Here is a 72,089-nt window from a genome sequence, read left to right as displayed (position 1 = left end):
GAAGAGATGCCAAAGTGGGCTTTAACTCGGTGATCCCCAAGGATTTACAAACTGAAAGGGGCATCAAATTAATGTTAGCCCCAAGATCACATAATGCCCTGCCAATTTTTGTATCCCCAATTTCAATAGAAAATTTAAAACTCCCTGGATCACTGAGTTTGGGTGGGAATTTCTTCTGTATAATGGCACTACACTCCTCAGTGAGTGTTACAGTTTGGCATTCCTGCAGCTTGTGTTTTTTTGATAACAAGTCCTTCATGAACTTGGCATAATTAGGCATGCAAGCCAAGGCTTCAGCAAATGGAAGGTTGATATGAAGCTTTTTGAATATATCAAGGAACCTGACATACTGTTGCTTCTGAGCATCCTTCTTGAACCTTTCAGGATAGGGTGCCATGGCTCTCACATATTCAGAACTTAGCTCAAACTTCTTCTTTTCAACTAGCTTCTCCACTTCAACAGGTTTTTCAATTTCTTTTTCTTTTGTGGGCTCACCTGCAGTATCTAGCTTCTTCTCAGCTTCTACATTTATGCTCGGCTTTTCTGGAGCAGCCACCACTTTGCCACTTCTAGTTGAGACAAACATACAATCTTCCTTGGGATTTATAACTGTGTTACTAAGGAAATTACCTGGAGTTCTATCAGCAACTTGCATGGCCAGCTGGCCAATTTGATTCTCCAGATTTCTGATTGAAGCATTCATGTTTCTGGTATCAGCCCTAGTCTCTTCCATGAAAGCATTTGTATTTTTTGTATTGGCTCTAGTCTCCTCCATAAAAGCATTGGAGTGTTGAGCCATTTGTCCAACTAATCTCTCCAAATCAGAAAGTTCCTTCTGTGGAATAGGAGGAGGTTGCAGAAAGTTGTTTGAGCTATAATCAAGACCACCTCCTTGACCTCTCCTCTGAAAATTACTTTTGCCAGGAGAACTCTGATTTCTTTGAAAATTTTGTTGGGGCTTCTGCTCATACCAAACCCCATTCACTTGCAACTGCTGTGGATTATCACCCATTAGAATGGGACACTCATTAGACTCATGAGCTTCCTTGCAGTATTCACACATCACAGAAGATGATTGAACCTTGGACACTTGTATTTTCTCAAACTTCTCATTCAAGCTGTCAAACTTTTTGGACAACAGCTTTTGTTCAGCAAGCATAGCATCATTACTTTCCAACTTCATTACTCCTTTCCTTGCCTGAACTGGGAAGCTCTCATTCTCATTTCTTGCAAGTTTCTTGATCAAGTCAATGACTTGCTCAGATGTACTCTGCCGAATAGAACCCCCAGCTGCACTATTTATCACCAATCTTGTTTCAGGAGAGATGCCATTAAAGAAGATTGCTACCTTTCTGTCATCATCTCCCTCATAGTGCGGACACTTCCGGATAAGTTCCTAGAATCTCTTCCAGGTTGCACACAGTGATTCTCCTTCAAACTGGCGGAAGTTTGTGATCTCATTTACCAGCTGGTTGTACTTCTCCATAGAAAAGAATTCGGCAAAGAACTTTGTGGACAAGTCTTCCCATGTCATGATACTATTAGTTGGCTGCCTCTCTATCCATCTGAGAGCTTTTCCCTTAACAGCAAAAAGGAATAATCGCAGCCTGATAGCATCGGCAGACACTCCATTATGCTTGGTAGTGTCACAGATCATCAGAAATCGATCTATGAACTCATGAGGATCTTCCTCCTCTGCACCCGAAAACTGAACCCTTTCCACCAAAGTAATCAGAGATGGCTTCAGCTCAAAATTGTTTGCCTCCACCGTCGGCTTGATTATACTTGAATTTGGCCTATTGAACACCGGAGTCAGAATGGTGTCCAACAATCTTGGAGGTGGGTTGTTTGCATTGTTGTTACTGCCATTTCTTGTATTGGTTGTACAGGTATGTTCTTGAATTCTTCCCAGATTATCTGCTTGGCAACTTTCCTCAGTCTCCTCTCAGTTCTTGCAATTTCAGAATCAATCACAAAATCTGTAGGAGCAAGTCTACCTCGCATAAACTCTGAAAACACAATAATTAGTAGCACCTGCAAACACAAAACAAGATAGAATAAAATAAAATAAAAAGTAAGAATCCAATCTCAAAGATCAACGGTTATTTGTAATATTGGAATTAGCAATCCCCGGCAACGGCGCCAAAAACTTGATGCTCTCCGGCAAGTATACCGATCGCACAAGTAATATAATGAGTAAGTAGAGTATCGTCTTCACAGGGATTGTAAACCAAGTACTACAATAACCAGTCCCCTTAAGTTGGAAAATTCGGTTTGTTGTTTGGAAAATTGTGCATTGAATTTGAGTAACAATATAAAATAAAGACTTGTTTTTGAATTTTTATTTAATAGAAATAAAATAATAACAATGAGAATTGATTTTAGAAATATGAGAAAAACATTGTAGCTAGAGCGCACTCACCCTATGATCCCCACTTCTTACTTTGGATTGATTTACAATATTCATTTATAAAACTACTCAGATAAATTATTATCTAAAATAATTAGTTAAATCCCAATCCCTTTGCAATTTAACCCTTTAATCTCCAATTGGAATCCTAATCCCTTAGCAACCCCTCATGAAAATTAAGCGATGAACTCTATAATTTAGGCATATGCAATTCAATATACATCTATTCCTAGCATGCATACGAACCGTTAACCTACCCTCTTTCAGGATAAAAACCCCAATATCCCTATCTAGGGTTCTAACCCTCAGACTATTATCAACTATTAGAGTGATCAATTCTAATAAAGAAAATATCAAATACGAACAAGGTAGAGATAAAGATAATTATATAAACAAGCAATTATAAATCAATCCGCGTAATAAGGGTTCACATAGGGTTTGTGACCCTAACTACAATAAAAGAAAACTAGCCAAGCATAATCATGGCTAAAAATAATCCAATATTCAAAAGCATAAAATTAAGAAGAAAAGAGAAGAAGAAGAAGTGTAGAAGAATCCTCCTGAGCTCTGCCGTCGGTCTCCTTATGAAGAAATAGGTCTGAATCCCTAATTTTGTCAAAAGGATCATATTTATATGAATCTTTTCCTTCTTCCAAAAATACCCCTGAGATAACACGGTACTTCTATCCCGCAACCCGGCGCCAGTTGGCGCCGGTTTGGCGCACGTTTGCGCCAACTTCCTGCCCAATGTATGCTGCAATTCAGAACCAATTCCCGTGACTCGGCGCCAGTTCGCGCCATCCTTCTCATTTTGGGCGCCAACTAGCGCCACTTCTCCTTGACTTGGGCGCCTAGTGGCGCCATCCTTCTCCTTGTTGGGCGCCTAGTGGCGCCATGATGCTGGGAGGCGCCATTCTGCTTCACTTTGGCGCCACTTAGCATGAGTTTGGCGCTAAGTGGCGCCATTTCTCTGGACCTTCGCCTATGCTGCACCCGGATGGAATTTTCCTCTGTGTGGAGTCGCGTCAACAGGCTTTTTATAATTTGTAATTTTCACTCCTCTTTTTCCTGTAAAAACACAACCAAAAGGTGAATATTATTGACATAGAAAGAATCAATATAAATAGCAAATATGTATTTAAATTGCTCTTTTATGACCCAATTCTTATCAATTTTAACATGGAAAAACCACACTTGTCAGAGGCACATCATAGTAGCAACTCGATCATCTTTACCACCTTCATCATTCTTGTTATCTTTCATTTTCCCTTGTTTATTATCTTTCTTCATTTTCCAGCAATACTTCTTTATATGTCCTTTCAAACCACAATAGTGACACTCAACATTGGCAAATTTGTTAGACTTGCTTCTTCCTCATACTTTATTCTTCGGACCTCGGCTTTTACTTCACCCCCTTCTTTCTGTAACTAAGACTTCTGACTTAGAAGATGAAGCTTGAATCTTTCTCCTTATTTCTTCATTCAAGATACTACCTTTTGCCAAATCCATGCTGATTATACCATCAGGGGCTGAATTAGATAAAGACATTCTAAACGTCTCCTACGAGTCCGGCAAAGTACCAAGCAACCATAACTCTTGTACTTCATCTTCAAACTTGATTCCCATTCCCGCTAACTGGAGAATAATTCCTTGAAATTTATTCAAGTGATCAGTCATAGAAGTACCTTCTTGTTACCTCAACATCATCATCTTCTTAATCAAGAAGAGTTTGTTATTACTGGTCTTTCTTGCAAACAGTTGTTCAAGCTTGTTCCACAGCGTCCGTGCATGAGTCTCATCACTAATATGATTCAAAACATTATCATCTACCCACTGCTTGATGTAACCACAAACTTGTCTGTGAATCAACTTCCATTCTTCTTCGGTTTTTATTTTGTGATTTCTCAGTACCAAAGACAGCCAAGTGATACTCCTTCACATAAAGAAGATCTTCCATCTTTCCTTTCCATACATGATAATTTGAACCATTCAGTGTAACCATTCTACTTGTATTAACTTCCATATTTAATCACAAGTCAACAGGCAAAATAACATAAGCTCTTGATACCAGTTGTTGGGAAATAAACACCAATTTCTCCTTCCAGGACCTGTTTAGAATGGTTTCCAACAAGCAAAATATATGTTCTAATGACAACAACTATGCATGAACCAAAAACACAACGTAACACAAGTCAATTTTCACGTGGAAAACCTCCTCAATGTGAGGAGTAAAAACCATGGGATCGATTTCGGAGTCCACCCAAATTCTCCACTATCAACAAAGTGAGATTACAAAAGTTTCCAAAGCAATTACAATCAGCTATAGCACCATCAAAACAACTTCACAACTAGTTGTACCAAAAATGCAAGAGACACACATATATGACCAAGCTTCTATCCGAAATTAATCTAAAATAACAGAAGCGTCTACTCCCAAATCGCAACGGTCAGATTAAAGAACAACAAGAGAGGAACACACTGACCAATTTTGAGGACAATCACACGGTTGACCAAAGAGAAACCTCTCTTTGAACTTCACTATTTGGAGCTGAATAATTCCCTCTTGACAACTCCAATCGCAAAACTGAACGGTCAAACTCTAGTACAGTATGTTATAAACCTTGTACCAAAATTTCAGCTTAGATCAACGGTTCATTTTAGAGATGAATCTCGTAACCTTGCTGCCTTCTGCAAAACTCTACACACAGACCACTTCGGTTTGCAATTTTCTGCTGCTGATGCAGACCTCCGATCAAGATTCTGACAGGTAGAAATGAAGAGGCATGAGTTGGGAAGGTGCTGAAAAAATTTCAGCTCAATCGGACCACAAACGAATGAGATATAACAGAATCTTCAGACCCTGCTCCTCCCACTCTTCACCTGCGAATTTTTTGGTTTTGGTGGCTGGTCTCTCCCTTCTTTCTTCTCTTCAGAAATGCTCTCCTCACATACTCAAATGGCAGCTGAGCATACTACACAAAGGAACCTAGGTGTGCATTCCTTATTGGGTTGGACATTTGGCCTTTTAATTGGTAAGGACCCAACAAGACCCTATGTTCGAATTCTCGGTGTATATGTATGCCATTATATTTATGTTGTCTATTACACATTCACTAAATTTTTTGTCAATTGTCAAATCACATCACGTAAAAAAAAAAAGAAAACAATATGAGGTTATGTATAATAGACTGTCTTTAAATGAAAATTAATAGAAATTTTTCGTGTATATGTTTGTTAAGTAATGGTGGATCCTGATGCTCCAAGTCCTAGTGAACCAACATACAGAGAGTGGCTCCATTGGTATTTATACTTTGTTCCAACTTTAATTATTGATAATGCCTGCAGTGGCGTAGCCACATCCAAGCCAGCAGATGCCTTGGCACCTGCTTATTTTTTTTACTTATTATATAATTAATTATAATTAACTAAGGTAAAATTTATAATTTGGCACCACCTAAATAGAAAATCAAATACTCAATACAAAGTAACAACAAATCATCTAAATGCAAACAAATAATAAGGAACATGTATAGTATGGTTATTTTTGTGTTTTACCTTTTTTTTATTTTTTATCCTGTATATTTTTTTTTTTCTGCTTTATTCTAATCAGTTATGTTATTTATTCTTACTCCTATTATTTTAAAAAAGAAAGACTTCTAAACTTAATTACAAAAATGATTAGTTGACCTATTTCAAAATATGGGCCCAATTAAACCAAATAAACACATTTAAAAGTAGAAAAAAAGGTTTTGTCCTTTTAAAAGACACAAGGCTGTATCCTTTTAGTTTTTGACACTATATCTTATCTGTAAAACATAGTTATAATATGAAAAATTAATTTTTTTTTTCTATTTTCTCAGTCACATCAGCTAACGTGGAGAGAGAAAAAAAACTATTTTTCATGTTATAACTATGTCTTACCGGTAAGACATAGGGTTAAAAACTAAAAGGACACAATTTATGTCCTTTAAAAGAACAAACACTTAACCCTTGAAAGTAACAATCATAAAACCAAATGAATGACAGGACTATAATTATAGAATATGAAGGCCCATTGAACTATTGTGTTTTGGGTTATTGCACACAAAGAATAGTCAAAAACCTAATTCCCAAATGTGAGAACTTCCTTCGTGTATATAATTATATAAGTAATTATAATTAGGCCTTAGCTAAAATTGTAAGTTGACCCTAGCTAAAATTGTAACAATTGTAACAGTGGTAACATATGAAGATATAGAGCTGCTTTTCGTGTATGACTAGATAACATATTTCTTTCTTCTTAATTTCTTCTTCTTCTTTCATCTTTTTCCAATTGAGGTTTTTCTTCTAACCTTTTTTTTCTTATTCGCACTCACCACTCGGAACCCAGCCATTATGCGACAAGACACGATGTTTCGTTCCTTTCTTCAAGATTTTACGGATACATGTTCTTGGAATATGTATTGATAATTATATTGTCCGTTGGCGAAAAAAATTGATTTATATTTTTGAACCTTATAAAAGTGAAATTCTTTGTCTTTGCTGACCATAATTGTTTATTGGGTGTTTCTAACATGAGTGAAATTCACGCCCCTTTATTTTATTAACAACTTTTTTTTTGTGGTTGTAGTTATTGATTTTATTTCTTTTGAAAAAATGGAGTGTTGTTTTACATTTACCTTTTTTTAAAAAAATTATTTTAATGTAGAGCTACAGTTGCTATTGGTAATGGAATTGAATTGTTTATTGGTGTTATTTGTATTTTATTTCACAAAAAGAATGTGAATTTTGGTCATTAATTAGTGGAAGCCGTTAAAGAGAAAAATCAATGAAGATATATGGATATATATGGAGTATGAAAATTTCTTATAAATATCCATTAACAATTTTTTTTTGTATTTTTAAAATTTTTAAAATATCTAAACACTAATTAAATGATTTATGTGGATCCAATGTCATTTAAATGGTTTTAGACATTTGTTGCTAATTATTCCATGTTTCTTTTTAATTATGAAGTTTGTTGTCCCTCTATGTTAATGTTCTTTACTGGTCACGACTAGGGGTATAAATGAGCCAAGTTAAGCCAAACTTTGGCTTTGATAGCCTAAGCCTGTGTAAAATATTTGGAACTTATACTGATCTATTAGGCTATTAAATACTTGATTTATGGTCTGCCATATTATAAAAAGCTAAAAAAATCGAATACGACTTGTAAGGCCTACCAAGTTGCAAACTAAAGTTTGTAGGCTCAGATCAAATTAAAATATAAAAAATAAAAAAATTTATTCACAAAGACCACATTGAATCAATTTTCATTAACATCACATGAAATAAGCTTTCATTAACATCACATGGAATAATGTTACCAAAGATCACATGAAAATGTGCATAAAAATCACATTAAAATTCATATATGTTTATATATTTTGCACTTTCTTTACTATTTTTTTATATTATATTCTAAATTTTAAATAAATAACTATTATTTGTTAAAATAACATCGATCCTATTACTTTGAAAATTTTAAGTAAATTTTTTTCCTAATAGATTTGTGTAGTTATGAAATTTTTTGATAATTTGATATACCAATTTTTTTGGCTCCGGCTAAAATTAAATCCTGACTCCGTTAGTGAATGCCTGCATAGTCTTTTCTTGTAGTTTGTCTTGCTAATGGCAAGGAAATCACTCATTCACTATATATTTACGAACACTGTACCTTTTTTTATTTAATTTTCTCCTATTATTTTAAACTACAGGATAAAGACATATAATAAACATAAATAAAATTTATTATCATTATGTTAAGAGTAATTTGAGTAACATAACGGATGAAAAGTTTATACAATAAAGATTCAAAATGCAAGCTTAAGGATGGAAGCAGATTCTGGTTTGGAGGTGGCTGCTTCTTTTTCTGGGGCAGATTTTGGTTTGGAGGTGTTTGTTTTTTATTTTCTGCTTCTTGTGCACTTCTGCAAGGATAAGGTCTCTTTAATTTCGGACGGGACGTTGGAGCTGGTGGCTCATTTTTGGGCGCCACCGGCTCGTCTTTGGGAGCTCCTCGGCGTCGCTTGGGATTGTTTTCCATTGGACTCTGACTTAGCATAAAGAACAAGAAATGAATTTTTTTTTATCAATATATACTATTTTTTGTTATTCTTATAGGAAGAGATTAAGAGAATAAATGTGAAATCAAGAGAAAGAAAAGAAGACTGCAAGAAAAGGAGGACCTAATCGAAGTAAAGATCTCTACCAATATCTTCTTGCATGTATTGTGTATTTTTACTCTCTCTTTAAAAAAAATATAACAACAAAAAATAAAAATTATAGTGTGCAACATTGAGTTCTGACTTAATAATTAATTAATAATCACTATATATTAAATTTAATTATTACTAATTAAATTACAACTCATTAATAATTATATTAATTACTAATTATAAAGGAATTATTAATTGAATTAGTATTCATAAATTACTATTCACTGATTACTCAGAAGGATAATGGACTCTTTATGCATTAGGAGATAATAATCTCCTATTTAGACACAATCTGAACGTGTTCCACACTTAAAAAAGAAAAAAAAAGAAAATAAAGGCTCAAATTCTTATGAATGTGTGATGTAAAAAATACGAATTTGGATCCTCTCGTATTAAGAAATTGTTATGTTATTTTTAAAATTATATATTTTTTCTGTGCAATTTTATCATCAATGAATAACTATGATTAAATAACACATCAGCTATAGTCTATAGAGACGAGAACGAGACTATCCGCATCCGGGGATGCTTTCTTAAAATCAATAATTAATAATTAAGTTATTAATCACTAATCGTTTAATAAAATAGAGGCGCACCTTTCATTGGGTTGCTGATTGTGTTGGATAGGGACTTAAAAAGGAGGATATGCTTCTTCATCAGTGGAGTATTAGGGTTTTCAGAGTTGCAGTTTAGCTTCATTTTTTCAACCTATTATTCAGTGTATATTCCACGACACGTTAAAACGGTGCGGTTCCTCCATTGATTCCTTTTGTCATAGAGCAAAATAGAAAGCTATTGATCGTGTCCTTGCAATACGGCACTACATTCTGTTCCTTCGTTCGCATGTTATTGCTTCACTGTTTGTTCTAAATGGATGCTAAAGCTGACACTCCTCAAAACCCATCTAAAAGGTCAAATTTCTACTCCTTAATTGCGTGTTTGTTTTTACTTTTTTTATTGTTTTTTTTCTTTTTCCATGATGAACCCCGTGTCTGCTTTGTGAGTGTTCAATTGAAAGCCTGCCTAACCATATAATTGGGACTGTACAGTATTGCTTCTTGTAAGAATATTCGTTATTTTTCAATCAGTTTGTGTGGGCTAATGAGTATCTTTTCTATATTATAACTGCCAAAATTTGCTTTTGTGTTTGTTCTTTCCCAGCATGTTGTAAATTTCATTAAAAAAAAAGAATAAGAAGAATAAATGATGGAATCTTCCATGCTTCCGAGTAGAATTAAATATATATTGAAATGGATTCTCTTATCTTAGTCTTTGTTTTTTTTTTTTTTTACCCCTTGTTTATAATTGTTTCTTTGCATGGCTTGTTTAAAGAGTAGTTGATTCCTTCATGCAGACACAAATGCTCGGCATGCTATAGGCAATATAAGAAGAGAGAGCATCTCATCGAGCATATGAAAATTTCATACCACTCTGTCCATCAGCCAAGATGTGGGGTCTGTCAAAAGCACTGCAAATCTTTTGAGTCTTTAAGGGAACATCTTATCGGTTAGTTATAATTGCACATTGAATCTGATGTCAGCACTCAGCATTTTTTAACTCATTATTTGTCTTTTTATGTGCTCCTTGCTTTCCTCTATGTTTTAGGTCCTTTGCCAAAGGGAATTTGTTCAAAGATTTTCTCTCAACAGGGTTGTCAACTTTGCTTGACACTATTTGATAGCCCCAGCTCTCTCATTGAGCATAGAGAAACATGTCGCCTATCTGCCCCTGCTCCTCTAGTAAGTAGTTGATTATTGACAACCTAAAGTGTTTATAAATGTCTTATGTTTACTATTCACCTTGACCAACACGATCAGTTTTTATTGTCTTCTGTTCTATGTTCTTGAGGAGGTTTATGTTGTGAATGGAACTGTTGCAGGGAACAATCGCATTGCCCTATATAGGCTCCCAAATTGATTGTCGAGGTCCTTCTGATGAAAACCATGCTGGCAGGCGCCCTTTAGCAATTGCATTGGACTGTGAAATGGTTGGTGGGGGAAGTGATGGATCTCTGGAACTCTGTGCTCGAGTATGCTTGGTTGATGAAGATGAGAACTTAATATTTCATGCCTATGTACAGCCTCAAATCCCTGTCACTAATTATAGGTATTTCAGACTTGTATAATTGTTTTCCTTTACTGTTAAAGAGAAAGGTGGATAAGGAAAAAAGAGTGTTGGGGTTGACTTTGCTTGACATATTCAGATATGATATAACTGGGTTGACAGAAGAGTATCTTAGAGATGCCATTCCGCTTAAGGAAGTTCAAGAAAAGGTATTGCAAATTCTATACAATGGAGAATCCATTGGCAAAGTTAGATTGGATGGTGGAAAGGCCAGGCTTCTTGTGGGGCATGACTTGGCACATGATTTAGATTGCTTGAAATTGAATTATCCCGATCACATGCTCAGGTAGATGTTTCTTGAGAAACTTAGTTATACTAAATCATTCTTAACAACCACGTCTTTCACTCATTTTCTTTTTCAGCCTTATAAGGAGTTGTCCTCTAATGAATAAAAAAACAATTGTTGGAAATCCATGAATTCCTTCTGTCGCCCCCTGCCCCTTGTTTTTGTTACTTCCAAGTTCCAAGGTTATGAGGTGTATGGTAGAATTCACTTTTTGAACTATATAGTTGCTATAGTGATCAGTTTTTTGTTAACATAAATAAGTTTCCAGATATGGTGATCCATCCTATTCCGTTGCTTGGATTTTTCTTATATTTAATATTTTAATTATGCTAGGTTGATTAGATTTTCAGTTGGAATGAACAGTTTCTAATTTGAGAGCAGACTTTTGTATTTATTAGAACTCACTTATTGCCTATGCTTATATTTTGTGCTGCAGGGACACTGCAAAGTACCGTCCATTGATGAAAACAAACTTGGTCAGCCATTCGCTCAAGTATCTTACCCAAACATATCTAGGGTAAGTTAATTTTTTCCTCAAGCTTCTTTCATTCTTAAATTGCTTCTTCTAATTTGAGTTTTACTTTTTGTTTATAAAATCAAATTGACACGATCTATCTTTTCCACTAGTGTGTACATTGACCTTCAATTCAATTGGCCCAAGTTCATGATAGATTCTTTGAAATTTCTTTTCTTTTCTTTTTCTTTCTTTCTTTTTTATTGTTTGGGTAAACAACACTTTCTAATTTTGGATATGAATAAACTAATTTTGAAGTTATTGCATATGTGGATGTGTTTTATAAATTGGGACGGTTCTCTGGATGCTTAGGAGTGTTAGTGCAGTACAAAGAACTTTGCTTTATTTTTTTTAAACTCTTGCAGTTTTCCACATCTATTGAAAAACATCAATTTGTTGGCGAAAGCAGCAAAAGGTTTATACACAGAGGCTGCTTTAATCATTTTCTGTTGGCAATGTTACAGTTCACATAGTATAACCATTAGCGACTGTAGTAATTGAAGATCCTATAATGTTTTTACCTGTCTCCAATATATTTATGCTTTGGCTTTACAGTTATGATATCCAATCCGGCACTCACGACCCATATGAAGATTGTATTTCTGTCATGAGACTGTATAAGAGAATACAAGGTCAAAATCATAAGGAGGAAGGCTATGGAACGTTGAGTCCACGTAACAAAATCGTTGGCATTTCTGATTGTTGGAGATCCAAGCAAGTTGACAACCTCACACCAGATGAACTCTATGCCATGTCAAGATCAGACTATAAGTGTTGGTGTTTGGATTTGAGGCCAAGATCGGCAGCCTGAATTATTTGATCACCGCATTTGTCCATAACATCATGTCATAGTGTATATTGTTAGAATTTAATTCTGGATGGACTAACTTATATAATCTATAATATAATTTTAATAAAACTTATGAATAATAGAACATATATTAAAATTAGACTTGTTTGACTTAGATTTTTTTGTTGACTATTCCCATCATCAAAATTTTGTTTTATGGTTATTACTTATTAGCTATGTTCATGAATTTCTTTGATTGAGCCTTTTCTGTGTTGTTTATGATGGGTCATATAACAAATTGGGCTGATAAGAAAGGAGTCTTTGTTCTCTATCTCGCTAAGTATTATAAGAATATAAGTGCCAGTTTTTTCAATACTTCCTAGAGAGGGTTTTCTCCATTCACCTTTCCATTGACACGCAGTTATTTCTTTTATTATGGAACGCTCTAGTGTTTTTCAAGTAATATTTTAAGTTAAATCAGATAATATTATAGAAAGGATTTGTGTCTTTGATTTTAAACGAGTTCTTCTGTTTCTTCAGAAGCTAGATGTGTATGGGAAATTGTTTTCCAATGTTTCTTTCTGTATATATCTTTCCATGGGGGAAATTGTTTTGTAATTGTAATGATCCTTTTTGAGCATATAAATAATGTGACATGTGAATATTGTATTGATGAGACTGAATAAAGACAGGTGCTTAATGATGGAGCTTTTGTGGATATCTACAGAGCTTTGTTCAAACCAGCTGTCCTTATTTAGAGACTCATCTGCATCATTGATAAATCCTTAAAAACGCATAAATGGAGATACACGGCTTGTTCTTGATCGAGTTTCAACGAAGCAACTCGTAGATCTAATGGCTGTTTAAAGTGTCACTAGTGATGAGAGGTTATATAAAAGAATAATGTTATTCTAACAATAGTTGTATGTTTGACCAAAGATTAGTTATATTTAAATTTTGATTAGAAATAAAATAAGAGAGGTTGTCTAATAGTAACTATAACTATTTTTTTTTTAGTACAATAACTATAACTATTTAGTATAGGTGTTTTTGCATAATTTCTGTTAAAATTATGACGGGAGTAAGTCGAAATAGTATTGGTTCAATATTTTACGCGTTCATTATACCAAAAAATTAAAGATATTTTACGCGTTCATCACATGGAACACATACGCTAACTTGTAAAATATAATATATTTTATGAGATAAGTTATTTTGCCTACTTCTATTTTGCCTACCTCTTTCGTTATCGTTAGATTACAATCTCATCCAATGATAGAGACTTACGGTATAAAATCAACCTTTTTATCCCTTCCTCTCTCCCACTAATCCTCATCCTTTCTCTCTCCTCCCATTTCTTTATAAAATCTAAAATCAACTCTGGTATGGTGGAGAGGAAGAGAGAAATGGGAGGAGAGAGAAATGATGAGGATTAGTGGGAGAGAGGAAGGGATAAAAGGGTTAATTTTATACCGTAAATCTCTATCATTGGATGAGATTGTAATCTAACGGTAATGAAAAGGATAGCCAAAGGTAGGCAAAATAGGAGTATACAGAATAACCTATCTCATATTTCATTGTACTTAGTGCGTTTTGTTGTTTTGTATAATTAAATGTTGAGAAAACATTTGAATTCTCATGTTGTGACCCTTCGATTTGCTTGCAAAGCTTTTTTTTTCATTTTCTCTTTTTAATAAATGTGAGACGCATCACTAATTGAGTCACAATATGAGAATTCAATTCCTATGCAATATTAAAAAATCAAACCCCTTAAATGTTATATTTACTATATTTTTTTATCACTTTTTATTATCAATTTGTTATTATTAGATCAAAATTAAATTAATAACTCTTACTTAATGTTATTTTGTAACCGTTGATTTAATTTTTATACAACAATAACAGAGTTGGAGATAAGAATTAATAAGAAAAAATGACATTAAATATCCTATCCTTAATAGATTAATATTTACGAAAACATTGAAATTACACTAGATCTTATTTAATGGAAAAAAATTCATGCAGGGATATGATTTTGTGTTCCTTTTAAATAAAGTATTTTACAATAATATTTAATTAATTATTATTTTTTTTTATTTTTTTTCTAATTTACTAAACATTATAATAAAATACTATATTCCATTTAAAAAGACAGAAAGTTATAAAGGACAAAAACTTTTTTCCTTATTTAATTTACCATTATGTATAATTCAGCTCATCGTGCATCCAATCAAACGATCAGTTTTATAACATAATAAATCATGTTATCCGTCATTATTTCATCTAAATAATTAATAAAATTGTGCATTAAAATAAGAGAAAAACATCTATCCTTTTAAAGGATATAAATTTATATTTTTTTAGATACTAACCGTTGATTTTCGTCTATGAACGGTTATAATTTATTGGGCAAAACTTAATAGGCCAAATTTATTATTAATTAATTAATAATTTTAACTCAATAAATTATAACCGTTGATGGACGGAGATCAACGGTTAAGATCTAAAAGTTATAAATTTATATCCTTTAAAAGGATAGATGTTATTCCCTTAAAATAAATTTAAAATTGAAAAAACAAAAAATACCTATTATCTTTTACCATTCTAAACACTCTATTAGGTAGCAGGTTATTAAACCATGCTGTAATTTGTATTGCTACCCCTTTGTCAATTTGTTATTTTTCAAACTTTCCTTTCCAAACCAAAACCACAGAAAAATTGGTTCAAAGTGGGAATCAAAGTGTTATATAAAAGAAAAAAAAAATGATGTAACCAACAACACCAAAAAAAATCACCGACACCCAATACGAAGAATCGTAACAACTTCCTTCACAAAAAGGCAAAATCATAAACTAAAAGAAAACCAACCAAACCTAAAATTATTTACTAAAAACACAGTAAAATAAAAGAACATCAACAAGATAATCAAGAAGAGGAAGAGGAAGAAGATTAGAATCAAGATGCAGCAACACCTGCAGGAGTCAACCCAGCAGCTTCTTCTTCGTCCAAGAACAAATCATCCGTCTTCCTCACGGCGGCGTGCGCCACCACCAACACCGCTCCGATGAGGATCGCCACCAGGATGTTGAGCGTGGCGCCGGTTAACAGCAGCAGCACGACGGTGAGCAACGCCATCACGATCAGCACGACGCGATCGCTGATGAGGCGGCCGGCGACGACGAGCGGCTCGTCGCGGAGGAAATAGAGGAAGAGCCACGCGCCCATGAGGACAATGAACACGATGAGCGATATTGGGTGCCATAGGAGGCTCAGGAACAGCACCAGAAGCATGATTATAGCGTAGTTCATCTGGAAGTACCCGATGTTCACCCGAATTCGCGAGATTGCGTCGGAGACGCCGCCGGGAAGACCGAACGATCGGAGATTGAACATGATCTTCCATGGCCGGCGAGTGCCCAACCCGGTTTTGATCCTTTGTTTGGCGCGTGAGATGAACTCGAGGTTCGTGGACGGTGAAGACGAGGTTGGGATTGTTCCGTAGGTGGTCATGGTTGCGAACTGCGAAGACGAGGAAGAGAACCAAACAAGTTGTGTTTGTGCTGATGTTAATGTTGACGACGATTTTCACAGTGGGGAATGAGATTAATAGAAGGGGAATTTTATTAATTAATTAATTAATTATAAGGTGCTTGTGGGGTTCGTCATGCAAATTGGAAATTAACAATATTTGAGTCTCACTTTTTGAATTTACATCTCGTGGTTTCGTGGTGGTGTTGTTGATGATTGATATGTAGTTTCCAAACGAGTGACGACATTTAATTAGTGTTTCTTTCATTTGGTTGTAATGCTAACTAAAGCAATTTCACGCTTCAAGAGGTGAAAAACCGTAGATCTCTCCATAGAGGTATTGAGTAGTTTAGTGAGGAAACAAATTTAACTTGATGGCCAAAGTTTTTTATTTTTGTTTTTTCATTATGGTTTGGTTTCAAAAGAAATTGTATGGTTTAGTAGTAACAAGTAGTAAGAAAAAAATATAGTAATTATAACTTGTCCTTAAATTGAATGTTATAATGTTTAATACTGTTTATATGCAAACGAGACTAATTTCTGATTGAGCCAACTAGATAACTTAATACTTTTAATGGTAATCTCATCTAACAGCTTAAGTTTTTAGATAAATTGATTCTATATATGATATTAGAGTTCCATGTGATTCTCATCGTTCCCCACTTTCTTTTAAGTGACTCTGTGTAAATTTGAATTTTGGAATTTCAATAACTGATTGTCCTTAAATTAAATCTGCAGCAACTATCGTTCATTGCAAACCTTCACTTTTAAGTCTATTAGCATATAGAATTAATATTTTTACTTTTGCTGAGCTGTACAGTTTGTTATGTGGTCACATGGTATTTTCTGTTGATGCTTTCTGTTAGCAGTAGTGAGGTTAGTGTGTGTGCATGTGCACTCTTTTCTTACTCCTTTTCTGTTACGATTGTAAGGGGCTACATATACTGCCTTTTGTACTCTTTCTCAGCAAGCAATGCAATGAGGTATATTCAGAATTTGTTTTTGGTACTCTGAATCTAATATGGTATCAGAGCGTCCCTGTTGTTGTAGCCCTTGCCACTTCCATGGCTCGTGGCAACAACAATCGCCCACCGGATTCTTCTTCCTCTAATCTTACTGCTACTGGGACCTCATCTTTAATGGAGGATTCCAGCAGCCCCTATTTTCTTCATAACAGCGACCATCCTGGTATGATTTTGAACCCTCACCTTCTTTCGGGTTCCAATTTCAACTCTTGGCATCGTGGCATGCTGCTTGCTTTGACTGCCAAGAACAAATTGGCCTTCGTTGATGGCTCTGTTCCTCGCCCTTCATCCACTGATTTGCTGTTCCCTTCTTGGAATCGATGTAATTCCATGGTTATATCATGGATTATCAACTCAGTCTCAAAGGAAATTGCTGATAGTCTCCTGTATTTCACTAATGCCTTTGATGTGTGGTCTGACTTGAAGACTCGATTCTCCCAAGCTAATGGTCCTCGTATATTTCAGCTCAAGCAGATGATTTCCTCTCTTTGCCAAGGATCTCTTGATGTGAACAGCTACTATACCAAGCTGAAATCTCTCTGGGATGAGTTGCACGACTACGCTCCGCTTCCTCACTGCACCTGTGGTGCTCTTCGACAGATCACAGCACATAAGGACCAGGATCATGTCCTCCAATTTCTTATTGGATTGAATGATTCCTTTTCATCTTCGCGAGCTCAGATCTTGCTGCTTGATCCATTGCCACCTCTTGCTAAGGTGTTTTCATTGATCCTTCAGGAGGAGCAACAACGACAGATATCAGTTTCCTCACCTGCCCCTGCCATCCCTGATTCTCCCCTGTTAAACTCAGTCACCGCCACCCCTTCCTCTTCACCGACTATTGCTGCCACAGCCCTACGTCGTTCGAAGCCCCTTTGCACCTATTGTAACCTTTCTGGGCATACCTGTGACAAATGTTTTAAACTTCACGGGTACCCACCTGGCTATAAGCCCAAAATGCCACGGTCCAATTATTCTAACCCTCAGTTTTCCCAGGCCCATCCCCAAGCCCACTCCATCCTTGGGGTTCCACCTACTTCCCCTCATTACCGTCCCCACCACTATCTCCCTAATCCCCATCCCTTTGTTCCTGATGCCCCACTTGCCTTTACACCGACACAGTACAACCAGCTGCTTACCCTCATTCAACAGAGTTCTGCTTACCCTCATTCAACAGAGTTCTGCCACGTCTCCTTCCTCCACCGCTTCATCAATCGTCGAGTCTTCTCCTTCCGTAGCTAGCCTTCGCGGTACGTCCTCTAATTCCTTCCCTTCCACCTGTTGGATATTAGATACGGGTGCGACGCACCACGTCTGTATTTCTCTTCCTTTTTTTCAGTGTTCTTCTCCTTCTGTGTCTCGTATTTCCTTCCCTAATGGTTTTTCTGAGGCTGTGTCCTCTGTTGGTTCCGTTTCTATTTCTCCTTCCCTTTCTCTCCTTAATGTTCTTTACGTTCCCTCTTTCTTGTTCAATCTCCTCTCTATCAGTGCTTTTTTTTTGTTCAATCTCCTTAACGATCTAGAAATACCATTGAACAAGGTTCTAGATCTAGTATTGAAGTAGTGTATCGCTAAGTCAAAATAAATAAATACATATCTATACATATCAAAAGTTTTTTTTTGGGTGAATACATATCGAAACTTTTATGGGGCGTTTGGTATGCGGGATTTTGAGAGATTCCCGGGAAACTGAATTTTTCTAAATTTTAAATTTTCAGATATTATCGTAAACTGAATGCAAAAATCATATTTTTGAAAATCGAGATTCCCGGACAAATAAAAATTTCTCCTGTACCAAACGTCAAACCGTGCCAAAGCGTCTTTCACCGTCAAAGTTGCAATTCGTGGAATAAACGTTGTAAATCAATTCTCCAAAAAGAAAAAAAACGTTACAAATCAAGTTAAATGACTAGCAAATATTTGAAAAAGTCATGAAAGCAACTCCGCTAAGAACATGGAATGTATAAGGATTATAACAAGCTTAAATGATTTAAATAATGACATTAACTAAATAGCTGTATATATTACATTAAATATATAAATTGCAATCTAACCAAAACGTGTGGATGCATCTTGCTATTTGACTTTTCACATTGTTATTCGATTTGTAATTGATACAATATTCATTTTAATTTTTTATTAAGTAGAAGACCGGTATTGATGGAGAGCATTGATATCATGAATCACAACCAAGCTGTTCGTGTATTTTGTATTTGTTGCTTTGCAAATCAAACATACCTACTAGCTTAGGGGAATAGGGGTGGAATGAAATACAAAATTTGACCAGTTGTGACAACAGATTATTGCACTTTTATTGTAACACGTATTCCGGTTTAAATTTCACTTATAAAACTTAATCTAATTATACAAATTATTTTCCTTTTTATCACATTTACACATATGTCAAATATAGTTAACTTTAATTTCTCGAACTTTATATTTAATTTTTAACTTGAAGGATCCGACACATACTACCCTCCGTGAAGGGACAAACTCTTTGTGTGGATAGGACAGATTGAACGTTGTAGGGACGGCAAATGCAAAGGCGACAGCAAGGTATCGACTAACTAAATAAGAGGCATGGGCCCAGGCCAGCAAGGCCACGTGTCCACAATTGAATCTTCGAGAAAGTTGCCCATCAATTTTATATGGGGTTTTTGTTTGTTTGGTTAATTTGGTCAAATGAACCTTTTGAAAATAAAATAAAATAAAATATCTTGCTTTTTTTTTTTTTAATGTAAGAAAATTTTCTTGTTCTATATCATTAAAGACGCGTTACGTTAATTTTGTGAATAGTTATTTACATTAGTCACATTTTTAATATTATACTTTACGTGACAAATTTTTAATAAATATAAAATAAAATATTTCTCAAATTCTGATAATACCAAAAAATCTCATCCATCTACCTTCTTAAACGGTGAAGGGGAGCACGAGTGAGAGATAATCCAGATATCAATCAAGATTTGGGAATGATTAGAATCAGAGATATAGTATTGGCAATTGGTTCATTGGATCCATCAATAAGGTTTGGTTATTGCCGAGATTTCAGCTATTTGCTGTGCTCTTGGTCAGAAGCCAATGCAATTTTTTATTTTTAAATAATTGTTATTTTAATAACAAATAATGAAAATATAATAGTTTGAAATTAATTTATATATCTATTATACTCAGTCACGCTTCTCTAATAGGCGCAACAAGTCACGTCTCACATAGACACAAAATGGTGCCCTACCTAGATTGGATGCGATTACCTCTATTTAAATCTCTCGCCTTTTCACACTTTTTGCAATTTTTCTCTATCATAAATTCTCACTCTTAGATATATTAGCACTTGCTTATTCATATTCTCTTTTGTGTTTTTATATATATATATAAGAATGAGTTCACATTCTGATTCTGTTCATATTGTTCTATATTATAATGGTAAGAAAGTGGAAGGCCGACGTTGTGTAGTTTTTGAACGCGGAAAAAAGCCAACACGAATCAAGCACAACTCAACTATTGACGAATTGCATCAGAAAATCTGTCAAAAGTTAGCTCTCAAAGATAACCAATTTATCACTCTGGTCACGACAATAATATGGTGTGAAGAACAATACATTAGTATGCACGTTGTGGATGATGAAGACATAGATATGGTAATAGGAGAATTCTTCAACCAGTCAAGGAAAGATTTCTTAGAGTTGTACATGAAAATACCAGAGCAAAGGATGTTGTTTTACCTATGATGTCAGTTGCTGAGACAGTGGTCATATACTCGAGTATATCAAGTCTCATGAACATATACCTAAATACATGACCCAGATACTCGAATATTTTCTATTCTTGGGCATGTACTCGAGTATATGGTAAAAAAAAATTCAAATTTTCTCCGAAACATTTCCAACACGTAGCTCTCGAAAAGTTATGTGGAATAAAAAAACACCTGATTCGAACACTTGAGTCAAAAGTTATGGTCTTCCGAAGTTTTATTCAAAAATTTCCAAAATTTTGTATTGGCAATAGGTTTTGTGATACCCGCAAAGCTCCCTCCTTAGGTTACCCATAGGATGTGTTTGGTACAAGGTTATTTGAAAGATGACTAGGAAAGCTACTCTGGTAAACATGAATTGACACGTTTGGTACAACTAAACAAAATCCCTTTTACCAGATATCCTTAATTACTAGTAATCTGATTAACAAAGAAAAGTTATTGTGCAGATTCCCAAAAAAAACATGGTAATTCCGAATCCCACACGAAGGGAAAGCACAACACTAAAATTTGAGACAAATATACCCCAGCAAATCTTCTGCCGGCGCTTCTTCGTCTGTTGTTGATGTCAATACATGTTGCTACCCAAACAAATCGTCCGACTTGTGTGCTTCTCCACAGTCGGTTGTCTTCCTTGTGTAGCTGACACTGATTTTTTTTGAATTTTTTTTTGTAATGAAAGCAGCACCCATGGAAACCTAGGTTTGCTGTCTGCAAAAACCACTCTTTTCGTTTGTGCTCGTTTGGTTGGTTGTAGGTAAGGTCTACCATGGTTGATTTTTAAATCGATTTGTGTTCCTCACCAATAATTCGACTCAGTTGTGTTTTTCTCCAGAGTCATTCATTTTTTTACATGACTCGCTGACTTTAATTTATAGATGATTTTTACGTGACTCGGCTCAATTGATTCTTAAATCGATTTGCAGGTAAGGTCCACCGTGGTTGATTTTTATGAGATGATATATTTTTCTCCACCGTGGTCTGAAATTGATGAATAGAATAAAATAAGTTTTATAGTGAGGCTGAAACTCAGGGGTTATTTTTGTAATATAACATCATTTTCCTAGTAATATTTCATTCTATACCAAACATGGAATCAGTAATCGTTACCCAATATTCTCGGTAATATTTTGGCGAACCAAACAACTTTTTTCATAACATTCCAAGTAAACTCAATTTCTACATGAATTCCCAGTAATTGTAATTCCCGGATACCAAAATATTTCTCTTGTACCAAATACACCCATAATATTGGACTCGGCTCGGGTAACCTGAGGAAGAGCTTTGTGGGTATCACAAAATCTCATGGCATTACAAAATTTTGGAAATATTTTAAAAAAACTTCGAAAGGCATAACTTTTGACTCAGGTGTCCGAATTAAGTGTTTTTTTGTTCCACATAACTTTCCGAGAGCTACGCGTTGAAAATGTTTTGGAGAAAATTTGAAATTTTTTTGACCATATACTCGAGTACATAACTAGGAACAAAAAATATTCGAGTATCTGGATCATGTACTCGGGTATATGTTTATGAGACTTGATATACTCGAGTATATGGTCATGTACTCGAGTATATTGGTCAAACAAAGACAGATTGATGTATAATTTTAGGACGGGGCAAAGTGGTAATTTTTAGGATAAAAAAGGGCAAAATGGTCAAATAGTATGTTTCCTAGTGTTTGTAGTGATTAAGTGCTTGATTTGCAATTTCTATAGATTATTACCCTAAAATTGATTAGGGTTCGTTTTGCAGTAAATGCAGATAAGTTATCTGCATTAAATCCAAAACGATGTCGTTTTCGAGCAGAAATAAATGTATTTTTGTAATTTTAATTTATTTTAGGTTATAATAGTCTTTATAATTATAATTTTTTAATATTTCAATACTAAAACGACGTCATTTTGAGAGTAAATGCATATAACTTATTTTCAATAACTGTAGAAACATTTTTCTGAATTGATTAATTCAACAAATCTCACTAATTAGCATTAATTGTTCTCATTTTGAAGGAGGAAGTTATTCAGCACTATTTCTAGGTAAGTATGGTGCTAAACAACTTCAGACCACGATTCTGAATTAACCCGAGTTGTATTGCATAATATCTGTCTGGTGTTCATAGGTTGTTAGAAGTATTTGCTTTTTGTTAGTTTCTTTGTTATTTATTTATTTTTCTTTTAAATTAATGTGATTCTAAGGGTCCATAGTTTGCATCAATTCAATGTATTTGAATTTTTTTTTACTAAAAAAACCCCCCCTAATTGATGGCTTAAGCTTTAATGTCTGTTTAGATGAACTTTTGAAAAATAACTTTGTCCTTTTTTTTAATGATTTTTTTAAAGTCAAAATTATTTTGCATTTGAATATAGTATGTGAAAAATATTTTTACCTAAAAAATTACTTGGATATTGAAATAAATTTTATATATATATATATATAAAATTACTAAAAAGAATATATGAAAAAAAAATTATAACAACAAGATTTAATGATAGATAATACGGTGACGGAGGTGAGTTGGTGGTAGACAGCTGTGGATCCAGCGTAACAACCCAGCCTGGGCCGAAAAAATTTAGTCCAGGTCACGATTATTTAGCTACGTTGAAACCGTGGCTAATTTTTGAAATTTAGCCTGGGTTAAAGCCCCCCTATCCCAACGTGGCTCCGTCACTGGTGGCAGACTGTCAGCGATGATATTGGTGGTGGAGGAGACAGTGACCGATGATGGTTGCGGCAAAATTTGGATTAGTTGAGGTTGAGATTGGGGCAAATTCAAATTTTGATAAAAACATGACTTTAAAAAAAAAAAAACTAGAAATACTAGCTTAAAAAAAGTTGAATTTTGACTTTCTTATAACTTTTTTTTTTTTTTAAGTTAAAGTCGAAATGCTTATTTTTACTGAGAATGACTTTTTTTTTAATAAAAAAGAGCTTTTAAATGAAAAAAAATTCACTCTTAAACTTAAAATTCAAACTCACGAAGGGTTCACCAATTTAGTCCAACTCTTCCACTAAAGGTGTAAGTGTAACACATGAGTCCGATTCCTGTTGAATGCTGTATAAGGTATAAGTCTTGTATACACAGTCTCTCTAATCACAAAGCTCCCATGACACTTGTGTGGAATATATAGGAATCATGTACTTGATCTAGTAGGCATATTTATAATTGAAACTTTGCCAATTGGATCAAACAACAGCAGGCTATGCAATGTAAGTTTTACGGAAGTGCTGAAAGTGTTTATAGAAAGAGAAGATTGAAGTGTAGAAAAAGGAGAAAAATCCCTTCATTGTATTGAACTGCGCAAATTAATGCTACTGATAATAATTATTTCGATGGATTTTCACGTAAAAAAAACTACAGGTATGACTCTTTTTTTGTGTTGTGACTTTTCTGTTGCATTGAGGGTCTACCTTAATAATCGAAATGCCCCGCTTCACCTTTGTTTCTTATAGTCCTCCTTTCCTCTAATAGATTCAAAGTCAACAACGATGGATGTTTACTTAGCATGATTTCTTCTGCAATGTTGCTTGTTTGGTTTGTGAGTGATTCCCAAATCCCAATATGCATATGGTTAAGCAGGCAGACATTAGCGGTTAGCCTAACTTTCATAGTTGCGCTTACTGCTTAACGAAACAGATTTGATGGTTGTTCAATCTTCAAAGACTTATGTTTTTTTTTTTGGGTAATCTATGCTTCTTTGTTTCTTCTGTGTATTGGTATCTGGCTCTCCTTTAATTTGGAGTTATTTATTTCTGTTATTTTCTTTTATTTTTTTAATATATCATATTTAAATAATACAAAATAATTTATTTTGAAAAACTAATGGAAAAAGACAACCTTATGTTGTATATGACTCACACTTCTTCGTATATCGATAACGACTCTTGTTGGCGGGGTACAAAGACAACCAACGAGGGTCTGCTCCCTCTGAGCGAAAGGGGGTCCAGGGAGCCGTCCCGACAGGGATGCCCTCAGGACTACGGAGACCTAGTACTGTTGTGAACCTCTGGTTTATTTTCTTTTTCTTTTTCCTTAGTAATTTGAGCTTGGATATATGAATAATTGCTTTTGCGTAGAGTTTGTAATCATATTTATATTCCCTTTGTAATCTGAGTGTTGTAATAAGTGTGATGAGTAGAATATAGTGCATATTGTTGAACGTAACCCATATTAGATGAACCAGGATAAATCTGTGTCTTCATTTTTCTTCCCTTTCTCTCTTTTCTTATTTTTGATCGTGTGTGTGTGATTGTTTCGGTTCAAACACATTAGACAATTTTAGTTTTGAAGAGGTGTCACAAGTACTTTTTTTTATTTATTGTTAGGGATCTCTGCAATATATACATATATATATATATATATATATATATATATATATATATAAATAATTATCTCATATACTAGATATAAATTGAATGTGGGCCTCACTTTAAATTTTCTTTCTCTCTCTCTCCTTTATTCTCTCTCCTCTATCTTCCATATGTATATGAGATTGTTTTTCTCTAATGTTAAATAAGAAAAACAATCTCCATATAATATATATATATATATATATATATATATATATATATATATATATATATATATATATAGATCTTGTGAAATGATATTAACTTGTGTTAACTAAATTGATGAAATGTGTGAAGGATGATAAATAATGCGGTTATCCTGATGATAATATCAATCATTCAATTACGCCTTAAACTATGATTATTATGATATAATTTGCTTTCTCTCTTTTATCCAAATGCTCAAACAAAAGTTTGGATAGTTTTCTTCCATTTATCCATTTCTTAAATAACATTTGTCCAGATCATTTATTTTCTTCCTTTTATTGGTTTTCTATTAATAAAAAATCAAGTTTCCCATAAAGATGGCAATAAAACTTTTCCTTTAAATCTTTGTAATAAGTGAGAAGATTACTTCGACACCAATTAAAGATTTGAATGAACGCCTAAATTTTTGGGAAAACAATTTGATTTGGTCAGATTTCATCAGCCACATTTGACGTGTTCGTGAAAATTATAATTTTTTTCTTAACTTTCCATAAACCCCAAAACAACTGAATCTAAGGTTTGTAACAAAAGTTACAATTAAAATAGCATAACAAAGCTTGGAGTTCTCTATCAAAACATAATAAAAATACATTTAATTTTTTTTTTTTTTGATAACAAAAATACATTTAATTTAGTAAGCATAAAAATGTGTTTAAAATAAGTAATAAGTGACTTATCTTTATTAAAAACACTAAAATTTCTGTTAAACCAAATATAAAATATGTTCATTTTGCACTCATGTGGACAACCCACACGCAACAGTTGATTACTTGATATAGACAACAGAACTTCTTTGGCATATACTCTTAGGGGGTGTTTGGTAGATGGTTTTTAAGAAGATAGATGGGTAAGTAAAAGTGGGATATGGAGAAAGCCGTGTTTGGTACAAGAGTTTTAGAAATATAGCAGGGTATCGAGTTTCCCCATGAAAAGCCAAAATCAGTGTAAAATGGTCTCCCAGGCACCGTTTTGGAAGACCACCATGGAGGTGGTATCCGGAGAAAGCTAGGGAAGTGAGATTTTTGGCAGCAACCTTGTTACGCAAATACCCCTGTGCAATCACCTCTCTCCTCTAATACCCGCGGTCAGTATTAGCTTCGAGGAACGAGACAGATCAAAATGTGTGTTGTGCTCTTCTCTCATAAACATCTCCATGGGTCCAAGAGTGCCTTCTATTTTGGTAAAATTTCATTGTGCAGAAAAATTAATTTTTATACAGTTGAAACGCTGTCATATGGTGTGAAATTAACCGACTGATACCTAGTGGAATTATCGCTTGGTTGTTTTTGTTGTTGGGGCACTGTGATCGACATCTTATCCTTCGGGATTTAAATTGATGCTTAACAACATACCCCTTAAAGTATGGAATATATTAAGACTTCAATTAATGCTTTTGGGACACAATAGTAGATATCATTTTTTTGCAGTATAGACAGCCTAGGATATAGGTGAAAGAAGTATGAATTCAATTATTCTAAACCATTGTTATTTTTTTTAAAAGTAAAATTGTGATATAGTGGGTGAATGTAAGTTGTGATTTCAAACATTCAGGTTTCTTTGTTAATCTGTAAAGTTTAATTATTTGATTTTTAATTCATTATGTATACTTGCAGGAATGATTTTAAGCTGCCAAGTGAACAAGAGTTACATAGCTACTGATGCTATGTTCGCAGGCAGGGGAACTTGGAGTGTGAACTTTTTTTGTTTATGATTGAGTTCATAGATGTGATTCAGTTTCACCGACATTTAGTTAATATGCATTCCATTTGAGACATTGTAAATCCAGAAAATTAATGTCTTTCAAGTGTGCTTGTTAACTTAGTTTATTGCCACATGTAAAGGATAATTGGTGGGGACAACTGATCCAATATAAAAGTAGAAACAGTTATCTGATATGATTCCATTAATATATATCACAGTTTATATTCTTAATTATTTGATGAATTGCTGTCCTTGCCTTATTTGTAAAATATTTCAGTACATTTGGAGAAGTGAAATTCAGTTTCTTCATATGGATGCTGTCTGTGACTTACAGCACAAAGGATACTAGGTCACATCCTGTAATTTTTTTTTTCATCAATGCCTTTTAATTGCATTCAGGTAAGCTGATAAGACAGAAGCAGCTATATGCCTCTTTTAGGGGTCTTGTACTTGTATGTGAGAAATGGTACTTTTAAGTTTATCATTATGTATCACTTTTTTGACTATTTTGTTGTTTTCTTCTGTTCTGTTACCTAACTTCCTCCATGGAGACATTGTAATTTCACATGGTTACCTTTTTTTTTTCAGGTTAGCCCAAATAACAAAACAGACATCATGTGAAGAAGACACCAAAGGAGATGAAAGGAATTCTTTAAGTCATTGATGCAGAGACTCATTACTGCATATAGGACAACCTCTTGTTGGTTTAACATCAAACTTTCAATTGCAGCACAAGATGATGCTCGTGTTCATGCATCAATGGATGAGATTGTCAGGCCTGCCAAGCTACATGACACATACACAATATAACCGAAAGAAACTGAGTGCATCAATGCCAATTTGTGTATATGTATATGTTCATGTACTTCATGTATGATACAGCTGTTATGGAATGGTTTATGTCATACTGTATTTAAGGGTTCTTAAGTTTGTGGAATGTGTAAAGTTGTTGAAATTTAATGAATATAAGAATTGACTTTCATTTCGGAGATTCACTAATTCAGTTCGATATTTGTGTCATCATTGAATTGCAGCACAAAGTTAACAAAAATGAAGGAATATCTCAAGACTCTGATGTTATTCAAGGAGCTAAATATTCTAATTGGCTTGCCTTTGTATATCATATCAAAAATTTGTAATTACAAACAACATCATATTGAGTACATAAAACTCCTATTTACAAACTGGTAGTCTATGTTCCATGTATACAATTTACACCAGAACATCCTTAACTCTTGATGTTATTTGGTCTTCCCGCAAGTAGCAAGAACAATTCTGATGAATTTGTTGTCGGCCCTTTGACCCAGAATCTCTGAATTCTGTTTGCCCTCCAGTAACTCTTGTGTAGCTGCAAGTTGGGTTGGAGGCCCTCCATTGGAACAAACCTTAACGAGCCCAAAATAAGCATCAGCTACATACAGTTCCCCTGTCTGATGATTGAAACCCAATCCTAAAGGCCTCCCGCATGTTGCATGGAGTGTTGAGAAGTCAGCAAGGCCATCACACGTTGTATTGTTCCTGGACCAACAAATAACTAAGACTCAGTAATTGGTTTAAGAATGTGTGTGTGTGTGTGTGTGTCTGTGACTAACTTTAAAATTCATTCTGCTAACTTTAAAATTAGGTCTTTTTCAGCACTCCTCTTATTACAGGAGAAGCCATGGCCTGTTCATATAGTATGAAGTGAGCAGTATTACAAAAAATGGTTTCAAGATAACCTAAAGATCCATTTATATTGTATATCAATCACCTTTTAAGGTAGTGACATGTTCAGCCTAAAAAACTAACTAATTTATATTGTATATCAATCCAAAAAGAGAAATCTGCAGCATACCCCAACATCCCCTGAGAATGTAACATAAGGTGGCAACTCATAATCCAAGTCCTCAATTTTTGGGGTCACAATATTTTAGCATTGTCTTCCATTTGTATTCCCCTCCATTTCACCTGTATATTATTAATCAATACATTACGAATTTCTAGCAGAATAAAATCAGAAGGGCAGTCCCATAAACTTTGCATGTCTGCCATTTCCTAAATATAAAATCAAACTTTGTCGACAAAGGCAAGCTAACGGCGTAAAAAGGTCCCTGGGAAATTTTAAGTATCATCACTTGAAGAAGTCCATAAACTTTCAAAAAAAATAAAAGGTTCATCTTGAACAAACACAAAAACAACTGACGAACCCCACCTCACAACGAAAAATAAGTTAACTCTATGCATCAAAGGATAACAAAAATAACTCGCCTTCGATGGCAGCTTGCAACTCGATCCTGATGCCGAAGCTTTAATGTCGGTGTAGATTTCTCCATTCAGACCGATACCTCACCGTGCCGGAGTGATGGAGGTTGTATTCCAAATGACCGACACACAGAAACACATAAAATGGAGAACGGAAAAACAGAAGAAGAACGACGTCTCTTTGCCACAGTGTCTATTTAAATACTCAGGGGTATTTTGGATATTTTGTCATATTTCCCCATCAATCTTCTACTTTCAACCAAACATAGTCTCAGTAAATTCTACATAATTCCCCCGGTAATATTTGAGTCTACCAAACAACATTTTTAAAATTTCCCCACTTATTTTAGTTTACAATCATTTCCCCACTAATTATATTTCCCTTGTTATAAAAAATTTCTCCTCTACCAAACGCCCTCTAAAATACATTATTTACATAAGGTGACCCAAAAAAGCAAAAGAAAGAGAAGAGATGAACACATCCTCAAACCATAACAAATCTTTCGTTATTTACATACAAACATTTTCCCCTTTATTATTATATAAAATACATTCTACACAAATAGGTAAATGTCATGCGTCACTCATATATAATTTTTTTCCTCTAAATTCATATTTTGTTGATATAATTAAGTCATCAATTAATCAAATCTATTTTTTATATGTTCTAATTTTAAAATTATTAAATTTGATTAAACTTTTAGTAATAAATTATTTGATTTCATTTAAGTATATATACAATGGGTTTGTCGCTTCTTCTTTCGCTGCTGATGAGAAAAGTTGCAGCAAATTATTAACACTAGGATACGGGGTCATATCCTGGTTTAAAAAAAAAATACATCAGGATTCGGACGCGTATCCTGATAAAAATAAGTGTTGTTGCACTTTTTCCTATCTGCAGCGACAGAAGAACTATATTTCCCATATACAATATCAATTGCAACTGAGATGAACCTTTTATAATATTCCGTGCATTTTACCAGTATTAAGGTAGTTTTTACAATAATTCTTAGACCTTAACTAAGCTTTAAGATTGGATTGCGCATCGCATGGTGTAGTTGACTCATGCAAGAAAGTAAGGGTGTATTCATTTATGATAACTTGACCCAATTTTATGGCTCTAGCGGCCATGCATTTGACACGTAATTGTTTCTCCAACAAATTTGATTTTGTTATAAAAATTTATACATACATACATACATATAACAAAGTCAGCTGCTAGTGTTAGGATTTGGTCTCAACTCTTATTGAGCACGGAAAATTGTGATTTGGTTTAACAAACTTGAGCTTCAAGCGAAAACTTGTCAGAGATAAACGTGAAGGTTGGCTGTGACTATATACATACGTCTAGAAGTGAATAATTCCACAAGTTTTTCCAAACTGCTCAATTTCATTGTAAGCTTCCCTTTGCTTCTTCATCTACAACACCAAGCTTATACAACCTTTATATATGAATTATGATCATTGGTAATGATTGCAAGTTGACACGGTTTCCCTCAAAAGTCAAAACATAATTGATAGTTTTCTGTCTCTCTCTCATTTCCTTCTTGTGGATATTTGAAGGCCAAGGCAATGGAGGAAAAGCCTGAGCTCATCCACGGAACAATTGAAGCTACCATCTTCAATGCTACACCTTACTCACCTTCATTTCCCTTCAATGTGAGCAAATGCTAACTTTTACATACATATTTTAAATTAGCTATTCTGTGAAATTTTGCAGTGCTTTGTGAACTCATACTTTGCATCAATTTCTCTCTTTTTTTTTCAGTGTATATGTACAAATGGGAAGCCTTCTTATGTGACCATCAAGATAGACAACAAGAGGGTGGTAAAAACGACCCAAGAAAGTGAACGTGTATGGAACCAGACCTTTCAGATTCATTGTGCTCATCCAGCTGATTCAATTATCACCATTACACTGAGAACATCATGCTGCATATTGGGGAAATTCAATATACAGTTTCAGCTGCTGAAGGAAGAGAGTTTGATCAATGGATTCTTTCCTCTCCTTAAGGAAAATGGAAAACCAAACCCACAACTAAAATTAAGATTTATATTATGGTTCAAGCCAGCAGATTTGGAACCAAGTTGGGAAAAGCTACTAAGCAATGGAGAATTTCAAGGGCTGAAGGATGCTACATTCCCACAAAGGTCAAATTGTCAGGTTAAGCTCTATCATGATGCTCACCATCCATCTTCTTTCCAACCTCCTTTTGATATATTTGAAGGTCCAAGAAAGCTATGGGAGGATGTATATAAAGCCATTGAGGGTTCAAAGTATTTAGTTTATATTGCAGGCTGGTCCTTTAATCCAAAGATGGTTCTGGTAAATATAATCTCATTTCATACTTTTTTTCTTTTGTGTTGATGCACATTTTTGAGAAGCTAATATACTCCTTGTTCAGGTTAGAGACCCTCAAACAGAAATCCCACATGCCAGAGAAATAAAGCTGGGTGAGTTATTGATGAAGAAGGCAGAGGAAGGAGTAGCTGTAAGGGTTATGATTTGGGATGATGAAACATCGTTTCCTTTTATTAAGAACAAAGGTGTAATGAACACTCATGATGAAGATGCTTTTGCTTACTTCAAACACACAAAAGTAATATGCAAAAAGTGTCCTAGATTACACCACAAGTTCCCCCCACTCTTTAGTCACCATCAGAAGACCATAACTGTGGACACTAGAGTGCCCAACTCTGCTAATGACAGAGAAATTATGAGCTTTTTGGGTGGTGTAGATTTGTGTGATGGCCGTTATGATACAGAGAAACATTCTTTGTTTCAAACACTTACTGAGGAATCCCATTACCATGACTTCTACCAGACAAACATTGCAGGAGCTAGCCTCAACAAAGGTGGGCCAAGGGAGCCTTGGCATGATGCTCATGCTTGTCTTACTGGTGAGGCTGCTTGGGACGTGTTAACAAATTTTGAACAAAGATGGACAAAGCAATGTGACCCTTCTCTTCTTGTCCCTGCTAACACATTAACAAATCTCATTCTGGATTTCTCAAGCACTCACATAGAGAGGAATTGGAAAGTTCAAGTATACAGGTCAATTGACCATGTCTCAGCTAGTCAGTTGTTTAGAAAGCTAACTGTGGAGAGAAGCATTCATGAAGCTTATGTTGAAGCAATTAGGCGTGCTGATAGGTTTTTATACATTGAAAACCAATATTTCATTGGAGGATGCCATTTGTGGCAGAAAGATAAGCATAGTGGCTGCGGAAATCTGATTCCCATTGAGATAGCACTCAAAGTTGTTAGTAAGATTAAAGCAAGAGAGAGATTTGCAGCATACATAATCATACCAATGTGGCCAGAAGGAGTACCTGAAAGTGAACCAGTTCAAGATATACTGCATTGGACTAGAGAAACAATGACAATGATGTATAAGTTGATTGGAGAAGCAATAATTGAAAGTGGGGAACCAGGGCATCCAAGAGACTACTTGAATTTCTTCTGCCTTGCAAATAGGGAAAAGAAGGGAAAAGAGGAGTATCTTCCACCACATTCTCCCCATCCTGAAACACTATACTGGAATGCACAAAAAAATAGAAGGTTCATGGTTTATGTTCACTCCAAGCTCATGATAGGTATGATTACATTATAACTACTTATTGAGGTCATGTATGCTACTTTTAGCTATGTCAACTTTTGCCAAAAAAACTCATTTGGAATGATTTGTTACAATAAATTTAGGAAAAAAAGATTTTTCATGTTGCATGAAAAGTCTATTCTCTTGCCACCCTCATTTTGATATCCGTACCAGCCACTTTTTTATTTTTATTTTTTTTTCAAAATGGGCCCCATTTCTTTCTCTTACATTAGAAAAGTTTCAACTTCTCATACAACATGAGAAGTTGCAAGCCGATAAATTTATTTCAATAATTCATTTTATGAAAGGATAAGCATCAAAGTAATTAAATTGTGCAACTGTGGTATGTATTGATATTATAGGTTAACTAAAATATTGTTTTCTTGCTTCTGCCACCAGTGGACGACCTATACATATTAATAGGATCAGCAAATGTGAACCAAAGATCCATGGACGGGGAAAGGGACACTGAGATTGCCATAGGGGGCTACCAGTCTCAAGATGGAGTTGATCACCAAATGAACCATGGTGATGTTCATGCATACAGAATGTCACTGTGGTATGAGCACACAGGTAGAGCTGAGGAATTGTTCTTAGAACCAGAAAGTTTGGAATGTGTGCAGAAAATGCGCTCAATAGGAGATCAAATGTGGAATATATACTCTAGTGAAGAAATTGTGGACATGGAAGGAGTGCACCTTGTAACTTACCCAGTGAAAGTAACCCAAAAAGGCTATGTGGAGGACCTGAGCAATGGTGGAGATCATTTTCCTGATACAAAATCTCTAGTGAAGGGGAAGAGATCTAAATTGTTACCCTCTATCTTTACCACTTAGCCATACCATTGAGATATGGACACACAAATAGGACTAACCATTCTTTTGATTATCTTTATCTACACAGAAATAAGTGTTTTTATTTATATGAAGCTGTAAAATTTGGAGCCCTGTACATTTGCTGGTGTCAACAAAAGTTGTAAAGAATACTTAATGTATACACACAGAATTTAACACGGTATTATTTTTTATTTTTTTCACTATACTAATGGAATTGAGTTTTACAAATGGACATATAAGTATCTACACTGACTACACTGCACATAGCCAGTGGCGATCATTCAAAAATATGACCAGAAAGTGTTACCAACATAATAAATAAAAATGAAAATTTGATTTTATTGAGGAAGCCTGATCTCAAATGATTTTAATAATCTGATCTGATAATTTTCATTCTAATATTTTAAAGTTTAAATAGATGATATAACTCAACCATAAAAATAACTACCCACTAACATCAAATAAACTCCACTAATAACAAAATAAGAAAAATAACTACTCTGTTTAAATAACTCAATATTTCAGAAAATAATAAAATACATAGATAAAATCGTAACATAGAAGGAATTAAGATGAAAAGTCAAATTATCTATGATAAGACACTTTTAGTGTTATTGTTATGCGACTTTATATTCATAAAACCCAATTATTAATTATCTAAAGATTAGTTAAAAAAATGGTCAAAGAGTCGCTTAGCGGGACTAGTCTGAAGTATAAACCAGTCGAGGAGGGGAAAAAAAAAAATAGTTGAAAAATAATGTATAATAAATGTAAGAAGATGGATTGAATTTCTTTTCCACTTTTGGATCCGTGTAAAAAGTTTGCATGTTGTTAACATGGACTACGGAGCTAGCTCTCTGGTAAAAGAGATTTCAGAATTTTCTCTTTCAATTCCTGCAATGCTTGTGAATTCGGATTTGCGTTGATTTCACTGAATTGATTGTTTTTTTTTTCTCCGGTTTTGTGGCGAATTGGTGACCGGTTCAGAAATCAAACTTGACGGTTGGTGAGACGCTGTGTGCGGTGTTCATTCCGTTGATAGGAGTTGTAGAAGCTTTAATTTTCAGCTTAGCTGGTTGCTTCAATTATCGTCGTCCTAAGAAGAACATCTCCAATGCGTTCGAAGATATTGTCCGTCTCGCTAACGACTCTCCATGTTCGTCTCTTTCTTTGATTTCCCTGATTGCTTTCTTATTATTGTGGAAATGCTTATTTATTTTTTCAAAAAATAATTCATGATTTTTTTCATCGTGTTCTCGTAGTTAATGTTAATCAAATCGAGGCGTTGCGTGAATTGTTCAAGAAGCTGAGTTGTTCAATAATTGATGATGACCTAATACACAAGGTAACTGAGATCCTGCTAGTTTTGATGCTTAATTTGTTCAATTACTTTGATTTGTAGAGTTTTGCTATTTAATTCGTCAATAAAATCTTAAGTTGTCAATTTTGTGGAAGGTAATGTTAATTTACTGAATGTTATCATAGTAACATTAATATAAGCTGCCACAACCGTAGTGTCCTTTGTTTTCTTCAGGAGTTTGGACCTACGTTAAGGGGGCAAGATTAAACCTGGAGCATAAACTGTCTGTGAATTAGGCCAGTTGTAAATTATAAGCAGTTGTTTTTGTTTTCCCCATTTTCTCCTTCCCTGCTAGATTGGCCTTATGTTTGATATTCACTTTACCCGTGAATCCAAAAAACATGGCTGTCTCGCCTTATTATTCTTTAAATTGCAAGAACTTATCAATGATTACTATGCAAGAATTTGCGGATATGTCCACCTAGGCACTTTTCTGCAATAGGAAGTTAAGCATTGAATAGAAACAAAAAATAATTACATGGGACTCTGTTATATGAGGAGAATATATTGGTTTGTTTTCATGAGAATATTGATCCGTATAGCACTGGCATGTCTCAATTGGTAAAACTAAGTGACGTAAACAATTTAGTAATTTGGGTGACTAGTAATTACAGAAAAAGAAATGTTAGGTTGTATGGAAGTGAAAGCATGTCAGAAGTTGGAACAGCTTAGGCTGTCACCTTCATTTGTAAATTTTGTTATGAAAATATTACTGTTGAGTAGTGGAAGAGAACGCACCCAAGAAACTAAATATAAACATGGAATAGTATGCGACTGCAGTCATTTATTTTACCTGGATAGTGAACAATAAACAATTATATGTTCATTTGTTAAGTAAAGATGTTACAATAGCAACTCAGTTTGAGAACTTACTTTTGATGCTAAGTTTGTGCATTTTCATGTACCTTTTTTTATCTATAGAAAAAGTTGGCGGCTAGGATTTATCATCAACAGTGTTAATTTTTTTTTTGTCAAATTGCCTCCTATTACTCATCTCTGTTTCTCATTTGAAGGATGAGCTCAAATTGGCACTATTGAAAACACCAGCTGGCGAAAATCTTTTCCTTGATCGGGTATATTTGTTTTTGACAATTGTTGTTTTTCTTTTCTTTTTGGTTTGTTTTCTTGATTTCATTCACAGTCCTTTTTGTATTAAGGAAGTCAACTTTGAGTTGGAAGGAAAACATTTGATAAGTACCCTTGTTTCCTATGGTATTTGGGTAAATATGGTGGATGTACTTTCCTACCTCAGAATGGCTTCACCTCTTTATAAAACAATGTTTAGTACTAATAACATTATGCATCATTCTTTTTATTTTATTCCTACCTCCAAGGACTTCATTTAGTCTAGTTCTTGTAATTCTCCTGTTTTGTCTTGATTTTTATTAAATTTAAAATATTGTAATGTCAAACTTCTGAAGCTGGATTTGTTTCAATGGCATGACCAAAGTATTAAACTATGCATGGTGATGGTGTTACGGATTTTTAGTTAATATCCATAGAAGAGGAATAACAGTAGCTAGATAGCAGTAGCAGTAGTTTGTGAATATAGTTTGTAAATAGTGAGTGTTAGAGGAGTTGTTAATAATTGGTTGTTCGGTTATGAGATGCTGATGTGGCATATTGTAAAGGGTTAGTTAGCAGAATAGGTTAATAAAAAGGAGTTTGTGATTCAATGGGGACATATAAGATGCTGCAATTGGAAGACAAAAATTTGCTCATTAACTAGCAGATGACAATTTTGAGGGCACCAATTATCCATCTTTCACTTCGTATTTTTCTTCTAAAATTTCTTCAGAGTTTCCTATGTAACATATCAGGCTGTTCTAGACCTATGTGCTAGAACTATCCTATGTCAACAACAAACTACGGTGCTTTTTATATTGTTCCTTTTGAAGTCTTGTATTGATCAGTCCTTTACTCTTGTAAATCATGATTGCCACACAAACTTGAATAAAGCTCATAAATTGTTATGAAAAATTGATTTTCTTTCATAACTATCATTTGAGTAAAACTCTTTGAAAATGCATTTTTTTCTTTTCTCTTTATTTTTTTTCTTTATAGAGATATTGAAAGATGCATCTTATGGATTGGCAAATTATTTCACTATCTTATTTTATATTGTTGACTTTACTTGGTAAAGCCAAGGTTCGTCATATGTTATAATGTTCTATGTAGAGCTTCTCCCTCCTCTGCCCAGTGGAAAATAAAATGCTGGGGTTACCGCAAATATACATGCTTTAAAGAAGATATAGCTGGATAGATCTTTATTTAATGCTGTTCTTCCTTTTTAACTTTTTCAATTGAGTTCACTTATTGTTGATACTCTTGGCCAGGTATTTGATCTCTTTGATGAAAAAAGAAATGGTGTTATAGAATTTGAGGAGTTTGTGCGTGCTTTAAGTGTCTTTCATCCTTGTGCTCCTCTGGAAACGAAAATTGATTGTAAAACGTCATTAAGTTTTTTGCAGTTGTACTTATTTTATCCATTTTAATGCTATTTATAGTAATAAAATATATATTGTCTTTCCTTCTTGGTTTGCTTGCAGATGCTTTTAGATTGTATGACTTGGGACAGACTGGATATATTGAGCGGGAAGAGGTTAGTATCTTGGTGTGTCCAGGTTTTTGAAGATCTCATTGGCTTAACTTTTTTCGTTATCATAGAACAATAATGCATGAAGACAATGTTACCGGATATATAGAATTCTATTATTCAATAACAGTTTCATATGACAAGTTCAAAAAGTAATGTGGTGGTGTTGGTTTCTGTTTGTCAAATCCATGAAAGATCATATGTCATTGAATGAGATATAAAACTCATAAAATAACCATGGAGATGTCTGACATTTTATATAATTTATTTCCCTGGACACTTTTTGATTTATTAATGTTTGGAACTGTTTTGTCAACTTGCAACTTTTTCCAGGTTAGCCAAATGGTGGTTGCGATTATGTCAGAATCCGGCATGCATCTGGAAGATGAAGTTCTCAAAACCATTATTGATAAGGCAAATGCTTGCAGTAACTTTTTTTTTTGCTTCTGCTTCTGCTTTGATTTGGATCCATACCTTAAAAAAAAAAAAAAATTGTTAGAGAAATATAAAACTATTAATATGACATTCACCTAATAACTTAAGCTTTAGATTGAATTGGTTGCATTACAGACATTTCATGATGCTGATGTTGACAAGGACGGCAAGATAAGTAAAGAAGAATGGAGGGCATTCGTTCTTCGTCAACCAGGAATTTTGAAGCACATGACTCTTCCTCATCTGGAGTAATTTACTTCCATGCCTTGCCTCTTTCACTAATATCTCTCACCTTCATATTTGATTTCCCATCATGTTATTGTCGTCTGTTAATCAAAAATTAAAATATCGGAAAATAGACAAAAGAAATTGATAATTGCTTAATACTCTAGTTCAGTGGTTAGAAAAGTCAACTTCCAGTCCATAAGCTGACTTGGGTGATTTTAATGTAAATCGCTGTTTTTTCAGCTATCCATCTCTCTCTCTTTGTTTGGTGCTTCATTCATAACCTCAATAACAATGAATGGAATTATCTTTTTACATTTCTATTGAAAAAGGTTTTCAGTATATCGATATTAAATAATTACATGAAGAATGAGGAGTATTTATACAAAAAAAAATAGCTAAGCATGACTCAGCTATGACTCACCAAACCTAATCACAATCATAAGAATGACTCAGCTATGACTCACTAAACCTAATCACAATTAATTCTAATTAATTACAATTAATCCTAATTAATAGGAAATAAAAAACAATCAATCCTAATTTATACAAGAAAAATATTTGAATTTTAATTCTGATTTTCTACACTCCCCCTCAAGTTGGGAGGTAAATGTTGATCATTCCCAATTTGCCAATCAAGTCTTCAAAGGCTGGCCGGTGTAGGCTGTAACATCCCCGTCTCGAGCCGGTTCAATTAACATACACATGATATAAACAGAAACAGCGGAAGACTTAACTTACGAAAATATGAGCTAACTTTTTCTTTTTCTAACTTAATTCTTACTCGGCGTAAACGAAAATCGGGCAGAGTTTCCTCTATAAATCGGACAACTGGGGATTTTCCAATCCCACTCAGAAGCATTTCCTGATAAACAGTTTATACAACATATCAATTCAGAAATACCAGATATCCAAATATAATCAAATACCCATACATGGGCGCATGCATAACATGGCTCCGTGCCACTAAATCTAACAGCATGCCATCAAAACATAAACCTATCTGAATACTACATCATCATATAACGTTCCTGAATACTCAAATGTACATGCATCAAACTGACAGACATGTACAAAACATATACAGGCCATATACAAAATAAAGGATCAATATCATGATCCATCAAATGCGAAAATACTAAAATACATCAAACACTCCAAAAAGGTAGTAGCCTACAGCCACTCAAAATCCGGTCTGTCAACTGCCTCAGCCACGTGTCGTGTCCCTGCCTAGTGAGGACTCACCGGAAATCTGGGCACCTGAAAATGTGTCCCCAAAGAGGAGTGAGATTACAAATCTCAATAAGCTCCAGGTTTATAGAGAATTCTCCATACCCCTGGCTCACTCCTGCATGAAAGTCAGATACAGAGTATACAAATACAACATATAACAGATATCATAACAGAACAGAGCATATATCCATATCATATCAGAGATGTGCGCCGTCATTCCCAAGGGAGGACCCCAAGCGGAAATCAACGCACGTGTTCCCGAGGGAGGACCCCAAAGCGGAACCAGACATATCAGAGGAGTACACCATCAGTCCCGAGGGAGGACCCCAAAGCGGACGTCCGGGTACTATACAATCAATGGCCAGAGATTGTTACAGAAATCAAATTACAGAAGTCATATCAGAGCAAAACATATCATGTTATCAAATAACTCTATATGAATGCATCTATACAAAGCATCTAAATCACAGTCATACAGTCCAACCATAGTTCACTAACCATGGTGGAGCACTCAAGCAGGAAAAGACTCCTTAAACATAGAGCTTACCTCTTGAAGCTTTACCAATACGCTTACTTGTGGAACAAGTTACTTTTATCGCTTCAAGAGATTTCCGATCCTTCTCAATCCCTAGGCACACCTAGAGAATAATTTACAATGCATCAATAAAATGATGCAATACCATAATTATTTCATAAGCATACATTTTATCGCTTATTTTCCTTTCTTTGCATTTTTGCCAATCCTATGCCAATACACAAGTCTAGACCTCTTTATAACCGTTGGTGTTCTTTAATTTAATCAACCATTCCCTTAGGAATTTTCAACATAAATCATGCTATTTTTCTTCAAAACTCATCACCTTTATACAATTTATTACAACACATTTTATTTAAAATAAAATGTACAAAATATATCCCTAAATACCCTATAGGTCGAATCCTACAAGGGGAATTTCCAAAGATCCTTATCTTTTACAATGCATTTTCGTTACTTCATTACAACTTGCAAACACCTAGGAATGCTTCCACTAAATTCCTATTTTGAGTTTAGACACCAAGTCCTTTTTACTTAGGCATTCTTACTAACTCATCCATTTTCACTCATTTCCAACACACTATACCTTCACAATACATAATATAATTTTTTCCACAATAACTCCTACTCACTCCATGATGGCCGAAACCTAGGAGGAAGATGCAATAGGACTTTTAAATTTTTATATCACATGTGGATGCTTACTCAACACTATAACTTCCTAAACAACAATAATCCATCATAAATTTCACATTCTAACATCAATTATTTCCCAACAAAATATGCTCATCAATTTCATAACTTAAATCATCAAAATAATATCATGGAAATAGAGGTTTCTTACCTCTAAACTCTTGTACAAAGCCTAGAGAGCAATCTCCAAGCCAAGCTCCATCCAAAAACTCACTTTTTCTCCTCCAATGAATAGTAACTCGAAAATGAGAGGAGGAATAACTCTTCACACACTCAACAAAACCTCAAATTGATGGTTGGAATGGGTTCATTGGGTGTTTTACAAGCAATTTCATGTGGTGGGTCTTTGAATTTGGAGTAGAAATGATGGAGAATCAAGGAGAAGAAATTCAAAACCCTACCCCCCTTCTCCAATGGTGCAGCTCGGTTTTGAGAGGGTGAGAGGAGAGAGAAACTGATTTGGGATAATGAGACTAAGTCACTTATAAGGCTAGCACATGTGGCCTTTTTTAACAGATGTTTTTCTATCGCGTATTTTAACTTAAATTGACCCGGAACTAACTTAAAACTACGAACATATTTTTATTTTTCTAAAATCATTTACATTAATTTTTATCTGTTACAAAACAATATTCATAATTCACAGTATGGTTTCTGCACCGTTTTTGACGAAATGCACTGTGAATCACTAATTGTACTTTATTTACTTTTAAAACTTAACACTTATAAACTTATCATTTTCTTGGGCCTATATTGACTTGCTTGGCATATATTGGACTTTCTTATTCTTATTTCATCAATTATTTATTTCTGGACTCTACCGGTTGCTTAAACAGCAGTACAAAATACCCGGTAGAAACACTATTCACGAGATTTTCACGGAAAGTGCCAGACTATACAATTTTTCGTTCTGAACTCATATTTGTCATCAGAATTTTCAAATTATGTTCCTAAAATTATTTTGCTCATTTTAAGCTCTACCGGTTAATTCACAAAACTGTAAATTCTCCGGCAGAACGCACTGTTCATAACATAGTCATGATTACAGTCAAAATACTCGAAATCGCTCACTGAATCTAATTATGGCATTTAAATCCTTAAATTAAATCTCTAACTAAGATTTATCAGTTAGGGTCATTATATAGGCCCTTAGTGAGAATATCTGCAATCTGCTCTTTGGTAGGAATATACACCATACATACACTTCCATCATCTATTTTTTCTTTGATAAAGTGGCGATCAACCTCCACATGTTTTGTTCTGTCATGGTGAACTGGATTTTGAGCAATACTGACAGCAGCCTTATTATCACAATACACTCTGACAGGTTGGGAAAAAGAGATCTTCAATTCCTCAAGGAGTCTTCTTAACCAAATTCCTTCACAAATACCATGGGCTAGAGCCCGAAATTCTGCTTCTGCACTGCTCCGGGCAACAACTGTTTGTTTCTTACTTCTCCAGGTCACAAGATTTTCCCAAATATAGGTGCAATATCCTGAAGTGGATCTTCGGTCCAATGCAAAGCTAGCCCAATCTGCATCTGTATATATTTCAATCATCCTCTTGTGTCCCCTTTTAAAAAGAACAATCCTCGACCAGGGGTGTTTTTGAGGTACTTCAGAATTCTATAAACTGCACTCAGGTGTTTTTCCTTAGGAGAATGCATGAATTGACTAACCATGCTAACTGCAAATGCAATATCAGGCTGAGTGTGAGATAAGTAGATCAACTTCCCCACCAATCTCTGATACTGCTCTTTGTCAACTTCTTTCCCATCTTCGATTCCCAATTTAATATTGGGTTCAACTGGAGTCTCTGCTGGCTTGCACCCAAGCATTCCTGTTTCTTGTAACAGGTCTAGAATATATTTCTTTTGAGTTAAAAAAATTCCTGCCTTACTTCCAGCAACTTCCATGCCTAGGAAATATTTTAGAGATCTAAGATCCTTCAGTTCAAACTGATTAGCTAAACATTTCTTCAAAGAGCTTATCTCCTCACAATCATTACCTGTGACAATTATGTCATCAACATAAACAATGAGAATAACAATTTTACCACCATTAGAGTGTTTTAAAAATAAAGTGTGATCAGTCTGAGCTTGGAGGAATCCTCTTCCCTTAACAGCTTGAGTAAACTTCTCAAACCACTCTCTAGGAGATTGTTTAAGACCATAGAGAGACTTTTTCAACTTGCATACTGAATCATCTCCTTTTTCAAAACCAGGTGGTGGATCCATATAAACTTCTTCATGTAGATCACCATTCAAGAAAGCATTCTTTACATCTAATTGTTGCAAGGGCCAACCAAGATTTGCAGCAAGTGATAAAAGAACTCGGATAGTGTTAAGCTTGGCAACAGGGGCAAATGTCTCTTGATAGTCTATCCCATGAGTTTGAGTGAATCCCTTAGCAACCAGTCTGGCCTTATACTTGTTGATGCTGTTATCTGCATTAAACTTTATTGTGAACACCCACTTGCAACCTACTGTTTTCTTTCCTCTGGGTAATGCTACAGACTCCCAAGTTCCATTTTTGTTGAGTGCATCCATTTCTTCAAAGACTGCATTCCTCTATTTTGGATCATCAAGTGCTTCTTGGATATTTTTTGGTATTTTTGTACTGTCTAACATAGTGTTGAAAGCACGAAAACCTGGGGACAACTTTTCATATGTGATATGATGAGAAATAGGATGAGCAGTACAAGATTTAGTACCTTTTCGGAGAGCAATAGGCACATCTAGGTTGGCTGTATCAGTGTTTCTGGAACTAAGACTCGAGTCAGAATCTTGGCAGTCTAGAGGCTCCCGAGGTGATTCTCGCCTGCTGTAAAACTTTCCCCATTTTCCGGGAGGATCTCCATTATCTGACACATTAACTCCCCTTGTCTTTTGCATAATGACTCCCCCTGTCTCCAACGGCAAAGGCAAAACAACAGAATCATTTGGTTTCCAAGACTTATCTTCATCAACCCCAATAGACTCCCCCTGAAGAGAAGTCGAAGGAAAAAAGATTGTCTTTCATCAAATGTGACATCCATAGAAACAAAGACCTTACGAAGTGAAGATGAGTAACACTTGTAGCCCTTTTGGTTAGGAGGATATCCTATGAAGACACATTTAATGGACTTAGGATCGAGCTTGGACCTTTGATGGGGAGGAACATGTACAAAAGCCACACAGCCAAACAACTTGGGAGGAAGGGAAGAATGAGCCCGGAAAGAAGGAAAGGTGTGGGTAAGACAAGATAAAGGAGATTGAAAATTTAGGACACGAGAAGGCATCCGATTGATGAGGTATGCTGCAGTCAAGACAACTTCTCCCCACAAATATTTAGGGACATGCATGGTAAACATAAGAGCTCGAGCAACTTCAAGGAGATGTCTATTTTTTCTTTCAGCCACCCTATTTTGTTGAGGGGTGTTAGGACAAGAACTTTGATGAAGAATACCATACTGGCTGAGATAGTTTCCAAAAACAGAATTAAAATATTCAGTACCATTGTCAGTTCGAAGAATTTGGATAGAGGTCTGGAACTGAGTTTGAACCATAGCATGAAAGTTTTTAAAAATGGATGCAGCGTGAGACTTATCCTTTAGAAGGTATACCCAACATACCCTAGAGTGATCATCTATGAAAGTTATAAACCAACGAGCACCAGAGATATTTTTTTCACGGGCTGGACCCCATATATCACTATGAATCAAGGTAAATGGAGAAGAATCATGATGGACTCTAGGAGGATAAGAAACACGAGAATGTTTTGCAAGCTGACAAATATCACAAGAAAAAGAACTGGGATTTTTATTGATAAATAAGCTTGGGAACAACTTCTGAAGATAAATGAAATTTGGATGTCCTAACCGACGATGCCACAACAAAACATCATTACAATCATCAGACAAACATACCGAGTGGTTCACAAAAATTTTTCCTTCACAAGAATCTTTTTCTAAATAATAAAGTCCTTCTTCCTCTCTAGCATTGTCAATCATCAGCCCCGAGTCCTGTTCCTGAAAAATACAAGCATTGACAGAAAACTTGGCAACACAATGTAACTCATACGTAAGTTTGCTGATAGAGATAAGGTTACAAGTAAGAGAGGGAACATGAAGGACTTGAGTTCAAAGTAATGTGTTCAGAAAGTTTAATGGATCATTTTCAAGCAATAGTAGAGAAGCTGCCATCTGCTGTTCTTATTCGTGATTGTTGATAGTAAGGGGTATAAGAACAAAATAAGGTTGCATTACCTGTCATATGATCTGAAGCCCCTGAATCAAGAATCCATCGACTACTATTATCAACATGGAACGCTATACCTTGTTGAGCAACATTGCTGGATGGAAATTTACTTTCAATCAACATGGCTGCATGTGGTAACGCGTAGGGTGGACGCTCCGTCCTTTCTCTAGCGCGTGGCTCAGCAGAATCCGATGGTCCTTCTTGAAACTTGTAGATCGGCTCCTTCTGTTTCGAATGGTGCAGATCTTGGCCGGAAATGTCGCCGGAAAAATTTTCCGACGGCTGCTGACGGTGGCTGACGGCGGTGGAAAGCGTGGATTTTCCTTCTAGAGTGATTGGTAGCCTTACTTTGCTCTTGGGACTTTGTAGGAAGGGAAAATAACATTAATAATGGTTGAAGGTTGAGTTTTCCAGCGTTGTGCCGCCGGTTTGACGGTGGTTGTGGTGGCTGAGTTTTCTCAGGACCAACCTGCTCTGATACCATATTGAAAAAGGTTTTCAGTATATCGATATTAAATAATTACATGAGGAATGAGGAGTATTTATACAAGAAAAAATAGCTAAGCATGACTCAGCTATGACTCACCAAACCTAATCACAATCATATGAATGACTCAGCTATGACTCACTAAACCTAATCACAATTAATTCTAATTAATTACAATTAATCCTAATTAATAGGAAATAAAAAACAATCAATCCTAATTTATACAAGAAAAATATTTGAATTTGAATTCTGATTTTCTACAATTTCTTATCTTCATTAACATCTCTGTTGTGCATGAAATTCTATGGTCTTCTTCACTCAAGTTCAAATTGTTAGGTTGTTATACAGTATTACCATCTAGCAGTTTATATCCTCCTCCACCTGTCTTCTAACATGATAGATAGCTATAGATTGCATCAACATGTTCATATTTTGTTGTAGTCTTCATCCAGTAATTTCTAAGAGTAATAATGCACTGGGATCTCAATCTTGATGTGGATTTTTTCGTGCATTTAAGCAGGACGGCCTACTTTCATATTGTAAAATGATGCATTGTCTTAAGATGTTCATATACATATCAAACTTGAATTGTGTTTTATTTTAATGGTTTGCATCAGTCTGGAACTGAGTTGAGAGTTTTTGCTTTTTGTATTGGTCATTTGTCCAGAGAGATAACCACATTATTTACCAGCTTCATTTTCAACACTGGAGTTGATGATTCGATTTGGCAACATCCTGGCAACCATAAATATTAAGTGGAAGATGAATCTGTTACGCCAAGGGCTGCTAATAGTGTAAGAGGTAGATTCTTATAATTCTGTTCTCCCAACGATCATTCCAACAAGAGAAAATTTATCGGAAGTGGCCGACTAAATCCCCTTCATAAGTAATTTCCACAAGAAGTTTCATTAACAACAGACGCCAAGTTAACACAAAGCATTTGTTGCTGTGTCAACCCAGAGTTTGATGGTAAACACTATGACTGTCCTCTGAAACAGCATCTAAGCATCTTGTTTCAGATCTTATTCTTTTTCCTCCATCATGCAGTAGTTTTTTACAGTCTGCAAAGGTATTACTGCCGAAGGTACCTAATTGAGACTCAAGGCAACGCATGAATATGCATGTGGTGGTTCCAAATTCTAAGCACAATCAGTTGTTTGTCCGTGTGCAATTTATTTTTTCTTAGCCAATTGTTGTCACGTCATAAATTATAAATTTGTCAGCTATGTTTTGTTCCTCGAGTCTCCTGCAACTTCAAGACGTTGATTGAAACAGAATTTTTTTTTGTAAGCCTAGATTGAATCATTGAACATGCAATTTCTCAACCTCTCCCAACGTATATATGCCACTAAGTCTGTGTTGCTGTCATTATAAAATACCACGTAGGTGCAGGATAATTGAATGCTTCAACGCGGGCATTTAACGTATTTATTTCTGGATCTAATAATATAATGATTTAAGTGAAAAAAATTTAACATTTATCAATGGACTGAATGGAGAAAGTTGCCAAGACAGTCCTGCTCTAAAAGAAAGGGAAAAAGGGGTGATATCATATTAAATTTGGTAACCAGTTCATGCTTAACTGAAATTCCTTTGATGTATCAAATCAATATTTCCATCAAAGCATTTACATGCTTAATTGAACATCCTTCAAGTAATGTCTCCAGCATCTGAACCCAGGCTCATCTTTACAGCAGGCTGGATTTTCTTCTCTTTCAAGTAATTCATGACAAAGGAACTGCAAGTTCATAAAAATTGAACACTCAGTTACTTCAAAAGCTAACGAAAATTGATCTCCCCTCTAGTTTTAAAAATTATAGTAATCTTCCTTATTTCGAGGAAAAAAATTAAAAAATCCTTTATTTATTTTCTGTATTACCGAGTCTTCCTTATTGATTGAAAAAAAAATTCAAATCAACCTCAATCATGCAATACCGACCGCGATGGTTTACTGTATTCTTATAAATTTTGCTCCACCTATTTATGATAAAATATTAGATTTAATCCCAAATTATTAATTATCAAAAGATTAGTTGAAAAATAATGTATAATAAATGTAAGAAGATGTATTGAATTTCTTTCCACTTTTGGATCCGTGTAAAAGTTTTGCATGTTGCTAACATGGAGGACTACGGAGCTAGCTCTCTGGTAAAAGAGATTTCAAAATTTTCTCTTTCAATTCCTACAATGCTTGTGAATTCGGATTTTCGTTGATTTCGCTGAATTGATTAATTTTTTTTTTCCTCCGATTCTGTGGCGAAATTGGTGATCGGTTCAGAAATCAAACTTGACGTTTGGTGAGACGCTGTGTGCGGTGTTCATTCCGTTGATAGGAGTTGTAGAAGCTTTCATTTTCAGCTTAGCTGGTTGCTTCAATTTTGCAAAATGATTCCCAGAGATGAGATTATTAATTTCATAGTAAAATAAAGGATATGCTTATCAAGTCATTTGAATAGTGATTACACAATAAAGATAGGTTCTAGCATTAAACAACTAACCTGCGTGTCAGAATCCAATTTTGTTTCCATGTAAGTAGTTTTTTTTTATCATAAATCAAAATAAATAATAAAACTAATAATTCGAACTTAGAGGGGACATTTTAAAAATAATGGGTTTATATCATATAATAATTAACTAAAGCATTTCACTTTTCATTTCTCTGCAAGACAGTTATTGTGTTTGAGTAATTAATTACATAGCCATTGTAACCTCAATCATTACAAGGGGAAGAGCCAATCTGACAAGATAGATAGAAACATTATAGATAGAAACATTAAAGACATGGATATTGGTAAGGAAGTTTAAAAGACAATGCATGAATGTTGAAATGTGGCAACACAGCCAGAGATGTTGAGAACAGAGTTCAAAGACATTTAACCAACCAATGAGAGGAATTGAAAAGATGACGAATGTGAAGTGAAGAATGTTTAGATTTTACTGATGTCATGACTTAAAAATAAGATATGAGGAAGAGTTAACATGGCAATTTACTTCAGCTTATATACACGTAATAGATCAGTAGAACTAGAATACAACAAAGCTGTAAATTATGCTTATGTTTTAGGATATTTGAAATTTATTGATGTACTACCTAATTCCTGCTTATGATTTGTGTTTGCTGGTATATGGTTTTGATAATGACAGTAGGCACGCATTTTTTATTAAGTAAAAAGTCCATTTTCTATTTGATATTTCGAGAATTTATATTAGTTATAATGTTCGGTTCAATATAATGTTAAATACCATATTATCCTTTTTTTTCATGCATCCAAACTGGTAGGATGAATGGGAGAAGCTGGATACGAGTTTAAATAAATAGTCATATCACTTGCGACAATTAATCCCAACTTATTGGATTGTTCTGGCAATAGAAAAACGGGAATTATACATAGATGATATGGTGTAATATTCTTTATATTGCAACATTATTTTAGTACAGATAACAAGCGTGCACGGAGGCTGGAATCAAATTGATAAATTAAAAACTTAACAACTGTTCAAAATCTATTTTTTTATTTTTTTTAAGTAAATTGACGAACTTCTACATGGAAAACATTTAGATAAGAGATAACAGGACCAGGAAAGGATTTGAAACATCTGCTAGTATTGATGGGTAGCAACAGTAAGGTGGCTCCTCTCCATCATCTGTTATGTGGTTGTAATGCAGCTCACCTCCACTAAATCCCATAAGGGAAGAAAGTTTTGATCATATTAAGTTCCTTGGTGACATCAATCATATTCATTCTTTCTTTTGGTGATTCCATTGAACAAGCAAGTGCAATCCTAAAAAGAGAGAGTAAACATTTCTCTACACTAGGATGCATAAGACCGAGGTTTTCTCTCTCAGTAGTCCGGTCTAATTCAGTGGGGAGAATAGTTGGGTCTACAATCTCCACAAAATTATTGGAAATTGAAATTTTAACATAATTGTGGATAGTATGACCATCTTTTAACATTTCATCAGTGGGTCTCCTTCCAGTCAACATTTCTAAAATCAGAATTCCAAAATTATACACATCGCCTTCAATTGACACTTCTGAACCCATTCCATACTCTGAAATGTAATGCAATTCAGTAAATAGCATTAAAGATATCAAAATATCAACCGAAAAGGAAATAAAGGTCCATAAACAATAGCTAAAACATTAAAATAAAAAATTTCACAACTTAATCAAACAATATTAGGGTATACCTGGAGGAGCATAACCAATTGTTCCCTGTATTTCAATTGTGCTACTTTGCATCAGAGAGACTCCAACACTTGAGAGCAATCTTGCTAGGCCAAAATCACTTACATGAGCTACCATGCAATCATCAAGAAGAACATTGCCAGGCTTCAAATCACAATGAATGATAGCTTGCTCACATTCGTGGTGAAGATAATGAACTGCTGAAGCAACATCAGTAATAATATTTAACCTTTCTTCAAGGTTTAATGATCTAGGCTGATGTGCAATTTTTGTTGCTGGATGCAACCAACTTTCTAAGCTTCCATTTGTCATGTACTCAAAAACAAGAGCTTTAAATTCTTCACCTTTAAAATCTATGCTGGAACAACATGTTAAAATCTTAACTAGATTTCGATGCCTAATATTTTTGAGTGCATTACATTCAGCAATGAAACTCTTGTGAGCTCCCTTCTTTTGAAGATTTAGGACCTTTATGGCAACAACTGTGTCTTCTGGCTCAATAGTTCCTTTGTACACAGAGCCAAAACTTCCAGATCCTATCAAGTTTCTTGTTGAAAACCCATCAGTTCCATAATGTAGGTTTTGGTATGAAACCTTGGCCAGCTGGTCAATTGTTGGTGAATCAGAAGATGATTTCTTGCTTCTTTTTCTTATCCAGTAGAAAGTAAGAATGGATGATAGTATGAGAAGAAAAGTAGCTACACTAATTATCACTGCTATCAACCTGAAATTATGGTGTTTTGCATGTTTATCACCTTTAACAGGGCAAGGCGGTAGATGCAGCTCTGAAACACCTCCACAAAGCTTGTTGTTTCCGGTAACTGTTAACCCACTTGCATTTCGAAAGACACCTTCAGTTGGTACCTCACCAACCAACATGTTAAATGATACATTCAAGTATTCTAAGAAGGAAATATTTTGCAAAACATCAGGAATTGATCCAGACAAGTGATTTCTTGATAGGTCTAAATGTCGAAGACCTTTTAGTGAAGCCAAAGAGGATGGTATGATACCATGGAAGGAATTGCCTTGAAAATAAAGGTACTCCAAGCTTGAGCATTCTCCAATGGTTCCAGGAACATTATCATATAGTTGATTCTCAGAGAAATCTAGGACATCAACATTTTTCAATTGGCCCACTTCATCTGGTAGACTACCACTCAATGAGTTATGTGACAAATCTAGTAAATTTGTTAAAGAGGAAAGACTAAAAACCTCTAAGGGAATGGTTCCTCCAAGATTGTTGTGGGAAAGATTTAGATATTGTAACTTTTGACAGTTTCCTATACTTGGAGGAATAGTTCCTTCTAAAAAATTGTGTCCCAAACCCAAATGAAATAACTGACTGAGGTTGCCTATTGAGGTTGGTATATCTCCTGACAACTTATTTTCTTCTAAATCTAAAAGTTGCATATTCTGGAGCTTCCCAAATGCAGATGGAATAATCCCTTCAAAATGGTTATGTCGCATGTCCAAGAGATATAAGCTAATTAGATTTCCTAATTCCGCGGGAATTTTTCCTGATATTTGATTAGCCCCAAGATATAGTTCACTGACATGGCTGGATAAATTTCCCAATGAATTTGGCAAATGACCTCCAAAATTATTTCCATACATACCTAAATGTTGCAACTTACTACAGTTTGTCAATGATTTTATAAACTCCAAATCCATGGTTGAATTTTCACCTAGATTGTTTTGAGACAAACGTAGGAATTCAAGATCTTGTAACATCCCCAAAATTGGAACTTGCCCCGCAAAATGGTTTTCCCCGATATCAAGTCCTTGAAGTTCAGAAGCATTTGCAACGGAAGTGGGGATTGGACCTGAGATTTGATTCACGCCAATTCCAAAAAAGTGGAGATTTGGAAGGGTGAAGAACATGTATGGTGGAAGAGAGCCATTAAATTGATTCTCTGCTGCTGTGATATATGTAAGTGATGACATATTGTAAAGACAAAAAGGAAATGTACCTGACATTTTGTTCGTAGCCATTGCTATAACTGTCAAGTTTTTGAGGCGGCATATTTCTTCTGGAATACCTCCTTCTAAGTTATTACGTACCACCGAGAGAATGGTTAGGGATGAAAGATTCCCAATGAATGGTGGGACTCCTCCGGTTAAATTGTTTACCGACATGTACAATTGCTGGAGCTTCTGAAGAGAGGCAATTTCAATTGGTATTTTTCCAATTAGATTGTTCCCAGGTAAGAATAAGCCTTTGAGATTAGAGCAACTTGTTAAATTTTTAGGAATTTCCCCTGACAAAGAGTTATTGGTGAGTTTGAGTTGCTGCAGTTGTAACAATCGACCCAATTCTTGCGGGATTTTTCTATAAAAGCTATTGTTTCTAAGGTTGAGGTTTATAAGAAAAGAGAGATTTCCAACATGTGGAGATATGAATCCATGCAACTGATAGCCTTGTAGGTTCAACTCAGTAACTCTTTGATGAATGGGGCTGCATGTGATTCCATGCCAGTTGCAGAAGTGGGTAGAACTATTCCAAGAGACCAAGATTCCATATGGGTCGTTGGATATTGATTCCTTGAATTTGAGCAATGCCAAGTGATCAGTTTTATTTCCCGATGCAGAGGCAGTTGTTTCTGGGCCAGACCACAATGAGTTTAGAGTAAAGAGAAAAAATAGGTGAAGGAATGTAGAGCAAAATGCAGGTAACATGAGAGAAAAAGGCTTCATTTTTTGGTTGAGGAAGACGAGATTACTGGAGTTTGATAATTGGGTGGAAAAACAGAAGTGGGATAATACTTTCTTGTGTTACTCTATGCACTTAAATACTGGAGGCAACATAATTAACACGTACGGGGACATCTTGAGTTTGAATTTGATTGCCACTACCAAAACAAATAAAAAAATAAAAAATAACAGCCCTTTAAAGTCAAGTCAACTGATATGTCTCGTTGCCAAACACACTAGAGGCTCTTATGTTTGGTCCAAACTCCAAACTACGCCAGATTTTATAATCTAGATAAGAATTGTGTGTGGACAAAGATGCATTTGGCACGGAGTCGACAGCTAAATCAAAGATATTTATTATGTGAAAATTTTAACTTCAAACTTCTTTCAATTTTGATCTACTCCAAGGGAGCATTTGGTAAAAGTTTTTTTTTTTTTTTTGTTATGATTCCTGAAAAATTGAAGGTGATAATTTTATTTATCCATGTTTAATATGAGATGTCTAATTTTTTTTCAAAATTTTATTTTGTGTGTAAATGTTTTTAAAATTATCATTCAGAGAATGATATTTTTGGATTTCCATAACAAGGTAAAATTTAATACTATCATATCAAAAAAATTAACTCAATATTTCTAAAAATATTTTAACTTAGTAAACTATTTTTTAATAATATTTATGAAAAATTTATTTTTTATTATGCTCTTGAAAATTGTGATTTCCAAATAAAAAAAAAATTCTTCTGCTAAACGCCATAGCTCACTTTTTTACGTCGCCTTTCTTACAATAAATTTACTAATTACTACCTATCTTTTTTGGGACAGTGATCAAAATGTCACGCTTTGGCAAAAAAATTATCAGAATACCACGTGAACAGTAAAGTTTCCTAAACTGCCACGCGGCATAATTCGCTACACAATGTAGCGAAATATGCCACGTCAGAATGCACAGAACCAAAAAGTGTCATGTGTCAGAATTGTTGAAATTCGCTACATAGGGTAGCGAATTTCAACAATTTTGACACATGGCATTTTTTGGTTCTGACGTGGCATATTTCGCTACACTGTGTAGCGAATTATGCCGCGTGGCAGTTTGGCAAAATTTACTGTTGGCGTGGCAATCTGGTAATTTTTTTGTTCAAACGTGGCAAAATGGTCACTGTTCCATCTTTCTTTCTTTTGTCCTTTCAACACGACAGATGTGTGTCCAGTGATGGACGCACGTCTGCGCAAATGTTCGCAAATACGGACATAAAATTACGTCGATTTTAGTTTTTTTTTGTTTGTTTGTTGTTGTTGTTGTTGTAGTAGGTTCTTATTTATGTCTTGGTTCAATATTTATATTAGGAGTAAATACTCTTTTAAGTTTCTCTTTTAAGTCCCTAACAAAAACACGGTATCTACTTTAGTCCCATATAAAAGAATTAGTCTCGAGTTTCCTGAGAAATTCAAAGTGGATCAATTTAGTTAAAATCGTGATCCCTCACAAATTCAAAAAAGATCCACATTAGTCCCTCAAAAAGACTAAAATTGATCCACTTTGAATTTCATAGTGACCAGGTGACTAGTTTTTTTTTTTATAATGGACGAAAGTGGGGATCAAATTTTTTGTTAGGGATCAAAAATGATATTTATTCTTATATTAGTTAGCAACGTAGCAATGTACAGAGATGATTAAAATAACGTAGCAATGCAAATTGATTAGAGAGAAAACTTATTCTTCCTCCCCTGTCACGTACCCATTCTCATGTTCTATTCATCATTTGTTTCCTTTTTCATTTTTATAAAAAGAGAAGATTGATTGCAGGTCTGACATTCTCAAATAAGTTAATCTCTGGAGACGAGGTATGTGATTTTGCTTGCCTTATGTATAGATAATGTTGACTTTTTATTCACCATTATAAAATAGAATGATAATGTATGGATGTACTGGAGTATATTCTCATATTTATTTTGGAGAATTGGTAAGATTTAGGGAGAAAAATAATTGGTCAAACTATTGTCTACAGCTTGTTGTGGAAGCAACTAGATTATGAGCGGGTTCAAGCGTTAATTTAAACTTTATTTAACAAAAAAAAAAATTCGGGTGCGAACATAAATTTTTTTCTGGATTCGCCACTGTGTGTGTCACTTGTTGATAATATCAACAAGGATTTGCAGTTTCCATTAAAATAAAAAAAAATAAAAAAATCTTGACAATATCATATTGTTTTATGAGATAGACATGAATTGTTTGAAGGGAAGGATTATATTGTTTACAGACTCTTACAAATTATATTATATATTCTCGAAAGTACTAGGTTATACTACCTACTTCCGGAAGTACATAGTATAATTTGCAAAAATTTGTAAACGAATCACTCTCCTTCTTTTAATACATATCATATATCATGTGTATATTGGGGGATAGTTCTTATACAGAAAAACATTTTTTTTCCCCTCTCATTACATGGTACTATCATATTTTTGAGGTAAAATTTGAAGATTTAAATGAGATTGCTTTAACCTTTAGAATTCTTGTCTTTTTTTTTCACTTGATTCAATTTCACCTGATGTAGTACATAGATAATCATGGAAATTGCTTACAACCAGCTTCAAATCGAAATCAGAAGTTCCATGCCCTGTCTATATTTGCTGCATTACATGTACTTAGGTGTGAAGAGAAGAAAAAGGACAATAAAGACGCAAACAGTTGGGGCCCGATCAATGGGAATTTAAAAACCAATAACCCCTAAATTGGTACATTGACAGTGATGACTTGTATTATTGCAGTGGAATTTCTTCTAGCTAGATTGAAAAGCTATGTAATATCAAACGTTGAGATTAGATATATTGTGAACGATTGAGTGAGTTAGCAATTGAGAAAGTATCTGGTACAAACTCACAGACTTCAAGTTGGAACATTTGGCTCGAAAGTAAGTAGAACATCACATGTTAATCAAATAATAAAGCAATTCAATCAAAACATAGCATGTGGCATAAGAATTAAATTAAATTTATGTTCTCAAATTAATTTTATGATAATTTATTAAGTAGTTGAGTGTATTAATATGAAGATATAGAAGAATTTCTTTAAGTTTAGTGAATAAAACTTGGCCTTTTCTCTCTGCTGTCTTGATATCTCTCTGATTTTCCCTCTAATTTTGCTTACTAGTCAGTGGACCAGCTGATATTTCTACGATAAGATGTCACTTATGTCATTATGTGGGCTCAAAGCATATTTGGTTGGTTCAACTTAACAAACAAGTCCAATTTTAAACAAATTGCAAAAGCGGGTGGAATATGCCAAGGGCTCAAGATATTGGGATACTGACCATTTTGTCACGCTTGGCCAAAATATTTATCAGACTGTCACGCCAACAATAAATTTTCTCAGAATGCCACATGACATAATTCGCTACACTGTTCAACGAAATATACATGCAAATAATTTGCTACATATAATGACCCTAACTTGTAAATCTTAGTTAGAGATTTAATTTAAGGATTTAAATGCCATAATAAGATTCAGTGAGCGATTTCGAGTATTTTGACTGTAATCATGACTATGTTATGAACAGTGCGTTCTGCCGGAGAATTTACAGTTTTGTGAATTAACCGGTAGAGCTTAAATGAGCAAAATAATTTTAGGAACATAATTTGATAATTCTGACGACAAATATGAGTTCAGAACGAAAAATTGTATAGTCTGGCACTTTCCGTGAAAATCTCGTGAATAGTGTTTCTACCGGGTATTTTGTACTGCTGTTTAAGCAACCGGTAGAGCCCAGAAATAAATAATTGATGAAATAAGAATAAGAAAGTCCAATATATGCCAAGCAAGTCAATATAGGCCCAAGAAAATGATAAGTTTATAAGTTTAAGTTTCATAAGTAAATGAAGTACACTTAGTGATTCACAGTGCATTTCGTCAAAAACGGTGCAAAAATCATACTGTGAATTATGAATATTGTTGTGTAAGAATTAAAAATTAATATAAATGATTTTAGAAAAATAAAAATATATTTGTAGCTTTGAGTTAGTTCCGGGTTAGTTTAAGTGAAAATACGCGAAAGAAAATACCCGGGTAAAAGGCCACATGTGCTCACCTTCTTAAGTCACTTAAGTCTCATTTCCAAATCAGTTTCTCTCTCCTCTCCTCACTCTCAAAACCGATCTGCAGCCATGGGGAAGGGTTTGGGGTTGTCTTCTTCCTTCTTTGATTTCTCCATGGTTAAGCCACCAAATCTTCCAACCAATATACCAATCTCATAGGAAATCGTCCAAGGAAGCTATTCCACCCCTCCGTTTGAGCTGATTTCGTGTGTGGAGAGAGATACTGGTCATCTCATTTTCGTGCACTATTCATCCAAGGTGGAAAAAGTGAGTTTTTGATGGAGCTTGGCTTGGAGGTTGCTTTCTAGGCTTTGGGAAGTTGATTAATGGTAAGAAACCTTTGTTTCCATGATGTTATTTTGATGGTTTGTGTCATAGAAATTGTGAGCATGTGTTGGTGTGAAATAAATTAGTTTAAAATTTGAATTGATGATGGATTGATGATGTGTTGGATATAGGAATATGGAATAAGCATATGAACATGTATAAAAATTGGAAAAAAAATCCCATGGTGACATACCCTAGATTTCGGCCTTGATAGGGTAATTAGGGGTGATGCGCAAGGATTTATTGTATGTATTGGGAAGGTTTAATGTGCTTGAATAAGAGGAAATTTGATGAGTTAGTAAGAATGTTAAATTTGAAAGAAAATCCTTTGAAACATACCCTTGATGTTTCGGCCTTGAAGGATTTAAAGAGCTTGAGATTCCCAAAAAAATTAAATAGGAACTTGGTATATATTATATATTTATGTACGTGTAGTTGTTAAATTAAGTGAGGAAAATGTATTGTAAAAGAGAAGGATCCTTGGAAATTCCCTTAAAGGAGTCGACATATAGGGTGTTTAGGGAAAGATGTTGTCATATTTTATTTTAATAAAATATGTGTGTTTCAAAGTATGAAAATGATAAGTCATGAAGTGAAATGGTTTGAAAAGAAATCATGGAAAAATATATTGATTTCCTAATTTTAGGCCCACGGTCCTTTAAAGTAAAATGCTATGATTTATGTTGGAAATTCGTAAGGGAATGGATGATTAAATTAAAGAACACCAACGGTTATAAAGAGGTCTAGACTTGTGTATTGGCATAGAATTGGCAAAAATATAAAGAAAGGAAAATAAGCGATAAAATGTATGCTTATGAAATAATCATGGTATTGCATCATTTTATTGATGCATTGTAAATTATTCTCTAGGTGTGCCTAGGGATTGAGAAGGATCGGAAATCTCTTGAAGCGATAAAAGTAACTTGTTCCACAAGTAAGCGTATTGGTAAAGCTTCAAGAGGTAAGCTCTATGTTTAAGGAGTCTTTTCCTGCTTGAGTGCTCCACCATGGTTAGTGAACTATGGTTGGACTGTATGACTGTGATTTAGATGCTTTGTATAGATGCATTCATATAGAGTTATTTGATAACATGATATGTTTTGCTCTGATATGACTTCTGTAATATGATTTCTGTAACAATCTCTGGCCATTGATTGTATAGTACCCGGATGTCCGCTTTGGGGTCCTCCCTCGGGACTGATGGGTACGCCTCTGATATGTCTAGTTCCGCTTTGGGGTCCTCCCTCGGGAACACGTGCGTTGATTTCCGCTTGGGGTCCTCCCTTGGGAATGACGGCGCACATCTCTGATATGATATGGATATATGCTCTGTTCTGTTATGATATCTGTTATATGTTGTATTTGTATACTCTGTATCTGACTTTCATGCAGGAGTGAGCCCGGGGTATGGAGAATTCTCTATAAACCTGGAGTTTATTGAGATTTGTAATCTCACCCCTCTTTGGGGACATATTTTCAGGTGCCTAGATTCCCGGTGAGTCCTCACTAGGCAGGGACACGACACATGGCTGAGGCAGTTGACAGATCGGATTTTGAGTGGCTGTAGGCTACTACCTTTTGGAGTGTTTGATGTCTTTTAGTATTTCCGCATTTGATGGATCACGATATTGATCCTTTATTTTGTATATGGCCTGTATATGTTTTGTACATGTCTGTCACTTGGATGCATGTACATTTGGGTATTCAGGCACGTCATATGATGATGTATTATTCAGTTTATGATTTCGTATTGGATTGCATGTTGATTAGGATAGTGGCACGGAGCCATATTTTGCATGCGCCCATGGATGGGTATCTGATTGTATCTGCATGACTGGTACTTCTGGATTACTATGTTGTATAAACTGTTTATCAGGAAATGCTTCTGAGAGGGATTGAAAAATCCCCGGTTGTCCGATTTATAGAGGAAACTCTGCCCGATTTTCGTTTACCCCGAGTAAGAATTAAAGTAGAAAAAGAAAAAGTTAACTCGTATTTTCGTAAGTTAAGTCTTCCGCTGTTTTCTGTTTTATCATATGTATGTTAATTGAACCGGCTCGAGACGGGGATGTTACACTACACAGTGTAGCGAAATATGCCATGTCAGGTTACACAGTCAGCAAAAATGACACGTAATTCGCTACACTGTGTAACGAATTATGCTTGGATTACTGCCTACTTGACACGTGTCATTACTGCTGACTATGCATCTTGACATGACATATTTCGCTATATTGTGTAGCGAATTATTTGCAAGCATATTTCGCTGAACAGGGTAGCGAATTATGCCACGTGGCATTCTAGAAAAATTTATTGTTGGTGTGGCAGTCTGGTAAATATTTTGGTCAGACGTGGCAAAATAGTCACTGTTCCCAAGATATTGTAGGGTTCGCGAGCTATTGATGTTTTGAAATGAATAGGAGGTATTTCAACGCATTACAACTTGTTTGGATCCTCCCTTTTTTAAGCTAAAAGTTACTTATAAGTTAAAGTTAAAAAAAAAGCTTAAAAAAAGCTAAAAGCTGTTTGATAATTATATAAAAAATTTAGCTTAAAAAAAAACTAAAGACTGTTTGGTAATTACATAAAAGTTTTAGCTTAAAAGTTAGTTAAAAGCACATATTTCAAGAAAATTATCTCTCTATCTTTATAACTTTTTATTTAAAAAAAACACATACAATTCAAGAAAAGCATACATGAGCTTAAAAAAAAGCTCCTCCTAAGAGTTTTTAGCTTTCAACTTTTTTCTTCGTTATAAAAAAAAGAGCTTTTCATTATAAGAGTTTTTCCCAAAACCTGTTTGACCTAGCCTATGCTTATAAGTAGCTTCTAGCTTAAAAAGAGAGGATCTAAACATGTACTTAGAATGTCACGTTAATCAAATAATACAGCAATTCAATGAAAACATAGCATGTCATTTAGGAATTAATTTAAAAACAATTTATTAAAATTTAAAAATACAAAAGAGTTTCTTTATATTTAACGAATAAAGCTCGATCTTTTCTCACTCTTTAGTCTTCATCTCTGTTTTTTTATGTAGTTTTGCATATTAGTCAGCAGTCATGCCCTAGTTTATACTTTCCCTACCAAGTGAAGTCATGATATATTTGAAAGGATTTTATAATTCTCATGTTGAAGGACAATTGAAATCTTATGTTGTAGAGATAAAAAGCATGTGAGACCCAACCCTATTTGAAATTATTGGTTTTGATAAAAGTCTATGCTTGACAGCTTCACCACGGCTAGTACTTTTTTTTTTGTATTTTACTTTGATTAGACAATCGTTTCTTCTGGGGTTGTGGAAAATTGGAAGACGAGGTTTTCTCATAATGCTATGCCGACAAGCTGATATTGCTATAGAGAAGAGTCATTTATGTCATCATATCTCTGTTAGTGATTGATATACCTCCGGTATATATAATTTTCTAAGTTAAAAAGAGTAAGAATTTAATTTATTTTGAAAGAAAAAATGCTTAAATTTGTTATAAAGTTGATAAATCATACTCAATTCTTCCCTCATTGAATCTCTGTTGTTTTTGTAGGCATAAGGATTATAAAAGAACGTGTTATTAAGCACAAGGGAAAGCAGGTGCGAGAAATTTCTCAAAAGACAGAGCTGATAAAATCATCTCGCAAGTTTTCTCGAACTGATGAGCAATTGAGCGAGCTGATAAAATTACCTCGCCAGTTTTCAAGAACAAGCGAGCAATTGAGTGAGATATATAGTTTACCTCGCCAGTTTGCTCGAACGAGCGAGAAACTGAGCGAGCAACATCGTAAATGGAGCCCATGAATATTTTTATTAAAAAGGATGACCTAGGGTTATCCTATTCATTATCTTTTGGCTGGAAACTTTGGAGGAGATCAAGAAATCGAGATAATTCTTTGAGGCTTATGCTCGAGAGCAAGATTTCAGATAAATTGAAGATTGAAGACCTCATATTCTTCTTCTTTTTCTTGTTCTTTATCTTTTCTTTCATCTTATGAATTCTTTTTACTTTTTTGTTTTGATTAAGTCAGATATGTCTGGATAATTTCTGTTGTAGTTAGGATTATGGATCCGATGTGAATCCTAGTTGTGGTTTAATTTGGTTTCTTTAATAAATTGTTTTAGTTATTTGTATTTTACTTTGCATGAATTTATATATCCTTGTATGAATTGATCACTCTTATATGGATTTGAGCATTAGGGCTCACAATAGACATATTAGGATTTTAATCCTGACAGGAGTAAAATATCAATTCTTGCATGATTTAGACATAGGCTTGCTTGAGTTGTAGACTTCATAATTCATTGTGTCTAATGCTTATTTTAAGAGGAATCACTAAGACATTAAGATTCTAATTAGAGTAAAGGATTAAAGTCACTAAGACAATAGAATTTAACCAACTATTTTTAGAAAATAAATTATCTGAAATATCTGAGATAATTTAATATTGAAATTAAATTAAACAATTCTGGAGAATCTGAGGTGAAATAATTCCTAACTGCATTTTCCGTCTTTGATATTCTAAACTTAATTCTCAATTCTTGCATTCTTGCATGTTCTTGATTTTTATTACAATTAATTTTTATTTTATTTTAATCCAAAAATTATTCTCAACAACCAAATTGAATTGTTCAAATTAAAGAGAATAGTTATAAAAGTACTTCGTGCATTAATCTTTGTGGAACAATACCTTACTCGTTACTTTATTACTTGAAACAATGAGTATACTTACCGTAAGTACAACAGTAATTATCGAGCAATATTGATGAGCTTGTATTATGTGGCCATTGGCGTAAAAACGGGGTGAAAATTTGGCAGCGTCCATAATAAAATTGCTTACTCTATAAGTTAATATCTTCTTCTTTTTTTGGAAAATGAGTTAATATCTTCCAATCAGAGCTTTTGTCACAAAAAGGAGGCAGAATATCACATGCTAATACTTCAATTCAATGAAGGCATAGCAAATCACACCAGAAAATTAAATTAAATTATGTTGTCAAAATAATGTATTATAAAAGTTAAGTAGCTTAATGAATCAATCTGAAAGAACATAAGAATTTTTTCGTGATTAATAAACAATTAGTCAGTGGTTTCTCTGTAGTTTTGCATATTAGTCAGTGGTCATCCGCATGCCTTGGTTTATGCGTTCTATACAAAGTGAATTCTTGATAAAAGTCAATGTTTGTTTGCTACACATGATTATTCTTTTTTGTGTTTTACCTAACAATCGTTTATTTTGGGGTGGAAGATGAGATTTTCTCCTAATGCTATGTGAACCAGCGGATATTGCTAATTTTTATTATTATTATTAAGCGGATATTGCTAATTTGCTGCAACAGGAAGTCATTTATGTCATTATGTGAACTTAATGGAGCCTTTCTTTTGTGTTTTCAATGTTTTGCATATGTTGACGAATGATGTTTCTCAGCAACTACGACATTGAGAGATAATAATTAACAGTGGGGCAGGTGTACGAATTTCAATCATGTAACCAACTCAACTTGACTATAATAGCAACTTGTATTACTTTATTATTTTATTTCCTTTACTTCAAGAAGCTGTGCGAAATTTCCATAGAGATTTATCTTGCATGATATAACGAAAAGAAAAAATACCAAATAATTGTAGCTTGGCGTGAAAATTAAACAAGTGTGGACGAAAATATGTGTTTAATTTTTTTCAATATTTTTGTGGAAGAAATTTAAAATCTAAATTTTAAAATTCGCTTTTAATCAGACTAGTCGCAAAATGATAAATCGATTAAAATATTTATTTGAAAAGAAAAAGAAAAAATAATAATAGTAGAGGAATAAAATTAAATATGAATTTTGGAACCGGCATGCGCCATGAATTCTCATCCAAGCAAAATAATCTTGTTCATTTTTTATTTTTATTTCATTTTCGTAATGGTCAATCAGCCTTATAACAATTATCCCGTACATTCAGATATTTTTTTAAAGTATAAATTAATAATTAAGATAACATTAGTTTAATTAATAAAATATTAGTTTATGAGTAGCGTTATATTTATAAAAATTTTATTTATAATTTTTTTTAAATTACACTATATACTATAGATAGTACATACTACTTATATAATACATATTATTTGAGTATGTATTATTCATAATACATATTATATTTCACAAGAATTTATAAATAAAATAAAATAAAATTTGTAAACATAACATATGTGATAGTTGCCGCATATATAGCAGACAAAAGCGCGAGTCGAAGGTTATTAGGCAAAGGAATCAGAAACTGTTATAAAAAAAGCCAGATATAACCGCTTCAAAATCGAAAGCAAATGCAAAAATCGAAAGCAGTTATAGTATGGTTGCACGCATTTTGAAACCATTCTAGACATCACCGTAAACTATGCATTCCACGTTTCCAAAACATTACAAGAGTTTATTCGGTTATAATTTGTATTAACAAACTTTATAATATTTAATTATTTATTGTGATTAAGTGATCAAGAAAGTTCGATACCAGATAATGTCCCTAATTCAATTCACAAATCTAAGCGATTAAAAACTGTTATATTAATAATTTTATATTATATTTTTCTAATAGAAAGAGAAGAACATTGCTACTCTGGAATTTCAAGATGTAATGCAGTTAGAATATAGTTGCACCCGCAAACAATAAGGAAGTCTCATACTGCAATTTTTTCTTATTTTTATTTATAAATGTGAATGGACAAACTTCTACAAGGAAAAACATTTAGATAATGGATAACATGAATAGGGAAAGATATCAAACATCTACTGATCTACTACTAACATTAATTGGGAGTAATAGTATGATGTAGGGGTGTTCGCGGTCTGGATTGGATCGATTTTGGAAGGAAAAATTATCTGATCCAATCCCTTCGATTTGGCCATATAATCATCCATTCGATTTGGACTTTTTTTCAAATCCGATCTGATCCGATCCGATCCAAATTTTTTCGGTTTGGATTGGATCGGTTTTCGGTTTTTTGAAAATCCTAAAATTTGTTTCACACAGATAACATCTTTGATATATATATTGGCTTTGTAAAAAAAATTGAAATACAAAAGCATCAGTAAACGATAATATAGTTTTTTTCGGGGGGACAATGAGATATGAAGCTCTACGCAGATGAAATTTTGTTGATGAGATGTGACTAGGTTTTTTCTTGAGTTTAGTTGATGGGTTAATGGGTCTTGGGTTTAGAAATTTTTGGATTATGATTGGAGAAAGACCAAAGTAAGTAGAGGGGAATTAATATATTGGATCGGTTTGGATTGGATCGGTTTTCATTAAACAATCCAAAAACCGATCCAATCCAATTAAAAATTGCGGTTTTTTTCGGTTTTCAATTTTTCGATTTTCGATTTGTTCGGTTATCGGTTTTTTGGTTCGGTCACCGCGGTTTGAATCGGTTTGGATCGGTTGATGAACACCCCTAGTATGATGGCATCTCTATATCATGTTTTTTCTTGGATAGCCTCCATTAAACTTTCGAAGGTAAGAAGCTTTTTATCAGATTAAGTTCCTTAGTGACATCAATCATACTCATTTTTTTTTTGTGATTTCACTGAACAAGCAAGTCCAATATTAAAAAGTGAACGCAAACAATTTTTGATACATATGGATAATTAGTATCTTGTTAGACAAATGAGGGATCTTCTGGTTTAATGAATAGTGTTGTAATGGAAATAACTAGAGGGTTGTTAGCTGGTGTGAGTAATTGCATTTGGTTGTTAAGTTGTTAGATTCTGTTTTGCCTTGTTGTGTGGCTTTACGCGTGTATTTTCTATTGGTAAATGTTGGGTGGTGCTTTCTTTAGTAAGTATGTGTGTGTGTGTTGTATAAAAATTGAGTTTCCCACTTGAATAATATCATAGAAGTTTATCAAAACCATTTTTGTGGTTTAGGAGGAGAACTCCCCTCGAAGAAAGGCTTTTATTCTGTTTTCTCCTGTTTTGTTTATCTACTCTCTTATCATTTGGTGCTTTCATTGAGTCTTTCTTTTCTTCCTTTCACCATACTTTCATCCTTGATCTCAACCTCCTTCAACAACGCTCACCAGCAATCAGTTCAATCTATTTTTGCGGAGATGAAATATGGTTTTGCAACGATAACCACCACATGCGAGAATATGACGCGCATGCTCCAAAAATTGATCCATGAGTTGCATGCAGGAAACGCAACTATCAAGATTCAGAAGGCCTTTCGCAAATATTCATCGTAGCGGGATGTTACAGAAACTGGAATTAATTTGGGCGAGACAAAATCTGATGTTGTCTCCACAATTACAATGTCATTGGAAGTCTCGGCAAAATTGATTCAACAATCGAAAGAAAACCAACTGCTGATGGCAGATCCAGAACATCAAGAGGTAGTGGATTTTTCGAAGCACCCTGATGGAACCATTATGCGTATTTTTGCATATGATGAATACTCGTCCAGCCCCTTTGCGGAGGATTTCAAATCTTCGTTAACCCATTTCGTCTTCGAAATACCACTTGTTCTCCTCAGCTTGGGTAGGTTTGAAGTGCACTTCGGTGACCGTCCCAATCTCAAAGTTGTGCTCCCACCTCCAGCAGATCCACCTTAGGAGCTTTCAAATTCTGACCTGTAGTGCTGTAATGGAAATGACTAGAGGGTTGTTAGTTGGTGTGAGTAATTGCATTTGGTTATTAAGTTGTTAGATTCTGTTTTGCCTTGCTGTCTGGCTTTACGCGTGTATTTTCTGTTGGTAAATGTTAGGTGCTTTCTGTTAGAAGGGGTGTGTATGTTGTATAAAAACTGAGTTTCCCTCTTGAATAATATCAGAGAAGTTTATCGGAACCATTTTTGTGGTTTAGGAGGTAACCTCCCCTCGAAGAGAGGCCTTTATTCTATTTTTCTCTTGTTTTGTTTATCTGCTCTCTTATCAATTTTCTACATTAGGATACATAAGCCTAAGGTTCTCACTGTCAGTAGCGTTCTCTCCATCGGTGAGAATAGTCAGGTCCACAATCTGCAAAAGGTGATTCGAAAGTGAAATTTTAACATAATTATGAAGATTGTAACCATCTCTAAACATTTCATCTGTGGGTCTTCTTTCGGTTACTATTTCTAAAACCAGAATTCTGAAGCTATACATATTGCCTTCAATTAACACCTCAAGACACATTCCATACTTTGAAATACATAATCCAAATCAACTAAATTAGTTAAAGTTATCAGCAAAATATTAACAAAAAAATTCAAAAAAGTAAGAGCTAAAACTTGAAACTAAAAGATTTCACAACTTAACCAAACAATATTAGGGTATACTTGGAGGAGCATAACCAACCGTGCCCTTTATTCCAATTGTGCTACTTTGCATCAGAGAGACTCCAACACTTGAGAGCAATCTTGCTAGGCCAAAATCACTCACATGAGCTACCATGCAACTGTAAGAACCCGCACTGTTAATTAAGGAAAATAATTAATTAAATGTGTGAAATTAGAAAATAATTCCATAATTGACCTTAATAATTATGAGAAGGCTTAAATAAATATAGAAAGTGATTAAGAATGCTGAAAGTCGCTTTTCGGACGAAAAGTGCAGATACTGGTTCTGCTACTCGGTATAATTGTGTACCGATGAAATATCTCGGAAAATTATTATAAGTGTATGAATATTCCTAGAATATTATATAGGACTTGTAAAATAAGTTTCAGGCTAAAATAATGAGAACTGGTGCCAGAACTGATATTGGCTATGGAAAAGCGCGTACCGGAAAGGTGCTGCGAAAAATAAAATAAAAATATGATAAATCTTAGAAAAATGAGTAGGTTCAGAATCTTAAGTTTGGGATTAAAATGCTAAGCGTAGCAATTAGCACTAATACTGTGCGATTAAGACTTAAAGCACTATATATATGCATTGTTTGCCCAAAACCCTAGGCCATACAATATCCCTTCGTGACTTGGTGGCTGATCAGCCCTTCCCCACTGTTCTATTGCCTTCCCTTCCCCATTTCTTGAGCCTAGAGGCCATTTCTTCATGAAATCTTCTCCTAAACACTTGATGTGAGTGAGGTATACCATTGGGGGTGAGTTGTGGAACTTGTTTCTGGGTTGTGGCCACTGCCTTTGTGAGTTTTTGGTGCTGACTTTTGGTTTGGTGGAATGTGAATCTTTTATCATGGTTGTTGAAGCTCCAAGTGTCAACCTTTGTGAAGAAAAACCAAGTCTTGTGTGCCATTTTTGTGCACCCTTGAGGTCTGGACTTTGGGGGCTGTTTGTTGAGCTCCATGAGCCTTTGCTACTCTGTTTGAGTCTTGGGTAAGTGTCACCAACCATGACCTTGTGTTTCCTTTGCTAAAAATGAAGCCTTGATGCATGTAACAAGCTAAAGATCATAACTTAAGGTTGGGTAAGCTTAAACACACCTAGAAATGCATGTGTTAGCTTCTATAATCGGTAAAAATAGATCCTTAGGAATGATATCTCGCGAAAATGCAGAATCTGAGTTCTGCCGCGAAATATCCGGATATTGGGTTGGAAATATTCGGATATTGATATCCGGATATGGATATCCGGGTATGGGGTTCTGAATATCCGGATATTGCCAGACAGATATCCGGATATTGATATCCGGATATGCCCCCGACAAATATCCGAATATTATAGGTTTTCAAGGACAGTGAGGGTACTATTCATGCATAATGCTATTTTGGGTTTGTGGACGCATGCTTAGTCAGTGTGGGATTCTATATTAATTAATCTAAGTCTGAATCAAAGTGATTTAGGGCTTGTGGCTTTGTGAGAAGCCTTAAGACATGAAACGTAAAGGAAAGGCGTTGTCTTTATGTCATATGCTTGTAGAGTATGAATATTAATACTATGATTGGTCCAAACAGATTGTGATTGTGCTGTGTGTGGACTTTGAGCTTGGTTGGACTCTTGGCTTGGATAGTTAGCGTGCAAGGTAAGCTTTCGTGTCCTCGGCTTAGCCATTGTTTGTTCCACCATGTCCCATGGGGGGATGGTTATATGCATGATGTGTTTTCATGTACTGTTTTATTGAAATGCTATGGAGTTGTTAAGTGCAAAATGCTTATGATATGTATGTGGTGTTTCGCTTAACCAGGAAGCCATGGGGTGGTCTGGGGGCAGGTACAGCATGGGCTAGTACTGTGTGGGTAATAGACGTATTCCTGCACTTCTCTGATCAGTAGAATTGTTATAACACACATGACATGATTATCTGCTGCATTGCACTATTTTGGAACTTATACTGTGTAACTGCATTTGGAACTTATATTGCACATGTAAGTGAGCTTGGGGTGGAAGATCCTTGAGAACCCCCTGTCTTACTAAGATTTCTTGTTTAGAGATCTCACCCCACGTTTGGGGACACTTATTTCAGGTTCAGGTAACTTAGGGGCGGATGCCTCTAGCGGCAGAAGGCCGGAGCTTAGTTGACTCTTTTATGATGTATGCTGAAATGACTAGATATTGGATGCTATTTATGTTTTCTGTCATGCTTATGTTATTTGATTTGAGACTCTAGTTGGGTGTGTTGCCTTATTTGGCGAGCATGAGGTTTGTCCATGCTGCTTTGATGTTAGTACCTTTTAGCTTGAGTTGTATAAACTATCAGGGTTGTCCGGTCTACGTGTTGTAGTTTCGTGACTAGAGACACATTTATGCTATTTGTATATTGAGGTATTTCAGTTAGCTGTCTTTTGCAATTTGCATACAGGCGGTGTTTTTGAAATGAATTAAGTAATTCAACTTGGCTAATGATAATGACGTCATAATTGAAAAGAAAAAGATATTCCGTATTTTTAAATTAAGCATGGCTTAATACGATGATATGATAACAAACCGGATATATACGGGGTGTTACAGTAACCATCAAGAAGAACATTGCCAGGCTTCAAATCACAATGAATGATAGCTTGCTCACATTCGTATTGAAGATAATAAAATTCTGAAGCAACATAACTAATAATATTTAACCTTTCTTCATGGTTCAATGATCTAGGCTGATATGCAATATATGTTACTGGATGCAACCAACTTTCTAAGCTTCCATTTGTTATGTACTCAAAAACAAGAGCTTTAGGGTCTGTTTGATTTGTGTTTTACAAAATATTTTTTGTTTTTTTAAAAAAAAAAAAAAAAACAAGTTTGATACTTGATGTTTTGTAAAAAAAAAATTTAAAAACATGTTTCTTTTTTTGGGTTTTAAAACAGAATTTACAGAACACCTTTTAGGTGTTTTTGTTCTAGTTTTCTATTCTTTGTTCTCAAACTAAAAAAATACGGAGAACACTCAATTCTTATTAATGGCAAGACCGTAAATAACTATACATTAGAAATCCTTTACTCTTTGGACTCTTTCATCGTGAATGTTATACTCTTCTATAGAATCCTCATTCCACCTGCATCTCATACTCTCAGCATCATCTTCACATCTTCGATTTCTATTTCATCTTGGGTTTGAACTTCTTCTTTATTGTCTTTTATTTTGGTTTTTGCTTGTTCTTCTTCGTCTCTTTTTTTTGTTTATTTTCTTTATTGGTCGTCGGTGATGGCAGCTCGCTCCTCTCACATCGCTGACTGCAATGTCCGCGACCAAACAAGAACCATATATGTTGCAGAGTGTTTGTGTTGTGAATACTTCGTAGTAGCAGCTCATTGAACAACGATCCCACTCCTCTTAGGAAAATCAAACTCACTCACACATCTCTCTTCTCTGGTAAGTGCTTCTTTCTCTCTCTCTCTTAGTCCCGTGGATACATTGTTACGGGTATAGAGACTTCATCACATAAGAAGAGGACCAATAGGGTGAAAGGGTTTTGCATCATGGGCCATTGACCATGTTAAATGAAGGATGTTTTAGTCATTTCATGTAGAAACAGTTAGTTAGTTACGTAAGTGAGTTAGTTAATAACAGATGTATAAAGAGGGAAAACTGTGAGTGTTGTATTCATTGAGAATTTGATTGAGAAATAAGATTGAGTTACTGTTTCATTCAGATACAGGTCTACATCTTGTATCATTGGTGCTTTCATTGCTGAATTCACCACTATAACTATGAGGGTTCAAGAGCTTGCAGATGAATTCACGCAACATAAGGATCAGAGTAATCAACGATTTGATCAGTTATTGGAATCGATGGAAGCTCGATTTCAAGCAATGGAAAATCGTTTTCGAGAGATGTTGGTTCAGGGTTCGAAATCATTTTCGGAAACCTATTCTTAAGAGACTCTTATTCACAATTTGAAGGTATATAATCATTCTACAATGTTGCATGATGATTCCAAAGCGGTTCTGAAATATGTGAAGACGGAAATTCCAAAATTTGAAGGAAAAGACCCAAACACATGGGTTTTCAAAGTGGAATTATTCTTCAAGATCCAACAGGTTCCCGAACACTTGAAGATGGAATTAGCAGGGCTGCGTATGGAAGGTGTTGCGGCTGATTGGTATCAGTGGATTTTTAACAGTGGTAAAGTTTCGTCTTGGGAGGAATTTGTTCGCATAGTTCGTGAATGTTTTGGTCCTTCCAATTACAAGGATGTTCGAGGACTTTTAGTCAAGCTATTGCAAACAGGATCATTAGCTGATTACATGGCTGAATTTCAAAAGTTGATGAATCAGGTAACCAATGTTAGTGATGAATTGTTAATGATTTTTTCATATCTGGTTTACAATCAGATCTTCAAGGAGCGATACAATTGCGTTCTCCTACCTCATTACATCAAGCTATGCAATTAGCAATAGCCTATGATAATCATCATGTAGAGCTTCGTTCTTCGATGTCTACACAGTACAAGAAAGGATTCACTAGATATAACATTGTGCATCCAGTGGAGAAACCAAATGTAGCAGCATTACCAGCAGTGGCCACTTCTAGTTCTTTACCTATGAAGAAATTCACAAATGACGAATTGCAAAAAAAAAAAGACCTCGAGTTGTGCTACACATGTGATGAGAAATGGAACTCTAAGCATCGTTGTAAAGCGAAAATGCTTATCATGGTGGTTGATGATTCAGAATCTGAGGGAGAGCAGGAGGAGGAAATTCTATGGCGAAAAGACGATAATTCTGTACCAAGAGTTTATGCTGCCTTACATTCTTTTGCTGGAACTAAGAACCATGTTCGATCATTGGTTCTTATAGCTAATATCAACCAGCAACAGGTACAAGTTTTAGTTGATTCTGGTAGTTCACATAGTTTTATCAGAAGGGACTTAGCTGAGAAACTTAAGTTACCCATGGTACGTGCTACTAAGATGAGAGTATTTATGGGTAACAAGGAGTTTTTGCTCTGTGAGAATAAATGTGCTAAGGTGCAGTTGTGGATTCAAGGTTACTGCTTTGAGAATGATTTGTTTGTTGTGGATTTATGTGATCTGCACATAGTCTTAGGCATGCAGTGGTTGGTAACACTTGGTCGTGTTACACAGGACTATGTTGCATTGCTAATGGAGTTCCAATGGAATAATCAATTGGTAGTATTACATGGTGTCAAACCAGAACATGGCAGTAGGCACAAATTGCAAACAAACTCTGTATGTCACTCTCTGTTGCTGACAGATTCTCAATCACAGGATGTCCAGGTAAATTCTGACCTTGTTCTTGTGAAGGAGAAAATACGTTCTCTTTTATGGCATATCTTGCTTGCTTGTCAACAAGTTTTTGATATCCCTAAATCGTTGCCACCATTTAGAGATATAGTGCATGCCATTTAGTTAACAGATGATTCCAAACATGTTAAGGTGAAACCTTATAGATATCCTCATCATCAAAAATCTGAAATAGAAAAACAAGTGGCTGATTTGTTAGCTTCAGGTTGGATTCAAGTGAGCCACAGTGCTTTTTCTTCTCCGGTCTTGTTAGTCTGAAAGCAAGATGGCACATGGAGGATGTGCATAGACTATCGAGCTCTAAATGCTATGACAGTCAAAGATGCCTTTCCTATACCTGCAATCGATGAACTTTTGGATGAATTGTACATTGCTAAGGTTTTTAGCAAGTTTGACCTCCGTTCGGGTTATCATCAAATAAGGATGAAACCAGAAGACATTCACAAAACGGCCTTTAGAACCCATGAAGGCCATTATGAGTTCAAGGTGATGCTCTTCGGCCTCACAAACGCACCTGCCACATTTCAATCGGCCATGAACAAGATATTTTGCCCTTTTTTGAGGAAATTTATTGTGGTTTTCTTTGATGATGTTCTCATTTACAGTTCCTCTTTGGTAGAGCATGTCACTCATTTAGAGATTGCCTTGAATTGTCTACTCCACAACTCTTTCTATGTTAAACTCAGTAAGTGTGAGTTTGGAGCTACTGAGATATCCTACTTAGGACATGTGGTGACTGCCATGGGAGTCAAGGCTGACCCAAAGAAGATCGAGGCTATGATTCAATGGCA

At 34.8% G+C, this 72,089-nt stretch overlaps 6 protein-coding genes across 7 annotated transcripts; 3 read left to right on the top strand and 3 right to left on the bottom strand.

The window, feature by feature from the left end:
• The first annotated feature begins 9,276 nt into the window (after positions 1–9,276).
• On the top strand, positions 9,277–12,499 carry LOC133291814 (uncharacterized). The gene is made up of 7 exons (XM_061490146.1): positions 9,277–9,557; positions 10,001–10,152; positions 10,252–10,385; positions 10,526–10,752; positions 10,850–11,056; positions 11,493–11,573; positions 12,126–12,499. Exons 1-7 carry the CDS (start codon positions 9,517–9,519, stop codon positions 12,379–12,381), a joined length of 1,098 nt encoding a protein of 365 aa, XP_061346130.1. The 5' UTR covers positions 9,277–9,516; the 3' UTR covers positions 12,382–12,499.
• Positions 12,500–15,082: 2,583 nt separating this feature from the next.
• On the bottom strand, positions 15,083–16,252 carry LOC133291815 (PRA1 family protein F3-like). Its single transcript, XM_061490147.1, has one exon. It carries the CDS (start codon positions 15,868–15,870, stop codon positions 15,316–15,318), a length of 555 nt encoding a protein of 184 aa, XP_061346131.1. The 5' UTR covers positions 15,871–16,252; the 3' UTR covers positions 15,083–15,315.
• An 11,780-nt stretch (positions 16,253–28,032) lies between these two features.
• Positions 28,033–29,300, bottom strand: LOC133291809 (uncharacterized). The gene is made up of 2 exons (XM_061490140.1): positions 29,170–29,300; positions 28,033–28,440 (listed from the first exon to the last, which is right to left on the bottom strand). Exons 1-2 carry the CDS (start codon positions 29,232–29,234, stop codon positions 28,164–28,166), a joined length of 342 nt encoding a protein of 113 aa, XP_061346124.1. The 5' UTR covers positions 29,235–29,300; the 3' UTR covers positions 28,033–28,163.
• Positions 29,301–30,735: 1,435 nt separating this feature from the next.
• LOC133291810 (phospholipase D alpha 4-like) lies at positions 30,736–33,598 on the top strand. Its single transcript, XM_061490141.1, has 4 exons — positions 30,736–30,822; positions 30,932–31,489; positions 31,569–32,760; positions 33,162–33,598. Exons 1-4 carry the CDS (start codon positions 30,736–30,738, stop codon positions 33,596–33,598), a joined length of 2,274 nt encoding a protein of 757 aa, XP_061346125.1.
• Positions 33,599–34,327: 729 nt separating this feature from the next.
• Positions 34,328–46,722, top strand: LOC133291811 (calcineurin B-like protein 10). Of its 2 annotated transcripts, none has more exons than XM_061490143.1 (9): positions 34,328–34,458; positions 34,586–34,754; positions 34,861–34,943; positions 35,972–36,031; positions 37,295–37,403; positions 37,508–37,560; positions 37,888–37,968; positions 38,125–38,237; positions 46,091–46,722. In XM_061490143.1, the coding sequence occupies exons 1-9, from the start codon at positions 34,435–34,437 to the stop codon at positions 46,152–46,154; spliced, it is 756 nt and encodes a 251-aa protein (XP_061346127.1). In that variant the 5' UTR covers positions 34,328–34,434; the 3' UTR covers positions 46,155–46,722. The 2 variants fall into 2 exon arrangements, with proteins under 2 accessions (XP_061346127.1, XP_061346126.1); XM_061490142.1 differs by having other exon boundaries at positions 46,067–46,722.
• Positions 46,723–48,838: 2,116 nt separating this feature from the next.
• Positions 48,839–52,286, bottom strand: LOC133291813 (probable LRR receptor-like serine/threonine-protein kinase At3g47570). Its single transcript, XM_061490144.1, has 2 exons — positions 49,592–52,286; positions 48,839–49,453 (listed from the first exon to the last, which is right to left on the bottom strand). The coding sequence occupies exons 1-2, from the start codon at positions 52,284–52,286 to the stop codon at positions 49,077–49,079; spliced, it is 3,072 nt and encodes a 1,023-aa protein (XP_061346128.1). The 3' UTR covers positions 48,839–49,076.
• Between the last annotated feature and the right edge of the window lie 19,803 nt (positions 52,287–72,089).

The sequence above is a fragment of the Gastrolobium bilobum genome, unplaced genomic scaffold (assembly GCF_033153095.1).
Source record: "Gastrolobium bilobum isolate Gb01-03AN ecotype WA unplaced genomic scaffold, APGP_CSIRO_Gbil_v1 utg69795, whole genome shotgun sequence".
Lineage (NCBI taxonomy): Eukaryota > Viridiplantae > Streptophyta > Magnoliopsida > Fabales > Fabaceae > Gastrolobium > Gastrolobium bilobum.
This window is presented reverse-complemented; position numbering and strand designations above follow the sequence as displayed.

Excerpts from the sequence above, each read along its gene's own strand:
- LOC133291810 (XM_061490141.1), top strand. The coding sequence starts at position 30,736 with ATGGAGGAAAAGCCTGAGCTCATCCACGGAACAATTGAAGCTACCATC. Across the intron at positions 30,823-30,931 it reads CACCTTCATTTCCCTTCAAT|TGTATATGTACAAATGGGAA; the intron begins GTGAGCAAATGC and ends TTTTTTTTTCAG. Across the intron at positions 31,490-31,568 it reads TTAATCCAAAGATGGTTCTG|GTTAGAGACCCTCAAACAGA; the intron begins GTAAATATAATC and ends CTCCTTGTTCAG.
- LOC133291809 (XM_061490140.1), bottom strand. The coding sequence starts at position 29,234 with ATGGAGAAATCTACACCGACATTAAAGCTTCGGCATCAGGATCGAGTT. Across the intron at positions 28,441-29,169 it reads GTTGCAAGCTGCCATCGAAG|GAACAATACAACGTGTGATG; the intron begins GCGAGTTATTTT and ends TTGTTGGTCCAG.
- LOC133291815 (XM_061490147.1), bottom strand. The coding sequence starts at position 15,870 with ATGACCACCTACGGAACAATCCCAACCTCGTCTTCACCGTCCACGAAC.
- LOC133291814 (XM_061490146.1), top strand. The coding sequence starts at position 9,517 with ATGGATGCTAAAGCTGACACTCCTCAAAACCCATCTAAAAG. Across the intron at positions 9,558-10,000 it reads CCTCAAAACCCATCTAAAAG|ACACAAATGCTCGGCATGCT; the intron begins GTCAAATTTCTA and ends TCCTTCATGCAG. Across the intron at positions 10,753-10,849 it reads ATCCCTGTCACTAATTATAG|ATATGATATAACTGGGTTGA; the intron begins GTATTTCAGACT and ends TGACATATTCAG.
- LOC133291813 (XM_061490144.1), bottom strand. The coding sequence starts at position 52,286 with ATGAAGCCTTTTTCTCTCATGTTACCTGCATTTTGCTCTACATTCCTT. Across the intron at positions 49,454-49,591 it reads AATTGGTTATGCTCCTCCAG|AGTATGGAATGGGTTCAGAA; the intron begins GTATACCCTAAT and ends ATTACATTTCAG.
- LOC133291811 (XM_061490142.1), top strand. The coding sequence starts at position 34,435 with ATGGACTACGGAGCTAGCTCTCTG. Across the intron at positions 36,032-37,294 it reads AAAATCTTTTCCTTGATCGG|GTATTTGATCTCTTTGATGA; the intron begins GTATATTTGTTT and ends ACTCTTGGCCAG. Across the intron at positions 37,969-38,124 it reads TCAAAACCATTATTGATAAG|ACATTTCATGATGCTGATGT; the intron begins GCAAATGCTTGC and ends GTTGCATTACAG.